Below are 71,561 nucleotides of genomic sequence, written 5' to 3' on the forward strand. Positions count from 1 at the left end.
AAACCCCACTTCTGCACGTGTTTACCCATTTCAAACTATGTCTGCTTTTTCTAGTTGTCGCAGTTGGGACAAGGGCACTGATACGTCTCCGTCGTATCTACTTTTCCGAACTCTTTTGCCTTTGTTTTGGACTCTAACTTGCATGATTTGAATGCAACTAACCCGGACTGACGCTGTTTTCAGCAGAATTTCCATGGTGTTGTTTTTGTGCAGAAATAAAAGTTCTCGGAATGTCCCGAAAATTTACGGTGATTTTTTTCCGGAATAAAAGAAAAATACCTGCGCAAAGATCCACCGGAGGGGGCGTGCCAGTGGGCCACAAGCCCAGAGGCCGCGGCCACCCCCTAGGTCATGTCGTGTAGGATTGTGGGGCCCATGTGGCACCACCGCCCCCAAACTCAGCTCTATATCTTCCGTCTCGCCCCGAAAAAAATCAGAGAGAAGGTTTCATCGCGTTTTGCGATACGAAGGTGCCGCCACATCCTGTTCTTCATCTGGAGGGCAGATCGGGAGTCCGTTTCGGGCTCCGGAGAGGGGAAATCGTGGCCATCGTAATCATCAACCTTTCTCCATCGACAATTCCATGATGCTCTTCATCGTTCGTGAGTAATCTCATCATAGGTTTGCTAGACGGTGATGAGTTGGATGAGATCTATCATGTAATCGAGTTAGTTTTTGACGGGGATTGATCCCTAGTATCCACTATGTTCTAGATTGATGTTGCTACTACTTGGCTATGCTTAATGCTTGTCACTAGGGCCCGAGTGCCATGATTTCAGCTCTGAACCTATTATGCTGTCGCCAATATATGTGTGTTTTAGATCCTATCTTGCAAGTTGTAGTCACCTAATATGTGTTATGACCCGGCAACCCCGGAGTGACAATAGCCGGAACCACTCCCGGAGATGACCATAGTATGGGGAGTTCATGTATTCACCGCATGTTAATGCGTTGGTCCGATTCTTTATTAAAAGGAGAACCTTAATATCCCGTAGTTTCCATTAGGACCCCGCTGCCACGGGAGGGATGGACAATAGATGTCATGCAAGTTCTTTTCCCTAAGCACGTATGACTACATACGGAATACATGCCTACATTAGATTGACGAACGGGAGCTAGTTACATATCTCTCCCTGTTATAGCTCTTACAGAGTGAATCACATCCGTCATACTCATCCATCACCGATCCACAGCCTACGAGTCTTTTACTACTGGTCCTTGCTACGTTACTTTGTCCAGGCTTGTCCCTTGCTACAAAAGGGATTGCGCCACTTTGCGGCTACTGTTGCTACTGCTGTCACTACTGTTGTTACTTGTTACTCTGCTGCTGCTGCTACTGTTGTTCCTTGCTACTTCTCTGTTACTTGTTGAAAGACTTTTCTGGAGCCGTTGCCAGGGAAGTTCCCCGTCCACATGCTTTTTACTGGCGCCATTGATACAACAGTTAGGCATAATCTGTCGTCAACAGATCGTTTCTGGCACCGTTGCTATCATACAACTTTGCTACTGATACTTTGCTTGCAGACACTAATCTTTCAGGTGTGGTTGAATCTGATAAACTCAGCTGCTAATACTTGACAATATTATTTTGCTTCCCTCGGCGAACCAACAAATTTGGGTTGAATACTCTACCCTCGAAAACGGTTGCGATCCCATACGCTTTTGGGTCATCAAAGGCTTTTTCTGGCGCCGTTGCCGGGGAAGCATAGCTATATTCTCTGAGTCACTTGGGATTGACGTCTGCTAATCACTATGAGGAATCTGAAAGATCCAAGAACTAAAATCATGTCTTCCATTACGAGGAGAGGTAAGGAACTGCCATCTAGCTCTGCACTTGATTCACCTTCAGTTTTGAGTAAGTTTGTGACTTCGCCTCCTGCTAGAAATCTTGATATGTCGCCTGTGCTTGATGATGCTACTTCTGATGCTTATGATGCTATGCTTGATACTATGCCTGATGATGCTATGCTTGATACTATGCCTGATGATGCTATGCTTGATACTGCTTTGCCACTAGGTGCCCTTGATGCACATATTGCTAGAATTGCTGCTAGAAGTGATGATACTTCTGAAACTGTTGATACTATTGAAGTAGAACCTGCTACTATGCCTGTTATGCCTGATACGTGCTATGTTATGGAGGGAGAGATAGCTGAGGACTTTCTTGCGTGTAAGGATAGCTACGATGTTGAGAAATTACTCCGTAAGTGGAAAGAAAAATCTTTGAACGCTAGGATGAAATACGACCCGAAGTTTGCTACTTCGCCTATCTTTGTGACCGATAAGGATTATGAATTTTCTGTCGACCCTGAGTTAATCACTCTAGTCGAGTCTTATCCTTTTCACGGTTATGAGTCTGAAACAGTTGTAGCCCATCTTACCAAACTGCACGATATAGCCACCCTATTCACTAGTGAGGAAAAGATCCGCCACTACTATAATCTCAAGTTGTTTCCTTTCTCGCTAAAGGATGATGCTAAGACCTGGTTCACTTCTCTTTCTCCTGGTTGTGTGCGTAGCCCCCAGGATATCGTCTACTACTTCTCCGAAAAATATTCCCTGCCCATAAGAAGCAAGCTGTCTTGCAGGAAATATACAAATTTGCTCAAGCTGAAGAAGAGAGTCTCCCACAAGCTTGGGGGAGGCTGATCCAGCTACTGAATGCTTTGCCTGATCACCCTCTTGAGAAGAACGAAATACTTGATATCTTCTATAATGGACTTACCAATCCTTCTAGAGACCACCTAGATTGTTGTGCCGGTACTGTTTTTAGGGAACGAACTATAGAACAAGCTGAGGTTCTACTGAATAACATATTGTGCAATGAGAATGCTTGGACTATTCCCGAACCACCTCCTAAGCCAACTCCAAAAAAAGAGGTATTCTATTCCTCAGTCCTGAAGATATGCAAGAAGCCAAGAAATCTACGCGAGAGAAAGGCATTAAATCTGAAGATGTCAAAAATCTACCACTTATCAAAGAGATCCATGGTCTTGATAACCCGATACAGGTAGTAGAAGTGAACTCTCTGCGTAGGTTTGATGAGAGTGATATTCCTTTTGATAAACCCGCTAGCCTATGCATGGATGAATTTGATAACTTTGTTGCCAAACAACAGAGTTTCAATGATTATGTTAGCAGACAATTGGAAAAGAAAGCTCGTATGCTTTGTCATTTAAGTGCTTGTGTGGACAGAAATGTCAATGATCTTATGCTCCTGGGTAAACATGCCTCTATGGTTACTACTCAGGTAGAACAAGTACTTAAATCTCAGAATGCCTTGCTTAATGAGTTGAATGACAATTTCTTTAGAGTCGTTACTAGAGGCAATAGAATGACTCAGGAACCTTTGTATCCTGAGGGTCATCCGAAGAGAATTGAACAAGATTCTCAAGGAGTTAGAACTAATGCCCCTAGTCATCCTAGAAAGAAGAAGAAAGATGATAGGAACCTGCATGCTAGCAACCCTGTTGCTGCTACACCCGAGAGTCCAAATGATGCCTCTGTTTCTGATGCTGAAACACAATCTGGTGTTGAACATGAGCCTAATGATAATATCAATAGTGATGTTCATGAAGATGTTCAACCTAGCAATGAAAAGGATGTGGAGATTGAACCTACTGTTGATCTTGATAACCCACAGCCTAAGAAGAGAAGATACGATAAGAATGACTTTGCTGCTAGGAAGCATGGTAAAGAAAGGGAACCATGGGTTCAGAAACCCATGCCCTTTCCTCCCAAACCATCCAAGAAAAAGGATGATGAGGATTTTGAGCGCTTCGTTGAAATAATCAGACCTGTCTTTTTGTAAATGCGTTTGACAGATATGCTCAAAATGTCTCTGTATGCTAAGTACATGAAAGATATTGTGACTAATAAGAGGAGGATACGTGATCTTGAGATCTCCGCCATGCTTGCCAATTATACCTTCAAGGGTGGAATTCTGAAGAAACAATATCGAGTACATTGCATCAATGCTATCGAAAAGACTTCATCGATCCTTACTGGGAGCTTTGAATGCCCTATTCCTCGTGTCAAGATGAAGTATGATTTGCTTGTTGGCGAGATACATATCCCCATTGAGGTGACCTAGTGACTATTAAGAAATTCTCCGTTCTCTTTTACGATTCGAGAAAGCTTTGTCAAAGAGGCTTGATCAACCCATTGATGGATTTCCTTCGATTACCATGAGATGGATGAATCGAGGAGTCACAAACCTCTGTTCCAAGCTTTCACTTTCTTTTGCTTAGAAGAAAAATGATAGCCTTTGTTTAGTTTTCCCTGTTTTCTGTTTTAGCGTCCGGTAGAAAAGTACCCCGAAAATAAAAGTTCTCCGAACGTCCTAATTATCTAGTATGATTTTTTCTGGATCTTTTGAAAAATACTGGGACAAAGAGTCTGTCTGGGGGGCACACCAGTGGGCCACAAGCCCTAGGGGCGTGGGCACCCCCTGGCCGCGCCACCCAGGCTTGTGGGGCCCACAGGCACCCCCTCCACTCATTCTTGCTCTCATCCGCTTCTCCTACCTCTAGAAAAAATCGTTTCGCAGCTCAAACCCGTGTTCTTGCTCCTCTTGCTGGGATTTTCGATCTCTTTGCCCAAATCACCGTTCTCCGAACTATTTTGGGGAAATTACTCCTTGGTAAGTGACTCCTCCATTGGTCCAATTAGTTTTTGCTCTAGTGCCTTATACTCCGCGTATTTTTGCTGCCTTGGTGACCATGTTCTTGAGCTTTGCATGCTGATTCTAGCTGGTACCAAGTAGTTTTGATGCGTAATATGGTCTCTAGGCACTTGTTGGAGTAGTTGCTACGAATTTCGTTGAGCCTTATTCACTTTTCCTTAGAATCACTAAAAATTTCAGAATTTTTCAGAGATAGAAAAGGGAAAATATGAGGAGGTTCTTAAGAGGCTCGTCAAGCCGTGACCCCAAGGATGATGGGAGTGAGAAGAAGCCCAAGTATCTGGTCCTTCGAGTCGCAGAAGTTCGAGCGTGCGAATGGCCAAGCAACGTGTTCTTACGTGCCGCTGGAACTTATGAGGACTTTTATCACTTGGTAGAGAACGCAGGCCTTACCGCCTTCGTTTAAGATAAGTGTCTGCAATACCTCCTCCTCACTAATATCTTCGTACAAAGCTTTAACTTCTATCCGAGGGAGAATCCTCCTATGGTTGAGTTTAAACTTTATGATATCCCCCAGCGCTTGTCACTCCAGGATTTTTGCAATGTTTGCAAATTACCTTATGTTGGGGATATTCATGAACCTCATCCACGGGACTTGGAAGATTTCATCGGTACAATTGTTGTAGGAGAGGAGAGAGGAGTGTCTTGCGATAGAGCTGCAAGCATTCATTTTCCCGTGCTTCGGTACTTCTCATTATTTGTGGGAAAATGTTTGATTGGTCGTGGGAAAGCTGGGTCATTTAGTTCCCCAGATCTTGCGGTCTTGCGCGAAGCCCTTTATAACGATAAAACTTATAGCTTGGGCGCTATAGAATCTCAACAGTTGAACCTTAACCATTCTAAAGGTGTTGTCTATGGAGGTATCTATGCTACTCGTCTTTCCAGACAGTTTGAGATACCCATTAGACTGGATGAGGACGAAGTGCTTCTTCCCGAGAGATATCAAGATTACGATAACATGGTTCGCCATGACTTTCTTGATAGAGATATAGGTGGAAGGATGATTTATAACCTGGTATTTAGTCAGGGTACTCGTGAGACTATTACTTTGCCTTCTCCTTCTTTGTTCAATCTTCATGCAGGCAGGTACATTATTATACCCTCATACATCTACGCATATTGGGGCTTGGCCCAACCACAGGTGCCCGTGCCCGAGCCACCAGTCGAGTACCAGACGCCAGTTTATCAGTGGGAGCCAGAGGAGCTCACAAAGCAGTGGCATCGTCAGTCCACTCCGGAGTACCCCGGAGCTAGTTATTTCCCTCCTTGGGAGTAGACCAAGTTAGGCCAAAATCCTATGCTTGGGGGAGTACTTGTTCTCACCGACTTTACATTCTTGCTTATGCTTTCACCTTGATAGCCGGTGTTCACACTTTGCCACTGTATCATCCATGCTAGTTTATTTTCTTTTTCTTGTTTTATTTTCGTGTGTCTGTCTAGTTTGAGAAAACCCAAAAAGATTTTATTTTTCTTCTTTTTCTTGTTGGGAGCTTTCCAGTGTAAATAGTTTTCTTTTTCTTTGGGTCAAGGTAGAAGAACATGGTTACAATGTTTAGTGTCTCTTGCATGCATACGTGTTTAGCTTTCAAAGAGCCATATTATTTTGTCTTCTCCTTTGTGTTTGCCTACAGATTCCAGCGTAGTCCAATGCACGAGCACTCTTATTGTTGTTCACATCGTTCGGTTGTGCAAGTGAAAGGCAATAATGACGATATATGATGAAGTGACTGAGCCTAGAAAAGCTGGTATGAACTCGATCTATTTTGTTTTTGTAAATATGACTAGCTCGTCATGCCTGATTCAGCTTTGTTGTGAGAGAAACATGTTTGCAATGACAACTTAGAGATCACAGTTGCTTATGCCATGCTTATTTAACTAGGAGCTTATAATGGTTTCTCTTGGTTGCCCACATGAATGTTGAGATGACTATGATGTAGTGTGATAGGATGGTATCCTCCTTTGAATGTTTCAAGTGGCTTGACTTGGCGCATGTTCACGCATGTAGTTGAAACAAAATCAACATAGCCTCTATGATGTTCATGTTCATGGTGATTTATGTCCTACTCATGCTTGCACTCAATGTTCGTTAATCTCAGTGCATTTTGATGACTGTTGTCGCTCTCTGGTTGGTCGCTTTCCAGTCTTTTGCTAACCTTCACTTGTACTAAGCGGGAATACTACTTGTGCATCCACTCCAGTAAACCCAAACTTGTTCCATATGAGTCCACCATACCTACCTATTTGCGGTATCTACCTGCCGTTCCAAGTAAATTTGCATGTGACACTCTCAAAACCTTCAAGAAATAATCTGTTTTGCATGCCCGAACCGCTCATGTGGTGACAGGGGGCTATTGGTATCTTCCATCCTAGGCGTGTTATCCTCGATATGTGATTATTCACTATCATTCACGAGAAAGGTGCCGGTAATTGGAATTCCCAGGTCCATGCTCAAATTGAAAAGATAATTGCAAACAAAACTCCCCTAGGATTAATGTTGGTATGGACGGTACCCGAGGATTCGGCTAGCCGTGGAGTGTGATTGATTGGTGGTGGGGGAGTCAAAACTTTACTTTTATGTTTGGGAACTGCCTATAGCATGTGTAGCGTGGAAGATGTTGAGAACTCTTAGGCATTGCGTCGACAATGAAAGCATGCCACCCAAAATTATTATCTCTCTTTTCAAACCTTGAGCTCTCGCACCTCTGACAATCAATGCTTCCCTCTGAGAAGGGCCTGTCTATTTATGTTCCTGTTGAGTCATCCTCCTCTTACAAAAGCACCAATTAGAGAGCACCTCTGTCATTTTTATGCTTTGCTTTTAACTGTGTTGAGTATGACTATGACTGGATCTTCATTGCCTTGAATTACAATGTTTAGTCATCCCTTGGTCTTTGAAGGTGTTCTGCATTTATGTTTTGCGGTCTGAGAAAGAGCTAGCGAGATACCATCTATTCGTACCGCTTCATGTTGTTTTGGTTGAAGTGTTGACTCTTGAGGCTTATTATTATTTGCTCGCTAGTTGATTCTGACATTGATATGAGTTTACCGTGAGACCTAGATGTCATTTGCTTATGTGGTTTGATTGTGATCTTGCTGAAACTCTGGTTATGAGTTAGACATTGTTCCAACAACAAGATCAAACAGAGTTCGTCAAAGTTTTTTGTTTTGTCTCTTTCAGTTTCTCAACTGGATTGCTTGAGGACAACAAGGCTTTAAGCTTGGGCGAGTTGATACGTCTCCGTCGTATCTACTTTTCCGAACTATTTTGCCTCTTTTTTAGTCTCTAACTTGCATGATTTGAATGGAACTAACCCGGACTGAAGTTGTTTTCAGCAGAATTGCCATGCTGTTGTTTTTGTGCAGATATAAAAGTTCTTGGAATGTCCTAAAAATTTACGGAGATTTTTACTGGAATAAAAGAAAAATATATGCGCAAAGATCCACCAGAGGGGGCGTGCCAGTGGGCCACAAGCCCACAGGCCGCAGCCACCCCCCTAGGTCGCGCCGTGCAGGCTTGTTGGGCCCATGTGGCACCACCGCCCCCAAACTCAGCTCTATATCTTCTGTCTCGCCCGGAAAAAACTCAAATAGAAGGTTTCATAGCGTTTTGCGATACGGAGGCGCCGCCACATCCTGTTCTTCATCTGGAGGGCAGATCTGGAGTCCGTTTCGGGCTCCAGAGAGGGGAAATCTTCGCATTCGTCATCATCAACCTTTCTCCATCGACAATTCCTTGATGCTCTTCATCTTTCGTGGGTAATCTCATCGTAGGCTTGCTGGACGGTGATGAGTTGGATGAAATCTATCATGTAATCGAGTTAGTTTTTCACGGGGATTGATCCCTAGTATCCACTATGTTCTAGATTGATGTTGCTACTACTTGGCTATGCTTAAGGCTTGTCACTAGGGCCCGAGTGCCATGATTTCAGATCTGAACCTATTATGTTGTCCCCAATATATGTGTGTTTTAGATCCTATCTTGCAAGTTCTAGTCACCTACTATGTGTTATGACCCGGCAACCCCGGAGTGACAATAGCCGGAACCACTCCCGGAGATGACCATAGTATGAGGAGTTCATGTATTCACCGCCTGTTAATGCTTTGCTCCGGTTCTTTATTAAAAGGAGAACCTTAATATCCCGTAGTTTCCATTAGGACCCCGCTATCACGGGAGGGATGGACAACAGATGTCATGCAAGTTCTTTTCCCTAAGCACGTATGACTACATACGGAATACATGCCTACATTAGATTGACGAACGGGAGCTAGTTACATATCTCTCCGTGTTATAACTGTTACATGACGACTCACATCCGTCATACTCATCCATCACCGATCCACTGCCTACAAGTCTTTTACTACTGGTCCTTGCTATGTTACTTTGTCCAGGCTTGTCCCTTGCTACAAAAGGGATTGGGCCACTTTGCTGCTACTGTTGCTACTGTTGTCACTACTGTTGTTACTTTTTACTCTATTGCTGCTGCTACTATTGTTCCGTGCTACTTCTCTGTTACTTGTTGCAAGACTTTTCTGGAGCCGTTGCCAGGGAAGAATTGTTCCCCGTCCACGTGTTTTTACTGGCGCCATTGATACAACAGTTAGGAATAATCTGCCATCAACAGATCGTTTCTCGCACCATCGCTATCATACTACTTTGCTACTGATACTTTGCTTGCAGACACTAATCTTTCAGGTGTGGTCGAATCTGATAAACTCAACTGCTAATACTTGAGAATATTCTTTCGCTTCCCTCGGCGAACCAAAAAATTTGGGTTGAATACTCTACCCTCGAAAACTTCTGCGATCCCATATGCTTTTGGGTCATCTGGCACCATGTTTTTTGCTGGCCATTTGCAAATGCGGCTCTCACAAACCCCCTGGTTTTTGTTAACCATTCATGGGTCATGTCTTTCTGACTAGGGTAACCAGTGTATATCCAAGCACGATCACTCATGTTGCCTAGCTACCTATGGGCGCACAAGAAATAAATATATAATGCATCATCTATATTCATTCGTTAATCAAGTTTGTCAGGTTTATTATGTCCATGCAACCTACACACTAATAGGTAAAGATAGGTCCTAATCGCACCCGAGTATGTGTAGATTGGGTTCGTTTTCCCACGCTCTGCTCGAGATGCGACGTGGAATTTCGGCAGCACCTCCCCTTTGTTCTCCTGATACACGTCTCAGCAATAAGCAGATAGGACGTGTACCCGGAGAACAACAGGGAGGCACTGACGAAATTCCGCATCGGATCCGGAGCACATCATACGGGAAAATGAACGCAATCTACACATACTCGGGCTGTCCATGGATAATGTTGGACAATTCGAAAGGATGGCGGTTATAAATATGCAAAGACATGCATATTTATAGATGTTGCCCTTTCGAACGGGAGACGCATATTGGTCATGCATACTCATGATTGAAGAAACCTATAGCTAGCAAGTTTCATCGACACGAAGACCAGAACAGAGCAAATTAAGGGGGTAGGAGGAGAAGTCATTTGTGCTCACCAACAAACGTAGGGGCGGAGCTCGTCGAACGCACGTGGAGGTCGTCTAACAACTGCACATTCAAATTCACCCGATCAACACAAATATAATGTTTTTATAATTAACATAATCGGAAAATATGTGACCTAACTCATAATTTACAAAACTATGACCCCGTCGGCCTCTAGAAGGCCGAAAAGCACCTTCTTGTTCAACAGTAGGCAGAAGAGGTGTCGGGGGTCGGGGCTTAGTGGCGTCGAGGGTCGCTGCTGTCGGGTGTCGGTGGCGTCGCGCGTCGGGGGTTAGTTAAGTCGGAGGTCGGGGGTCGAGGGTCACTCGCATCGGGGGTTGGGGTCTTTTCGGTCAACAAGAGGCCGAAGAGGTGTCGGGGGTTGAGGACCAGTGGCGTCGAGCGTCGGGGGTCAGGGGTCGAGCGTCGAGGGTCGATGGTCAATGGCGTCGTAGGTCGAGGGTCGAGGGTCAGTGGCGTCGGGGGTCAGGGGTCGAGGGTCAGTGCCGGGGTGTCGGGGTTCCTTTTTCCTCTTCTTTCTTCTTCTCCTCTCTCTTCTTCTTCTTATTATTATAATTATTATTATTATTCTTTTTTCTCCTCCTCCTCCTCCTCCTCTTCTTCTTCTTCTTTCTTTTCTCTTTCTCCTCCTCTCCTCTTTCTTCTTCTTCTTATTCTTCTTCTTTTTTTTCTTCTAGTTTTTTGTCTTCTCTTATTTTCTTCGAAGTTTTTTATTTTCTATCTATTTTTTTATTTTCTATCTATTTTTTTATTTTCTATATACTTTATTCTACCTAATAAACTAACTATCTAATTTAACAGAAAAAACAGAAAATACTAACTATATAATTTAAAAGAAAAATAGAAAATAAACTAACTATCTAATTTAACAGAAAAAACAGAAAATAAACTAACTATCTAAATTAACTATCTAATTTAAAAGAAAAAGCTCAAAAAATAGGGGTACCAGAGGCACTCACCGGAGTTGGCGACGGCCGCTCAGGGGAGGGGCGCCGCTGGAAGCCTGTGAGGGGAGGGGGCGTCGACGGGAGCTGGTGAGGGGAGGGGCCTGCGTAGGGATCCGGTGAGGGGAGGGGGCGGCGACGGGATCCGGTGAGGAGAGGGGGCAGCGCCCGCAGCCGGTGAGAGGAGGGGTGGCGCCGGGAGCCGGTGAGGCGAGGGGGCGGGTGAGGGAAGGGCAGCGCAGGGTGCTGCGCTCGCAGCCAGTGAGAGGAGCAGCGGCGCCCGCAGCCAGTGAGAGGAGGGGCGGCGCCGGGGGCCGGTGAGGGAAGGGGGCGGCGCTGGGGGCCGGTGAGGGAAGGGGGCGGCGCCGGGGCGGGTGAGGGGAGGGGGCGGCTCCGGGGGCGGTGGAGGGGTGGCCGGCCGCCGGTGGTGCTGGAGCAAGGCGCGCATGCGGTGGAGAGAGAGAGAGTGGGGGAGTGGGGGTAGTGGAGCGAGCGGCCGGGGGAACGGCCGTTATAGGCTCGTCCCCTTTGTCGTCTGCCCCCGGACGACAAAGAGCCCCATGGAGGACGGCAAAGGCCAAGCGGACGGCAAAGAGCCCTTCCGTCGGACCTGGCCAGGCCCAAGGTCTAGTGGGACCCATGTGTCCTCTTTCCCGTTTGCCCTAGGTCTCTTTGCCATCCGCTCGCAGACGACAAAGATTGACCAATGGCAAATAGTCTGTTTGCCATCAGTCAGCCCTTTACCGTGTGCTTGAAGTCAGCATACGGCAAAGAACTGTATGATGGCAAATTACTGGATTCCAGTAGTGTCTCCAGGTGCATATCGGGCCAACATGCTGAATTCATCAACATACTGGGCCACAGAGAGATTTCCCTAGCATAAGTTGCAAAACTCACGCTTCTTCAGACTCATGGCTCAAGCTGAGACATGAGCGGTGTGGAAGGCCTGGTTGAACTGCTCCCAAGTCACACCAGCAATGGGGTATGTGGTGGTGTAGTTCTCCCACCATGCAGCTGCGGGTCCTTCAAGTTGATGTGCGGCAAAGCACACCTTCTCAGCTTCAGTACATCCAGCAGTGATTAGTTCCCTCTCCATCTTGTGGAGCCAATCATCTACCACAATGGGCTCAACGCTGCTGGAGAATGTCGGAGGATTCAACCTCAGAAAACGAGTGAGATTGTCGTCCTGGGGTGGATGATGGTTGTTGTTATTGTTGGTCTGGTTCTGAATGATCAACTGCATTAGGTATTCTGAAGTTGGATCAACTGAGTGAGTTCCGGCGGGAAGTTAGAGGCAGGGTCACGTCTCGGAGGCATCTGGTGTTTTCAGAGGGATGGGAAATTAGCATAGAACAAGGGTCTAAAGAGAAAGTACACTACCCATATGAAATGCAACAAACAATAATCACACCACACATTTATTCATTAATCATCTCAAAAGGTTCAAACATGGGGATACAAGTTTGCGATAACCTAAACGTTTAAGGATAAGATAAATTGGTGGTCTTGTCTATGTGTCCTCAGAAATGCATGGTGGTGGGTCCGTAGGTGGAACTCGCTTTGTAGTCCTCCTCATTGTTGATCAAGGGGCCTCCAAGCGCAGAGGTTTGTAGGACAACATCAATTTCTCTCAAGTGGATGACCTAAGGTTTATTGAACTCAAGGAAGTAGAGGTTGAAGATGGTCTCTCTCAAGCAACCTTGCAATTAAGATACAAGAAGTCTCTTGTGTCCCCAACACACCTAATACAATTGTCAGTTGTATAGGAGAACTTGTTCGGCAAAGAGATGTTAAAAGGCAAGTGATATGGATGGTAAAATAAGGTATTGTAAATCTGAAATAAAATTGGCAGCAAGCAAACATGAAACAATACTGAAATTAAACGGTGTTCAATGGTGGCAAACAAGGCCTAGGCTTCATACTTTCACTAGTGGCAACTCCCAACAACATTAACATAATCTAATCACAAGATATTTCCACTAAAACATGCAATGGAGACGTACTTGGAGGTCATTCCTTTGTGATCAAGAGAGGGCGAGAATTATGCAGGGCTACAAAAGCACACCTCAGAGTTCGTACTTCTCATCTATGGATTTCCCAATGTCACCGCGGCCATCCAATGAGAGTACCACAATCACCACAACATATCTCAATGATAGTCAAAGACAAGCACCAAGAGACTCTCAATCTTCAATCAATTCACAAAAGTGGAAATCACACATGAAAATATTATTCTAATCCATGTCCAATAGACCGCTATCACCATGGTCTCGGGGATTATACTATATAAGATCAAGTAAGTACATCAATCCAATACATAGAAGTAGGGGAAACATCATGGGATCACCCTAGATTAACATAGACTATGATCACAATCAAGATAACATCATGGGAGAGAGAGATAAGGATTTTCATGAAGAGTTACTATTTCTGAACAATGCCAAAAGGTTTTTGCAAAGGAAAAGCAAGATTTAGATTTGCAAAACAATGAAAACGCAAAACGTGGCAGAATCTGTGAAAAACAGAACACTAGGTACTCCCTCTGTCCCAAAATTCTTGTCTTAGATTTGTCTAGAAATAAATGTATATAAATACTAAAAATTGACTAGATACATTCATATAAACAAATCTAATACAAGAATTTTGGGATGGAGGGAGTAGTAAATAATTTTTTCGGGCCACTTCTGCAACTTAAGTCAAAAAACTCATGACATACGCCAGAAAAAAAATTATATAGAGCATACTGTCAAAAATATTCAGATCAAAATGATGATCTGGTGATTTTTGGCGAATTTTTCCGTAAACGAGACAGAATGTATTTCTCGACAGCATGTCACAACTTTTGAACTTTCTTGCAATCGGAGGCTAAAACTTGGCACAAAGCTTGAAAATAAAGATACAATGATGTTGCTATAGTATTAAAACACATCAAGACCACTAAAAACTGAAAGTAAAAACTCAAAGTGAAGATAAAAACGGTTGCCTCCCTAGAGCTCTTTCTTTATAGCCATAAAGATAGGCTTAATATTTTGATGATGCTCTCGTAGGAATAAGAGTTGTAGAACAAAAGAGAGCATCAAGAAGCAAATACCAAACACATTTAAGTCTAACATGCTTCCTATGCATAGGAATATTGCAATAGAATAATTCATTGAAGCACAAAGCAATAAGCATAGGAAGGCAAAACAAGTGCAGCTTCAAAACCTTCAACATAAAGAGAGGGAACTTGATATTATTGGAATATCTATAAGCATATATATGTTCCCTTCTCGTAATAATTTTTAGTGGGATCATGAATAAACTCAACAATATAAGTATCACATAAGGCATTATTTCCATGATCCAAAAGCATAAGAGTATCATTACTCTTCTTATAAGCAAAATCTTTCTTATTAGGGATAGTGAGAGTAAAGCAATCATTATCATCATGGTAATCATCATTTTTAGGAGGCATATCATAATCATAATAAAATTTATCCTCTATAGTAGGTGGAGTAAAAAACTCACATTCATCATCATCATATATAGGAAGCATGGTATCATCAAAGCAAATTTTCTCCTCAAAAGTTGGAGGACTAAAAATATCATGTTCATCAAACCCGTCGTCCCCAAGCTTATAGCTTTCCATGTCATTAGCAATATTGATATTAAAAGGAATCATACTAATAACATTGCCACCATCATAATTGTTGTGCAAATAATAAAGTTCCATAGTGTTTTTAATTTTCTCCTCAAACACTTCATGTACTAGTTCAAGGCAAAGTTTATAAAGCTCTCTCATATTTTTGTTGTTTTCCATTAAGCCTAACTAGTGAAAATAAAAACAAGAAATAAAAAGATTTAATTGCAAGATCTAAATATATACCTTCAAGCACTCACCTCCCCGGCAACGGCGCCAGAAATAGCTTGATGTCTACGCACACTTCAATTCTTGTGGACTATTTTGGGCCTCCAAGTGTAGAGGTTTGTAGGACAGCAGCAATTTACCTCAAGTGGATGACCTAAGGTTTAGCGAACTCAGGGGAGTATAGGTTGCATATGGTCTCTCTCAAGCAACCCTGCAATTAAGATAAAATAAGTCTCTTGTGTCCCCAACACACCTAATACAATTGTCAGTTGTAGAGGTGCACTAGTTCGGCGAAGAGATGTTAAAAGGCAAGTGATATGGATGGTAAAACAAGGAATTGTAAATCTGAAATAAAAATGGCAGCAAGAAAACATGAAACAAACCTGAAAGTAAATGGTGTTCAATGCTGGAAAGCAAGGCCTAGGCTTCATACTTTCACTAGTGGAAACTCCCAACAACATTAACATAATCTAATCGCATGATATTTCCACTAAAACATGCAATGGAGACGTACTTGGAGGTCATTCCTTTGTGATCAAGAGAGGGAGAGAAGTATGTAGGGCTACAAAAGCACACCTCAGAGTTCGTAGTTCTCATCTATGGATTCCCCAATGTCACCGTGGCCATCCAAGGAGACTACCACAATCACCACAACATATCTCCAGGATAGTCAAAGACAAGCATCAAGAGACTCTCAATCTTCAATCAATTCACAAAAGAGGAAATCACTCATGAAAATATTCTTCTAATCCATGTTCAATAGACCGATGTCACCATGGTCTCGGGGATTATACTATATAAGATCAAGTAAGTACATCAATCTAATACATAGAAGAAGGGGAAACATCATGGAATCACCCTAGACAAACATAGCCTATGATCACAATCAAGATCACATCATGGGAGAGAGAGATGACCACATAGATACACGTAGAAGACCTCGGCCCCGAGGGAGACTACTCACACATGGCCATGGTGAGCAAGAGGTTGACGGAGAGGTGCAGCCCGGAGAGGAGACGGCGGCCGACGGCGGCCACGGCCCTTGGTCCCCCTTCTTCCTTGGAGGTGGTTCTCCACCCCAAGGCGGCTACCTGGGAGGAGGAAATCTCGTTTCTCTTGGTGGCTCTCGAGAAATCATGTTTTTCCTCTCCTTATATGAGTCGGGACGATCATCCTTGGCGCTCCGATGGATGCTCCTTTGATACAAGGGCTCTTAGGCACCCTTAGAACCCTCCTAGGAATCCCTCTCAGCCCTAATGAGGTCCCGAAGTCGTGTCTTGGCCGAATCCATCTAATATGGTAAGAGTTGGACTCAATCACGTCACTGATCCTAGAATCAGATATTTTTCCTCTAGTAAAACGGGTTTCCTGGAGCGTCCGTGGCCCTGCTCAGCACTCCATCTTTCTCTCGACGAAGTGCATGCCCACAAGCCGTGCCTGTGGCCAGCGCAGGTGGTGGACCATGGTTTCCCTCGGACTGGGCGCCATTGTTGCGAGCACGGTCAATGGTGTGGTGGATGCGTGGGGCCTGGGTATCCCTTTTGCCCGTGGCACCAGGGGAAAGCTCCCTATGACGTCGATGTTGCTCGGCTCCGGCGCCCCTTGTTCCGGCCTCAACCGCAGGGGTCATGATGGTGGCTCCTCCAGCGCCGATCGTCTCGCCTGATGTCGCCACAGCGCCATCAGCGTCCGCGACTGAAAGCGTCGTGGCCTTCGAAGTCGAAGGGTGAGTGTGTGCGTTGGTCTTCTTCTTGGGAGCCATCGTGAAAAAATAAAGCCGCGATGAAGATCAGCTCCCTCCTTCTATCCTCGGATTTGTGGTAACGAAGCCCCCTACCTAGCCCGCCAAAGATGTTGGTCTAGGTGTGCACGCAGTCACCTATGGGGCCTTAGGGTCCCTTATTGTTCGGCGGCGAGGTCGTATCGCACAAAGAGCAGAGACAACGGAACAACACGGTGATGAGACTCAGGGATTTTTACCTAGGTTTGGGCGAGTGTGAAGCATAAAACCCTACTCCTGCTTTGGTGGATTGATTGGGGAAGACGAAGTTTGCATGCAGCTATACCCCCACAAGGGTTGTCGGGGAGAGCTAGCACACGCGTACACTTACACTTGGTTCTAATCCCACGGGGACCTAATCTACCAAGTGTTGAATCTCTAAGTGCTCGAATACCCAAAGATCTGAATCCTTTGCTAGGTTGCCTCGAGCCTCGTTTTATAGCTCAAGGGGCGTCCATAGTGGTAACTGACATGATCAGATAGCTAACAGTGCTATCATACGTAACTCTAGCACTTAAGACAGAGTGCCATACATGCGCCCCTAGGTGGTGAGCTGGGGTGCGTTCCCGGCACGCCTCTACCACCTATGAGATGGCATTGGCTTGAGGTCTTGACATGCTTCTGGACGGGTGTCAACTGGTTGCAACCTGTCTTCCGGCGCGGTGCCACGTAGCTATAAAGAGCCACCTAGCCGCCTGGGGGATCGACACCTCATAGAAAAGTGATTGGTGTAGCAATGAGGTGGAGCTATGGCAGGCTGGCTCACACCTCCCGGGGAGGCACCTTTCCGGGTATTGGTGAGGATGATTGCACCTTCGCTCCCGGCAGGTGCCACGGGTTCTTGGCGCACCTTGGGTTGTTGATGTTGGCGGTTGCTCTTGAGGGGTGAAGCTCCAAACCCGTATGCACAAGTCAGGGGCACTAGGTACCCTGTTATTAGTGCACCAACACATGTTGATAGACTTTTGCAATAATAGTTTTAAATCTCGGTTACTCAATTCAACTTGGCCATTAGACTGAGGATGATAAGGTGATGCAATTCTATGGTTAACATCATATTTATCTAGGAGTTTACGAAAAGCACCATGAATAAAATGTGAACCACCATCAAACATTAAATATCTAGGGACTCTAAACCTCAGTAGGATGATGGCTTTTAAGCATTTAGTAGAGGTGTTATGATCAACACTACTAGTTGGAATATCTTCTACCAATGTAGTAACATAATCAACAACAACTAAAATATGAATATACCAATTAGGGGAAGGAAAAGGCCCCATAAAATCAAAGCCCCAAACATCACAAATGGATCAATAGCAAGTGAATAGTTCATAGGCATTTCCTGACGTTTACAATGTTACCAACTCTTTGACATTCATCACCTGAAGGGACATACTTATGAGTATCTTTAAAAAGAGTAGGCCAATAGAACTCAGATTGTAATACCTTGTGTGTAGTTCTGTCACCAGCATGGTGTCCTTCGTACACCTTGAAATGACACTTCCTTAGGATATTTTCCTGTTGATTCTTAGGTATACTGTTGGCGAACATTGCATGGGAAACAAAAAAATTCCTACGCACACGAAGACCTATCATGGCGATATCCATCTACGAGTGGAGATTTAGATCTACGTACCCTTGTAGATCTCACAACAGGAAGCGTAAGAAATGCGGTTGATGTAGTGGAACGTCTTCACGTCCCTCGAACCGTCCCACGAACCGTCCCGAGATCCGTCCCACGATCCGGTCCAATCTAGTGCCGAACGGACGGCACATCCGCATTCAGCACACGTACAACTCGACGACGATCTCAGCCTTCTTGATCCAGCAAGCAAGTGGGAGAAGTAGATGAGTTCTCCGGTAGCGTGACGGCGCTCCGGTGGTGGTGATGATCTACTCCTGCAGGGCTCCGCCCGAGCTCCGCAGAAATCCAATCTAGAGTTGGAACTGTGTACTTTAGGCTAGAGTTGCACGTGGCAAAGTTGTGTCTCAAAAAGCCCTAAAACTCCACTATATATAGGAGGGAGGTGGAGGGTTTAACTTTAGGGACACGGCCCTCAAGGGTGCGTCGGCGCTAGGAGGAGGACTCCTCCTCCAATTCGGTTTAGGACGGAGTCCTCCTCTTCCTTCCCACCTCCCTCTTTCCCTTTTCTTTTCCTTTTCTTTTGGTATTTTCTTTATGTGGCGCCATATCCATCTTGGGCTGACTCCACCAGCCCACTAAGGACTTGTGACGCCACCCTAGGGCCTTGGGCTCACTCCCGGGAGGGTGGGCGCTCCCGGTGAACTCCTGGAACCCATTCGTCACTCCCGGTACACTGCCGGAATTGCCCGAAACTTTCCGGTGACCAAATGAAACCATCCTATATGTGAATCATCGTTTCCGGACCATTCCGGAAACCCTCGTGACGTTTGTGATATCATCCGGGACTCCGAACAACATTCGGTAACCACACATATAACTCAACTATACTAAAACATGGCCGAACATGAAGTGTGCAGATCATGCGGGTTCGAGAACTATGTAGACATGACCCGAGGCACTCCACGGCCAATATCCAATAGCGGGACCTATATGCCCATATTGGATCCCACATATTCTCCGAAGAACTTATCGTTTGAACCTCAGTGTCAAGGATTCATATAATCCCGTATGTCATTCCCTTTGTCCTTAGGTATATTACTTGCCCGAGATTCGATCGTCGGTATCCGCATACTTATTTCAATCTCGTTACTGGCAAGTCTCTTTACTCCTTCCGTATTACAAGATCCCGTGACTTACACTTAGTCACACTGCTTGCAAGGCTTGTGTGTGATGTTGTATTACCGAGTGGGCCCCGAGATACCTCTCCATCACACAGAGTGACAAATCCCAGTCTTGATCCATACTAACTCAACGAACACCTTGGGAGATACCTGTCGAGCACCTTTATAGTCACCGAGTTACGTTGCGACGTTTGATACACACAAGGTATTCCTCTAGTGCCAGTGAGTTATATGATATCATGGTCATAGGAATAAATACATGACACGCAGAAAACAATAGCAATAAAATGACACGATCAATATGCTACGTTCATAGTTTGGGTCTAGTCCATCACATGATTCTCCTAATGATGTGATCCAGTTATCAAGCAACAACACTTTGCACATAGTTAGAAAACCTTGACTATCCTTGATCAACTGGCTAGCCAACTAGAGGCTTGCTAGGGACATTTGTTTTGTCTATGTATCCACACATGTATCTATGTTTTCATTCAATGCTTGGGATAACGAAGATATGACCATATTTCAGATCGATTTTCAACAGACGAGATCGGATAGTAGAATAGAGAGAAGGATTTGCTGCTTTCTTAAAATGATAGAGAGTCAGGAGAGGGTCTATGTTAATAGAGCTCTTTAGATAGGGAGAGGAAAGACGTAACTAGACCGCGGAAAGAATAGAATCTTTTACCGCTACATCCGCTGGAGAAGAAAACTCAGCAAAGGAGATTCCTATCCTTTCTCTAGTTGAAGACTAATCTGGATATTCCCGAAGATGCTTGACTTCGAGTTCTTGGAGTGACAGCTTTCTTTGTAAACAAGGGTCCCTTACTCTATTACTTTTCCACTTCATTGATCTGAAAGAAGTGACAGAAGAAAGCTACGGGCATATACCCCTGCCCCGGGGGAACAGGTGCCACCTCAACAGCTATATTCTAAATCGTTAAGCCTCGCAACCCTTTCCTTTGTATCGGACCTTTCCCGCTTTCCTTACTTTCCTTCCTCACTCAAACTTCAAAAAGTCCTTCCATGAATCTAGGGAAGGAAAACCACCTCTGACTTCACCAAGTCTCCCTTTCTTTGGTCGAAGGCTTCAGGTCAAGATCCTTTTTCCTATCTATTGAAGATGCAAAGAGAGATGCTTCTTCCTCTTCAAGTTGGAAGTGCAAGAAGAAATGCGGTAAATAGGAGTTCCATCTACCACGCACTCGCCCCACACTCCAGCTAACTTCAGCATCCATACTCAGCTAGGAGGAAGGTGCCGGGGACACTATGAACACACATGTACTTGGTTGACTTCACGTCCCGTCTCACAACCGGGTAAGATCAAATAAACAAACAGCTTGCTTGCCCAATCCCTATTGAGAGGATTTCTTGAGCTTGAACTTCCTTTTGTAGCTCCGCTCACAAGGACTTCTTTTCATCCGTAATGAAGCTTATACCACCACTTGGTCAGTAAGGCCTGATTCAAAAAAAGATCAATCACCCCCTTCCCTACTTCAATGGAAAAGGGGGAATCGCCCTTTCACAGCCGCCCCTCCACAAAATTTATACCTATCCTTTCGCCTAAGATGATCACGAACGAAGACAGAGAATTGCGTAGATAGGAGGAGGAAACGAACCAACCCGAAAAAACAAACAAAAGGGAATGAGAGAAATGATCGGAACGATTGAGGAAAGAAAGAGAATGGCGGCCCCTTTCCTTTCGCCCAGGGGGCATCGTCGTCGGGGACAGGCTTCGAGGGTTCTTCCATATCTAGATATAGAGATAGATGATGATAGAGATCTAGATCTTTCTATAGATAGATCCTTTGAAAAATTTCTATTGATCCGCTTTCAAGATCTATGAACAAGAGAGATCCAAAAAATCTCCATGTAAAAAAAAAGAGATGAATAGATAGGGCTGAGCCGATAGCAGGACTGGGTACGATGATGGGGCGAGAGAGGGAAAAAACCCTTCGGGATGGATCGGGAAAAGTGACCTCCGGCTCAGCCCACGACTTCCTTCCCTTCGCATAGCTCAGGTGACTCCCTTCCCCCTTTTTTCCCAGAATGAATTAGCCCGACACGACGAATCCTGCCCTCCTGTCTTTCTTTCTCATTGAATGAACCACTGCCTGGGACGCCCCTATGCCTATGAATTCAATGATTTAAGGGCCCCGGGAGGAAACTTCGGAAAGAAAGCCTACTGGTTGGTCTGGTTGTCCCCCGGCGGTGCCCGGGCGGGCCTCGGTTCAATCTTGCCGATTCTACCTAGACATGGCTCAAAATGAAGGGGTAAGGCCAAGTGTTCTTAAAACAAAACTCGAAGTGCACACTTCGGAGCACGGTCTTCCGTTAGGTCCTTTACGGACGACGAAAGCCCCTTGGCTATACTCTACTCTTCGCCTCCGGCTGTTCTGTTCTTTTCTTTTGGCTCGGCGGAGCTGAGCTGGGTTCCATTACACTCTGTAGGAAATGCATAGACAGTCCACGCAGCAAACCGAGGCCCTGCGTGCGCCGTACGTACCGCCTACGAATAATAGGTAGCCCCACCCCAGGCAGAGTTTGTGAGCCGTGTAATAGGCGACCATTTCGCGCGGTTCGGGGGGCACTTGAATAAGCCGCCGGCACCCGGCTGCGTCTTTACCCCTATCCAATTTTTGGGCCAATTCCCCCTTCGTACTACCAAAAAATGAGATTCTTGCCGAATCCGAGTTTGCTGCCCCAACCATTACAAAACTAATACCTATTCTGTTTAGTACTTCAGGTGCTTCTCTAGCGTATAATGTAAATCTCGTAGCGGATCAATTCCAACGAGCCTTTCAAACTAGTACTTTTTGTAATCGACTCTATAGCTTCTTCAATAAACGCTGGTTCTTCGATCAAGTTTTGAATGACTTTCTAGTCAGATCGTTCCTGCGTTTCGGATATTCAGTCTCATTCGAAGCTTTAGACAAGGGTGCTATTGAGATATTGGGCCCTTATGGTATCTCGTACACATTCCGACGATTGGCCGAGCGAATAAGTCAACTTCAAAGTGGATCTGTTGTGCGAAGAGTGCGTTATGAACCGTGGCCGCCTACCTGCTTTGGTTGGTGGGGGCGGCTCCTCCGTTGTGGGTAAACGGGAAACCCGACTCTACGAACCCGAGGAAAGGCTGCACAGCTTCCGTAGGGGCGTTAAGACCGGAGCTTTTTGTAGTGCTAGCAGGAATGCAAGTGAATGAATCCAATCCCATCCCCTTTAAAATCGGCGAGGTAATACCTTATTGAAGTAGGGCACGCTACGGCAACACAGGACTGACGGGGTGGGGGCTTGCTGTCTACTTGGCGAGCCTTCACTGCCCCCTTCTGTAACTTCCCTTCTTTCGTCCGTCCACGAGGCAGTCAAAAGAAAGAGAGAAAGGGGCGGCTATAACGCAGGAGTCGTGGCGGTTGTATGCCACAAGGTCCCTATAGACAAGGGGACAAGTGAATCATCGCTTTTGGGCGCAGGCAGCCCTCTACCATCCATCCCATTGCATTCCTCTCGTAGAGTACTGTACCGTCTCAGACCAGATACATCTATGGAAAGAAAGGATTTCATAGAAAATCTGCATTTTTCTATTTTTTTTTATCCCCATGTATTCCGTTATTCCCGTAACTATGGATTGATTGTCCCTACCTAACTAAATGGTAGTGGTCTAGGGAGCGCAATTGCTAGAGCACGGGAGAATGAAGAGTAATGATTTAAGCAAGAGCAGCCGGACGGACTACTATAGTCAGTCTAGTGACTACTATAGTCTTTTCTTTCTTTGTAGTTAAGTAATAATGTTTGGTATAGCAGCCTTTCCGAGCGAGTCTCTGGGATCTCCTGTAAACCCCCATGATGTGGTAAAGGGAGGATATTAGGGGAAGCAGTGAGTGGAGATTCCCCTGCGGAGAGCCGGATGAGGGGAGACCCTCACGTCCGGTTCGGAGGGCGGGGATATCCCGACCCTACTATCATTATGCCTTTGCAATGTTACTTGGTTCAACTCCATTTGTGACCTTTTCTCGTATGTGGGACTCTCTATCTTCTTGGGTAGATTCTAGATCGTCTTTCATTTTGTTAGTGAGTAGTTTTCTTATTAATAAGTCAAGTCAAGAGTAATAAGAGAACTGTAGGAGCTTGCCAGGACGGCTTGGTAAGCAAGCTACCTGTTATGTAGGCGCCAACTCCCAGTTCTTTCTCTTCTTTCTTTTTGATTTTTTATTCTCGTTTTTTTTACTAAACGTATAATCTCCTTTCCGGGGAAGGGGTAACATAGACGGAGGCACATGTAGACAGATACAGACTTTTTCAATCTTTTGCCTAAGCGAAGTAGTTGATCCCTCCGAGGTAAGGGCGAATCGAGACCGAAAGCTACTAATAAAATAGCATAATCTGAACACATAGCTGAACACATAGTTTAAGTAGAAACTGTTAAAGCTCCCTGGTCTCGAAACGGCCGGCTTTGGTTCAGCTCTCGGGGCCACCTTACACACTAATAAAATCGTCAGCTTCCTTCCCCACTCATCGCCCTCACTTTAAGACAAAAAATCCAATTCGATTCAAAGATCGGAATCATACCTCCAGCGGGCAAGGTCGGCTCAAGAAATGGAAGTTGTGAGATGGAAAGAAAACCACGAAAAATGAACTGAATTAGGGATCAATCCATACGCGGCTTGCCTTCTCCCCTTCCCCATAGTAAGCCAGCCAATAGTACCCTAACTTAAGAAGTTCTCTTAGCTAGCGCATGTCCATTAATGTGACCACCGCATGCTCCTGCATGAGTTTCATGAATGGTTTGTTTTCGCAGGAGATTTCATGGTAGTTTTTGGACACTAGAATTGGTTAATGAGATCAACTCAATCTATAATTCGAATGCGGTGTGGAGGGAGAGGGGAAACCCGCTTAGATAGGGCGATAGCCCGGTTTTTCTTGAATATCCTTTCCAGTGCTTGTCTTGTATTGAGGTATACCGAAGATATGAGTCAAAGTAGGTAAGAGAAGGGGGCTTTCACTATTATTAAGAGTAGGGCTTTAATTAAAAGAGTAGGCCCTTCGTATCTTTCTATGACCTCCAAGACGGAGCGAGACGGATAGGCAGAGCAAGAGCTCTTAAAGTCTACCCGGGCTAGCTTCTTCATTCTTCGATCAGGGGCGGGCTTCTTCCCTTATATACGATGACTTAGATAGATAAACTTCTTTGATCCATTCATTGATAAAGTCTTCGGGGGCTGTTTACCTTTAGAATCGACAGTAGAGTAGGTTTGATCTTGCTTTCTCAATCTTTCTCTGATCCTAGCCGTGTAGTAGATCCGGCTTTATTCGGCTAAAAAGAAGTGTGTGTGGCCGTCGTATCTGCTCGCCCCCTTCTTCATTCATCCATTTAGGTAAGAATGGATCCAGGGAACCTGGCTCGGGAACAGCCCTGAAAAAACACAGTAAGAGAGTCCAATCTCTGAAATATAGCATTTGATCTCCTAAGTAGTAGTAGTAGAAGGCTTAGTATCTGACTTGATCCAATAGAGTCAGAACACACAGTAGATCCAGATTCCACACCTTGCTGTGGACTGGGGAGAGAGCAGCTCTGCGAAGCTGGGCGTTCTGTGTGATTATGGAGGAACTGTAGTACTCGCCCCAAAATGCAAGCCGGGATAGATACTTAAAGAAAGGGGGAGCGGTGGGCCTTCAAAAAGGAGCGAGGGAGTGATGGGCAACCTTTTTCTATATGTTGCTCGTGAGCCGCCAAGTACCAGTCTCGCAACAGTACTGGCGTTAAAGGATCGGTCCTTCACTTGCGGATCGTTCGCGAGTCGAACTCGCTCTCTTGCCACGCCTTTGACTCACGAACTCGAGTCGGACTCATTCACTGCTGACTTTTTTGAGGATCGTTCGTTCTTCACTCTCTTGCTATTACCCGCAGGGAGCGCAGCAACCGACGGTGCATATTATCATATAGAAAGAAGCGAAGCGTAGCGATTCGTACTACCGGAAAATTGTCGCTAACCGCTAGGCAATAGAGTCAGCTTACGGGGTGGGGCGCAAGCAAGCGTAGCGAATCACATAGAGTTGCCCCTACCTGCCAGCGCGCAGATAGATAGGGCGGGCGAGCGCAGGGATGGATGTCTGAGCGGTTGAAAGAGTCGGTCTTGAAAACCGAAGTATTGATAGGAATACCGGGGGTTCGAATCCCTCTCCATCCGCGAGGTCATAAGTTCTCTCTTGCCTTATCTATAGATAAGAACGAATCTCCTCGACTCGACTGATATGATGGATGGAATGGGTAGAAGGTTGAGGTTATTGTGTGTTGATTTAGTTAGGACTTTGTCTCCCTTTCGTTATCTTCCGCCCCGGGTGGATGACCTGTGGGAGCTAAGTCGAAGATCTCGGTGTCGTCGTGAGTGGTTGATAAACAACGATTGCAGTTTGATTTAGGGAGTCCCAACCCTGTGAAGCTTAACAGACAAAGAAAACGATAGAGACTTCCGGGTATAGGGTGACGACCTTAATGAATCAAGTATTCAGGTGGCAGAGTTTTTAGCTACATAAGCGCTCAAATTCCTGAATACTTATTGCCCAAAAAATATGATCAACCCCAGGTACATTTATTAGGTTTTGATCTGAGGCTATCCTGGTCTGCAGGACCCAACACAAGTATTCATCCTTTCCAATCTGAAAAAGGTGTTGCCGAAAGCTTACCCTCTTCCACACGGATGCTACAGCCGCTATCACTTTTGCAGGAGGGGAATTACAGAGTTCGCCTCTCGACATCTTGTTTGGTAAGCGGAATTTTGACCCAGGCGCCCTAGTGTTGCCTAACCGTTCGGCCGGAGATGTCGGATGCGAGATCTTTAGCTACTTGTATCAATTTGCCGCAGTGTGCTTAGATACAATGGGCTGGCAGCTGAGGCTTGGCAGGATGGGGGAGTTAATTAAGGTCGAGGGAGCAGGAAAGAGTTTGTTATTCGCTATTGGCTTAGTACGGCCTATACATAATAGGGCCATGACGGTTTTGGCAAGGCCTTGAACTTCATATATCCCTTTTTTACTCAATCCAGAATACCGATAAAGTCAGATTGAATCATTTTGTCGACCTTTCCTTTGGATTTATTATCATAGGTAGTGTTCGAGATCGCCTCTGTGCGGTGAACGCTCGAATGTAGCTAACATCAGTTTTGTCCTCGCGTGGTTGAAGGAGATGCTGCTGCTGGATGGAATGCTTCCGGGGCGCCATGATCCTTCTATCAGGAATAGAATAATCGAGGGCACTGACTGACTGCATCAATCATCGCTCAGTGAGCTATTAATTGCCGCCAATAGCGCTTCGCTTGCATGCAAGGCGGCTAATAAAAGCGCCAGGTAGACGCGCGGAGATGCATTTTGAGTACTGGTGGTACTGGACAAGCTCTAGGGGAATAATCTCTTTCTTATTTCTTTCTTATTTCTTTCCCATGACGACTAGGAACGGGCAAATCAAGAATTTCACTTCGAATTCCGGACCTCAACATCCTGCTGCTCATGGTGTTTCACGATCAGTATTGGAAATGAACGGAGAAGTGGTGGAACGTGCGGAACCACATATTGGATCACTCCAGTGCGGCACGAAGCCGCTGACGCTGAGTAGGCTCCTATGCCGCTAGCACGGTGGAGGTTCCGTAGCGCGTCATGAGCACCGGGCAAAGGGACGGTTGAGCAACTCAAGCGAACCGCCCTACCTGACTTTGGATAAAGATAGAAGGGAGAAGGTTGTGAAGGTGGCCTCGTTATCCACACATCTGGTCGGAGGACCGACCTGGGTTTTCACGAGCGTAGGCGGGTCCTGGAGTGCCCGTCAAGGGCGCTAGCGCATACCCCGGGGTGATCATCACCACCTGCACCTCACATCTCGGCACAGTGGAACGTGTAACCCGCCTGCTGTCCAAGTCAACCACTGAATTTCCTGTAATTCATAGCGCCTAACAGAACGTAGCAGCAAGGGACAACCCACCCATACAGACAGCCTGCGGGGAGGATGGCACTACTGGCAAAGACCGTCTAGCGAAAACGCCGCAGGCGCGAAGCGTGGTGGGCCTGCGCCGGGGGAGCATAGGGAGGAAAGGGAGCCCGGACGGTGGAAGAGCCAGGGGAAGCCGGGTCATTTGACGGAAATGGAAGGTCCGAGCGGCTCATTCATTCTTGAAAAAAGAGGGGGGGAGCGAGCCAATGTATCAATGAATAGATACAGTCAACGGTATTAAGACAGCGCTGCCTACACGCGAATTAGCTTCCGAGGTCGAGCAGTCTCAATTTCACTACAGGATTTGCGAATGAATGCTGGGCTGGGCCACCTCAAATGGCGTGAGCCGCATGCGGGGAGACCCGCACGTACGGTTTTCAGGGGGATCCGGCCGGCCGGCGCCCACCCGACTAGAGGGACTGAGAAATTAATCGAGTACAAAACTTATCTTCAAGCTTTACCTTATTTTGATCGTTTAGAGGGCGATCGCGGAGTCACTGAATGAAGTCCTCCCTCCCTTTCTTTCGGAGGTGCTGACCCGCTGCGAGGCAGATATGACTAAGTGACATATTGAATATGGCGACGACTACAGCATGTCGTAGAAGGAGATAAGAGGTGGAGCCAACGACCCACTAAGACTCACGTATCTACAACTACATTCCCGAGCGGCAGTCAAACGGAGGCGTGAATGCAAGATGCCAGCGGAATGATCGACCGGACAGAGGCTAGGGCAGCTTTCTTCCCACCGCGTCCTTCCTTGTGTGTCGGAGATACAAAGCGAGTGCACCGGAAAAGAAGGGGAACTGAGTCGATCTATTCCATGGCGAAGCATCCGAAGCATAACTGCACACTCACACGATCTTTGCCGAGAGATAGGAGCATTCGGTGGAACCGGTGAACTACACTTGCTTCTTGATAGATGTGTGGGACAGAGGGCTCGTGGTACCTGCTGCCCGCCCTTCCTCCGCTTTGATAACCGTGTGAACGGAGAGTGGGCAGAGCAAAAGGGAAGGAGGTCCTCATACGGAGTCGCACACTTGAGCAGTGCGGGAGACTGGAGAATGGGTCGAGTAAACTCCCTTAGGGCCGATTAAATCACAGACGAGGAACTTTTCTTTCTTTTTTTCTTTTTGATTTGAAGGGTATGTTCTAAAAAAAGAAAGGCAGAGGTAAATACTTCGAAGAGGCGGCTCGGTAGGGATGGAATGGTCAATCGTCAAGTCAAGGATGACTTCTTTGTTGGCGAAACGATGGGGGAGAGAAAGCACGCCAGTGATTCTCTGAGCCGGTCTTCATTTCCAACGCCTCGGGAAACAGGTCGAGATAGATGACAGCACCTTTTTATCCTCTTCCTTACCGGGAAGGCGCACTTCTCTTCTTCTTCTGGCCTTCACCTCCTGCCCGGCCCGGAAATAGAACCCAGCCCCCTTTCTGATCCATTCATTTCTGCAAGCAGGCGGGATCCAGAGCTAAGCCCCCCTCCTATTCGAAGCCGGGTGTGGCCTCGCCCTTTTGCTCTTCCTTCGGTTTGGCTCCACGAGGGCGCCGCCTAGACTAGGAGCCCCACTCATATTCAAAAGGCGCCCAGCTTTCAAGACGATGATAATAATTAGTCAACTTTTTCCAATATCATGGAATAGCATGGCCCGGGGCTAAGGTAACTCCAGTGGGAGAGCCGTGTTATGGGTGACCTTATTGCACGGTTCAGAGAGCACTTGTGTATGTGATGCAAGTGAACGTGTACGAAAAAGCTGTCGTAAAGTTTCGTTGTTCGTTCCGTCGTTGACCCTATCTATGTTTCTACGATGGCCCAAGAACACGCTCATTCTTCAGCCGTAGAGAGACTTTTGAATTGTGAGGTACCATTACGAGCTCAATATATAAGAGTGTTATTCTGTGAAATAACTCGAATTTCAAATCATTCACTTGCTTCAACTACTCATGCTATGGATGTGGGAGCATCAACTCCGTTCCTTTGGGCTTTTGAGGAGCGGGAGAAATTGTTGGAATTCTATGAAAGAGTCCCGGGAGCCAGGATGCATGCCAGTTTCATACGACCTGGTGGAGTGGCACAAGATCTGCCTCTTGGCTTATGTCGAGATATTGATTCCTCCACACAACAATTTGCTTCTCGTATCGACGAATTAGAAGAGATGTCAACCGGCAACCGTATCTGGAAACAACGATTAGTGGATATTGGTACTGTCACTGCACAGCAAGCAAAGGATTGGGGATTCAGTGGTGTAATGTTAAGAGGTCGTGCGACATGAAGACATTGATAGCAATATGGGGGAAGTTCCCATCAGGCAACAACGGTTCTGCCTGACCCTACAAAAGCATGCATATGTTGTCAGTGAAGATTTTGTGTGAAGCCTTGGAGACGACGTACCCGGGGCTAGGGTGAGCTGAGGGGGGACAGCGTAAGTGAGCGAATGTGTGTAAGCCCAGTCAAAGATTCCTATTCTAGGCGGGGCGGGCCATCAACCTTCGAATGGTGTTGGTCCTACGGACCGTGAACGGATTCGCCTCTGGCCTCTGGGCACGTCGGAACCGCATGAGTTCACCGGGGTGGAGCACGGTCCGCCAAAATCGGCATAGGTTAGGTGCTATTGATGGAACATGGTAAGCCCATCTTTCTCCATATGAAAGTGCTGCGGGCACATAGAGATGTGGGTAGAGGAAGTCTCAAAAAGCGAAGGCCGAGCTGTAGGTCACGTGACCTGCACCGAAAAGGTGGCTGACTGGGCTTTCTCCTGGATCAAAGCGGATCAGCTCGCCAAATTCGTCGATCGAATCGGGCGCCCCGGAACGTCGAATGAAAGTGGTCTTTCTACAACCCTATTTATATGATTTTTAGGGCCCCTTTCCCCCTATCCCTCCCTTATGTTTAGGAGCGGGATCTGCCCAAGAACGACCTGTGGTGGTACGGAAGGCACGGACTCCGCAAGCGTCCCGCACCCTCTGAGAAAGAAACTCCTCAACCATCACAAGATAAAGAAGTATGACGCTCTGTGTCTGACTCTATTGGTCATAGTTCCTTGCTGTTGCGGCCGGTGCTCGTTTGCGCGCGTGTGAACCACCAGATCATAAGGAAAGATGCCTCTCGGGGCATCTGAGAATGATTCGAGCCGTATGAAGGGAAACTCCCACGTACAGTTTGTTTTGGGGGGGAAGGAGCCCGACAGGGTCCCCCCACTGACTTGGCCCGGGCCTAAGTGAAAGTGCAAAAGTGAAGTGGTGGGCCTACCCATCCCAACCTGGGGTATGCTGGGATTCGCGAAGAGCAGCACCTTACGATGTTCATGACCAATCGGATCTTGACGTACCAGTAGGTACCAGAGGAGATCGCTATGATCGTTACTGTATCCGTATCGAAGAGATGCGACAAAGTGTTCGGATCATTGTGCAATGTCCTAATCAAATGCCTAGTGGCATGATCAAAGCCGATGATCGTAAGCTATGTCCTCCATCACGATCTCGAATGAAACTATCCATGGAATCGTGCGCCGTGTGAAACGTAGATCATCGCCGTTCTTAACCGAGACTCAGGTTAAGCTCCGTCTCGGAACCGCCGTGGGGTTAGGAGTAAAGCATCCCGAGGTTGGCGCATCTCGTTGGGCGTGGAGAAGCATTGGGAACCCCAATATCTTTCTTCGGAGCAGTTTCTTTTCCCGTCCCCTCGCCCCGGCATAGCGCTTCGCTTCCGGTTCTTCGGAAGAATCAACTGACTTCTCCCTTCTTCATTGATCCGGGGGAAAGGGAACCGTCTACCAGTTGGGAAGCTAGACATCAAGGTTGTGGCTTGATGAGGATAACTAAGCTGACACGCCGGAGTTGGCTGCTGGCACAACAGGGTGGTGCCTTACCGCACCGCAGGCGCACGCGCGGTAGCGTTCGTGGTGGTGCTTCAGGATTCCAATGTACTGCGTCCAGGATCAGAACGAGCTTGCCGGCGGACCACTGCCGTCCCATTCTTTAGTGAGCTGGAGCGCTGCCATCTTATCCACGGAAAACGCGTCAAGCTATCGCTTCGGGTCGAAGCACTAAAAGAAAAGGACCGGGAAACGCGGCGGCATAGGAACCACGGGAACCCAGGAGGGAGAAAGACGATGTACGGGATACGGGATCCTCGCAGTAGGCTGGACCAAAATCCAGCCGAGAGAGGGCAGCCTTTAGAAGCAACAGGTTGGGAAACCAAGAGAAGGCTTCGCCTTTTCTTATCTTCTTCCCGGCACAAAAAGAGGGATTAGCATTATTGACCCCATGAGAAAGCACTAACACCTTCCTCATTGGGGCTCCGCGCACTGGGAAAAGGCTTCCGCGACAGGAAACCGGCTACTAGTTAGGAAGTGAACATAAGGTATCAAGAGGTCCCTCACAGTCAGGTGCAATGCAATTGCCCCCTATTAGTCAAGTACCCCTCTTCCTATTTAGTTTAGGGGTTAAGGCGAGAAATGGCTTGATGAACCCTTCCGTTCACCACGCACCGGCCCCATTCACTTGCAACTCGTAGAGGCTGTAAGTAAACAGTGCCCCACTAAATTCAAAGTGACGGTGGGGTTGAAAGACGAGAGTGCCTACCTCCGAGCCGAGAGTGCCCGCCCTTTCTGTCAAGTAGGCTACTTTTTCCGGAACGCAGTCCGGAATAAGCGTTCCTGTGTATATAGATATCTTCGATGCTGTCATTTCGACATGTCCGCTTCAACCCCTCTTTCGCCTCCCAAAAAGCAAAGTTGGCTTGACGAGCGCAGATGAGGAAGCGGGAGCAATAAAACCAAGAATCTCTTTCTTTTCTTTCCAAATACTTTATGAAGTTAAGGGGAAAAGAGAAGCGCTTTCGCTACTGAGAAAGCGAATGGTCAGCGCGAGGGTTCGACGACTTAGCCGAGCGTTAGCGACGCGTCATTCTCATAGCGAGGCGCTTCGAGTTAGCGAAGCGCTGTAGTAGCGTCGGAGACTATGTGCTATAATGCTGAACTAAGGACGTTCCGCCTTATCTATAGAAGCAGTCGACTGAGTTCTGAACGAATGGGATCCTTGGTGGGTAATGGCTCAATCTATAGATGGAAAGCCTTATGATGGGAAACTACCACGTTAGGTTTGGAGAGAGATGGGACCCGTTATAGTTTAGGGGGAGCAGATGCAAGCTTTTTCTTTCCATAGCCGGCCAAATGACTACCGGATCATCGGTCTACTCTACCTCAATTCACCATTTCGAACTTTATACAGAAGGTTTTTCCGTACCAGCTCCTTCTACCTATACCGCAGTTGAAGCACCTAAAGGTGAATTTGGTGTCTTTCTTGTCAGTAATGGGAGTAATCGTCCCTACCGTTGTAAAATAAGAGCACCTGGCTTTGCCCATTCACAAGGACTCGATTCTATGTCCAAACATCACATGCCAGCAGATGTAGTCACCATCATAGGTACTCAAGATATTGTGTTTGGAGAGGTAGATAGATAGGACGTAGTCTTGCTCGATCAGAACCCTAGCTTTATTGCGAGCCAAAACTGCCTGAAAGAAGAAAAATGGAAAAGGATGAAAAATGCAATGGGATTCCTGATCCAATAAGAAATCCCAATTCGGAGTTTGTTTGGATCAAATTCCTATGTTATACTATTCCATTCTCGATGATGAATCGATTTGATAGATCAGATATTGTTATTCCAAATATTGATCCGATTCAGTATCATCAGAATGACAAAAGCTGACATAGTTACTAGTGGTTCGAGGAGAAATCCTTTCAATCATCAACGCCCTTTTCTACTAAAACTGCTATTCGTGATACCGGTCAAATCGACTATTCTCATCAACTTTGAGTCTCTTCCCTCTCGTATGACTGTCAAAGTGGAGTTCCTTCTCTATAAGAAGAGCTGGTCTAGAGTGTGATTCGGATCAAAACAAATGGATGAGCCTCGTTTTGCTGAAGCAAGTGTACGCTGCACTAAGGAGTCGAGTCGACTTATCCGAACTTTCCTACCAAGTTCGAGCTCTTGCTCGCTCTATTTCGTGAGCTGAGCTATTTATACCGATATATACGAGTGAGATGGAGAAAGACAATGGTGGTATTCCATAGGGAGATCCTGTGTTGGATGATAAAGAGGGTTTGCCTTTCGAGAAAGGGGCTTGGCTATCTCCATCTCCATGTTATAGGACGTATCAAATATATCTATCGATCTATACCATATGGTGAGCCAACTAACCCCCACTCCAATCCAATACTTGCTAGCGCAGGGAATCGATCATCTGTGGATGTTCAGCCAAAGACTCTAGCCCCGGATTCCGATAACTTCTACGATTCTCTCATTATTCAGTGTCCAGATGGAAGGGATGTTTGTTATTCACTTCGGTCAGAAGAGGAATTGACACTCAAGAGCACGCGTTTTATGTTTGCATTCCTATTTGAGAGTGCCCCTCCCTCCTATTTGGTTGGAAGTTTCCTGCTCAAGTTGAGAAAGCAAGGGCTGACCGGACTGCTGCTCACTCTTGCGCTTCAACGGCAGTATTGTCTCCATCTTTCGCCCACCCAGGGGTTAGGGGTAAGGGTTATCTTTTGAAAGAATCTCTTGTATCAGCAGATACGAGAATCGGTCGTGCATATTATCATATAGAAATGTGAATCGAGATGCATCTGGATGAGAGTTTGGCTTTCTTTTGGGAAAAGCTGGATTGTTTTCAGCAAACTAGCAATCTGTGGAGATGGCTGATCTGTCCCACCTTGATTGATAGCGATATAGCCACTCTCATTTCAATGCGGCACATTGATACCATCATTCCAATCTTCTATCGTCCGTGCTAAATACCATGAAATTAAGTAGCTAAGGTCTAGTGGACCTATTTAAACAAGGATATGCTGATCCTTCTCTGTCGACTTTTCCACTATCAACCCCCAAAACCCAACTCTGCCTTACGTAAAGGAAATTAGTACGATTCACTTCTGGATTTGAAATCACTGCTTATACCTGGTATTGGGCATACAAGAACATTCTGTAGTATTAGTAAGAGGAGGAAGGGTTAAGTATCTTTGAACTCGGTGTGAGATATCGCATTATTCGAGCTGGATGCAGTCGCAGTAAAGAATCATCAACAAGGGCGTTCTAGTGCGTTGTAGATTCTTATCCAAGACTTGTATCATTTGATGATGCCATGTGAATCAAGCAACAGGAGAAGGACCCAATAACGAAAGTTTCGTAAAGGGACTAGAGCAGACTACCATGAGACAAAAGATCTTCTTTCTAAAGAGATTCGATTCGGAACTCTTATATGTCCAAGGTCAATATGGAAATTCTTTCAGAGGTTTTCCCTTGAAGGGAAAGCATTAAAGGAATCCCCTCACTAAGCTGGAAACGGGGGAGTGTGGTTTTGCCAATCTGTGGGCGGATCTCTTTCTGATTTGAGGAGAAGTCCTGGTGGGTTTGGCTTCTTTCTATTCTTCAGCACCAGGAGGGAGAGGTTAACATGACTCGTGATACTATGCAAGAACCTGTGGGCGGTTTGCTAGTAGATAGCCAAGATGAGACAGTAGATGCATCTCAACCAATGGAGTGGCTGCCTACAAGGATCGATCCGCCGGTTATAGGGTCACAGGGACTGCGTTCCATGGTACCAAAAGCACGTTCTAGGTGATATTCTCGGCTCTATTCTATACACCTCTCTTCCTTTGCATGCAGGAGTGCATCCCTCTCGGTCTCAGGGCTTGCTCAATCAACCAGAAAAGAAGGCTGAGGAAAGTTGTTTGATTGACCATTGGTTTAAAAAATGCGTAGATGGTTTGCTATGATGAGGTCCCGGACCAGATACAAAGCTGCATAAAGTAGCTACTTCTTACTAGCCCGACTCGGCTCTGCGAGAAAACGGCTGCAGTCCTTGGTTTCCTAAACGGCGGCTACCTCCCAGAGATCATTAATAGAACTGTTATTGTTTTAATCCCAAAGGTGAGATCCCCGCAGGAAATATCTCAGTTCCGTACAGTACTGGATGAGGTAATTTCACAAACACAGAGTGCTTTTGTTGTACCCGGCCGTTTAATAACGGATAACATTCTGGTGGCTTATTAATGCATTCACTCAATCAAAAATAAGAGGTCAGGGCCGGGGCTTTGTGCAGTAAAGCTGGATATGCATATAAACGTAGACACATTAGGAGAATTGGAACAGGAGAGCAAATTAACATATGGAACGACCCTTGGGTTCCAGGAAGTCCCAATAGTAAAATCACTACGGAAAGGGGAGGTACACTTCTCACAAAGGTAAATGAGTTGATTGACCCTGCTTCGGGTACTTGGGACGAGCAGCTAATCACGTCAATTTTCAATCCAATTGATGCAAGAAGGATCCTGTTAATACCTATGAACTATGATACCTTTGAGCACTTTCTTGCTTGGCACTACTCCAATGAATGAACTTCCATTCGGACTGTGCCGGGACCCCACTGGAGTGAGCACTATTAGAAACCTGCATATTTCTCGGGTCCTGTACACCCGTTAAAGGGAAATCAACATTTCTTGCCACTGTTTTTTCCTGAACCACAACCACGGAAGAAGGTTGAAGTAGTTATAGTGATTGCCTGCGGAGAGGGGAAGAGATGAATAAAACGCGACTATAACAAGCTTTCCTGCTTGGCAGGCTCCCACCAGAGAGAGATCCAATTTAAGTTTTTCTAGAGCAAGCTGGAAGCGTAGACCCATACCTTGTACTCTCATTCTTTCGTTTTAGCTAGCCATAATGGTATGTGCTTTGAATGAACTGCCCTAGCAAAGTAAGTCTTTAACAATAGATAGGCATAAGCATTATTATTATTATATAATATAAGGAGTTCTTCGGTAACGATTAAGTACTTGATAGCTTGATCAGAGTTTGCACTACTAGAGCTGCAGGCTTTACTATCCTTTCTGACATGTCTCTCCTGATATGAAGCATATGCATTGATTCTAAGCAATAGGATTTCTTCTAATCTTCTCGTTGCAAGCAATAGGCTTGATTCTCCTTGCTTGCTATAGGTTCTCTTTAACAACTACTTGATTCTTGCTTCAAAGCACTACTTGCTTAACAACTATACAATGTACTTGGTTATGATCTTATTTTAGGCATTGACTGGTTGTCAAGTTTTGGTCAAATGACAGTTGACTTGGAGTAAAGGAATGCTGAAACTCAAGCATAAAGGCAAGCAAGTGATCTTACAAGTGCAAGATGTCACAGCTGAACTGAAGGTGTGCCAGGGAACAGTTGACTTGCACAAGGAAAAGAAGAAAGGAAGCCAAGTCATCATAGCTCATCTTTTCACTTCACAAGGCGCTCCGCGTTGTTTGTTTTGAAAAGAGAGGGGCGATAGGTTTCTGGTTGCAAGGAGGAGTTTAAGCAAAGCAAGAGATGGGTGCTTAGAAACAAGGGCTGCTGGACAAAGTATTCACAGGTAAGCTCATAGGCAAGTGATGAGTACAAAACATGGAAAGGTCAGTATAGCTTGAACTACGTAGTAAGGTTTAGTACAAAGCATGATTAAGTCACGGTAACTAAGTACCGGTAACGTTTAATAGATAGAAGTAAGTAACAAGTACCGGTTTAGCACATATGGGTCACATAGGCATACCGATAGGATAATAGGCTTGTACGCAAGGTCAAGTATAGGCTAGAGAGAAAGACCGGTATATGCTTATGTTGAGAAGAAATGCATTGTTTGATTTCCGAAGCAAGTAAAGGCGCGCAGCGAAAGGCATGCATGTTTCATTTGCAGGTGCTGCCGGTCCAGGGCTCTTCGGCTGAGCTTACTAAATAAAAGAAAGCACGGCCTGGTTTATGGGAATCGTAAATAGACGAAGTGGTGTTTTTTCCTTTCCTTGAGGATCTATGCTTTTCATGGCTCTCTTTCTAACGTGGATGACAGGTTTCAAACAAATAGTGGATCAGTTTCTTCATAGCCTTTTCTAAGTGCTTTTCGTTGCCTTCTTCTTATCTTTATGTACCCAGGAAAAAGAGAAGAATCTTCACCATTACCATCACCAGTATCACCTCCAATGGTTGGCGTCCCTTTAATTGTCATTTAGTAGTAGATAGGTTTGTTGAGGACATAATCTCCCGGCCTTATTCATGCATGATAAAGGTAGCCTTTCATAGTCCAAAGCCTTTGTGTGCTTTTGTATTGAACTCTTTTCTACAACGTTGAAGGATTGCCTTACGGGATTAGCAATGGCTTAATAAAAGGATTCAAAAAGGGCTTCTCTTAGGTCCCATACTAGATGACCACCCGGAACTGGATGTACTCGTACTAGAACATTTGGTGATTACCCACCGGGACTTCCTACTAAGTATTTGACACTTCCATCAAGAAGAAAACTATAAAGTACTCAATCAATGTGAATAGCAGGAATGGTACTTGCAAAAAAACATATAGGACCAGAGAAATGGGAACGAGGCTGACCTATCCAGGTAGTGAAGTCTACCTATGCTAAAGAGCAAGTTCAATATTTGGTTCGAGTAGCCAGCCCATTTTCAGGAGTGGCTTATTATAGTATTCTGCAAAATCATACGAACAAAGAAAGCCTATTTTAGGAGTCCACCATATCAAGGGAAAGGGAGATCAGGCTTGGCCTTCGCTTTGCTTATTCATCTTTCTTTCTTTGCTTTTGAATGACTTGATGGGTCTGGATAATAACAAGAAGAGTCAAGGTAGCGAAAGTTGCTATACTCTAGTAGCTGGCGGGGCTAGTGCTAGTGGTGAAGGAAATCAAATGGCAGAGAAGACACGGATTCAGACTTCTTTTTTTAAATAGCCCTTGGTGTTCGTAGATCGGTTTTGCCAGTTAGGGTTTGTGTGGTGGGTTTCGATGATCTCGGGTAGCTCCTCACTTGGATGAGGAGTGGGGAAAGAAGATTGCGGGAGAGATCGGTGAAGAAGTGGAACTAAAGGATACTATAACCAAAGCTTAAAATGGGGGGGATGAGGCTGATGTTGAGCCGGGTGATGAAGCAACTTCACCGCAGCAAGAAGCCTAGTGAGCGGTTGACATGGCGGAAGGTCGTTCTACCTTTCCCTGTGCCAACAAAGCAGGCATACTTGATTGACTCTTTGGGGCTCGTGAGAGACATTCATATTACTGCGTTCTGTGATCGTAGATCGTCAGGATTCATCATTGTATATCCGAGATCTGAAAGTGTGGCAAATGGATTTGAAGGCATGGAAAGAGGCCGCCCTCGTGCAAGACTTCTTTATTCTCCCGATTTCCCTCCTCCAGTTGGATTGACACGAAAGTCCAGTGATAACGTTGAAGTACTTTAAAGAGTCCCTTTCAGCCCCCGCTTTATCATAGGAAGAAGAAGAGTAATCTAGTTTAGGGGTAAGTGCCCTTTTGTTGCCAATATCTAGAGTCCTGTTGTGTCGATAGAGCTCGGAAAACTCCTCTTTTAGTGATGGATTCTAGTAGCCCTATGCCTAGATTGCACAAGAACTACTCCGCTTCTATATTGGAAAACACTGTGTTTGAGCTTCTGAAAAGAAATGAAGCTGTTACCTGATCCAAGCAGATAAGATGCTCACAGCCTGTCCTGAGCACTACGGAGATATTTCTTGATCCACATGAGAGTCAGCTCCCTACACCTACACCGGATTATGTCAATGAGAGCTTGCCAATAGAGATACTTCTGACTTAGAGGCACCGGAGTTGGCCAACTCAAATTGCATTGACAGCGAACCCTTGGTAGATGATTCAGAGCAAGATCAGATTCTTGATGATTTTTCCCTTTGTTTGATCGAGCGATGCCGAATCTTTATAGCGCATTTCCACCTATCCATGCTTTACGACTTGTCGCCATGAAGCACATGCCTGCGAAACCTTCTTATTCTACAGAATAAATAATAAAGTACTTAGAATGAATGGACTAAAGATCCACTTTTCAAAAGGGACGGCTCCGCCTACATGTGAAGATCTTTCAAGCGAAAATAATGGGTAGCCATGAGAAATCTCGATCGGCGACTCTGATACCATGATATCATTGGTCGAAGAATTCCTTGCCTCGCGGGACACGTAAAGAGACCTACCCACCACCCTTGTGCGTGCGAACCTGACAAGAGATGCTGATGCCAGCTACACCGCGCTTTCTTTCCGACCGACCTACGTTCATCGAACGGTTCCACAGATGGTTTGGTTTTTTCCTGTGTATCGCCCTCGTGATAATGGTATACGCGGCCAAGGGTTAATAGGAACAGAGACAGCAGATAACGCATTCGGTCAAGATGGAGAAAGGGCATCCCTTTCGTCTTTGCCTCCCGACCTCTGGTCACAGCAGCTTAGCAATTTTTATGGCTTGCTTCCATTCTTACAAAAATGATGTTGAATCGCGTAGTTGCCTTCTTGTAATTATGATTCTCGCCATCCTTCAACTCTGGATCCGCCATCCTTCAAAACAACAACTACCAAAACACGAACTCAACGGCTTAGAACCGTAAACCATATACCTTCTCGGTAAAACACATCTCAAACAGATTATTATCGAAATGAATGGATTTTCTCGCCTTAAGTAAGAGAAAAGGTTTGTGCTTTCGCCAGAAATTGACTACCTACCCATTGATTGGATTTCTTCTTCTCCCAGATCCAATAGAAGTTTCCAATGAGTCATTGCCAACTGCTTTAGCAGGAATGATCGAAAGCAGCAGGGGTTTAGTGATCAAGCTCTCACTTTAAAGTCCCTGCAAGCAATACCAATCCCATGCTCTTCGATGGTTCTTACGCTCTGAAAAGAATCCTTCTAAGCTTTCCTCCTAAAAAGAACCTACGTTCCATTATAGACATAGAATCTATCGTTGACCTACCCAAAGTCTTCTTTTGGTTCCTAGAACCATGCAGGAAAATCACTTGAGCAGTGACAGGTCAGCATCAATGGTTTTGAGATGCAAAAAATCAGTCAAACAACACTGGCAGATCGGCAATCCGATCGGGACCTTCGCACTTGACCATCGTAAAGGGATCGTTGTTGCTTGGTCGATCGATCCGTCCTTCCACCCCAAAGCTGGTAATCCAGATCAGAGTTCTTTGGATGGCATGTAATGGATTTCATTATGAAAAGGGTCATTTTTTTGATGTTGTAAACTTCATATCCAGAGAAATGGATGACTGGCTGAGGGACATATAGATTACTTCAGATCTCCACCTTCCTATGCTATGTATGCCAACCTTGATCTAATAAGTGGTCTTAATTAATATGCAAGATAGGATAATATTATACAAATGGTTGGTTTTGTTCAATACTTAGGTAGGGCTGACTACGCCACCTCAGCAGCTGGGACTGGAATTGCTTACAATGCATCTGGCCACTGACTGAATTCGAAGTAGGGCCAGTGTATAAAGACCGGCTTATCTCTCTTAAGACTTAGTCCACTTTCTACTAGAATCAGATTTTCGAGTTTGCAAGCAGGTGTGCCAGCTGTAACAAAAACTTACGGCTTAGGTGGATTTCTTTAGTCAGTCTATAACTCAGGCTTTTCTTTATAGGACTCCCACACAAGTAAGTAGCTAGCTAGCTGGTATTGCCAAAGCCAAAAACACTGCTGCATTCGAAAAGGCGAACCGCGCGGACCCGACTTCTTCCTTTTATGCTGAAACTAGCCGCCGGGGGAAAAGAGCCCAGAAGGGTAAAAAAAACAACTAGAAGCCATTGGGCTATTACTGCCACAGCGAGATATTGCCTGAAAGAGTTATCCCAAAAGAAGGTTCTTCTGAAACGAGTGCTCAAGCCAACAAGCAAACGTATACTTGATTTTCTTCTTTTCTTGCAAGCTAGTTTCTAAGTTTCCAGAATCTGGCAATACTACAGCTTGGGATGACCACCAAGATGATGCTTCATCGAAGACCACACTCGGGATGTATAGCAAGGGTTGGTATTCGGGTCACAATTCCACCCTTTTCGCTCATTATCATGAGAAACGAATATACATCTACTAGCTTTCTTGCCTTATCACAAGCTATTGAGAACGGATCTAAGGGCATCCCTACCTACAATCCTTCCTTGGTGCCCCATTCCTATCTTCTTTTCCAGATCCTTTTTTCTGTGCCAGGAACCAGATTTGAACTGGTGACACGAGGATTTTCAATCCTCTGCTCTACCAACTGAGCTATCCTGACTATTTATTGTGCATCATCCTAGTAGAGTACTTGTATCTATGTCAATTAAAGGGACTAAAAAAGAAAAAAGTATTCTCAAATTGGACTTAGTAAATATCAGGATAATGATATGGATTGTGAATGACTTACTTAATAATAGGGATTACTTGCCTATACTATAATATGTTCATTTGTATGAATGGGATAAGATCCAAAGAAGTCAGTTCGGATCCGTTTGTGAAAGAGTAGAATAAGAAAGATAGTGAATCTTGTTTGAACCATTAATGAAAAATAGAGGTTGGTACAATAGTTAGGAAGTAAAATGGGCTTTTTATTGGGGATAGAGGGACTTGACTTGAACCCTCACGATTTAGAAAGTCGACGGATTTTCCTCTTACTAGAAATTTCATTGTGGTCGGTAACGTTGGTGAATTAACAGAAACGGAAAGAGAGGGATTCGAACCCTCGGTAAACAAAAGCCTACATAGCAGTTCCAATGCTACGCCTTGAACCACTCGGCCATCTCTCCTACATAATCTTATTATTGACCAGAAACTGAGTGAATAGCGAGTTTTCGTATCACTAAAGTACAGGTACAACCGATCACAGGTTCCATAGGGAGTTTGACTTCCTTTCCAATTTCATATTTCTCAACAACAACTTCTCTCATCCCCACGGATCTATTAAAAATTCTGGAATCGTCCCATGTTTCTATTTCGATTGTATGGCGTGGCGTATACACGTTATGCAAACAGAACGTATGGTTACTTTACTCTATTTTCTCATGGCTTGTTAAACCTTTCTTTTTTCTTTTTGGATCATAACCAAATAAAAACTTCTCGAGTTATCAGAATCCATAGTCAAATTCAGTCCTTGGTTATTCAAGTTAGATGAAATAGTAATAGTTTGGCTCACATTGGTATACTACGAAATCCAATCTGATTCAAATATTGAATATCTCTCCTTGTCGGGACAATTTGAGCAGAATAAAATATCTATTATCGATTTTTTAGAATCGAATTAGTCTGTTTTTTTGCTATTTCGTACTGTATAATTCCTTTGTTTATGGGATCATTTTCCCCGAGGGTTTCCAATCAATGGGGGCGTAGTATAGGTAGTTAGAGAGTGTAGGCTCCCCTAGCTTGAATTCTTTTTACCCATTCTTTGAGAGTGATAGGTTTGATTTTTCCGTACCGTAATAGAAGAGCTCAGAAGAAAGACCTAATTATATAAAAACACGACCATTCAAGCTAAAGATCAGAGGATCCGTAATAGGACTCTCATAGACTTGCCGGGAAATAGAAAATTTGGAATCGGCTTTTCTTTTGCGCTAAAAAAAACTTGAGGCCTTTTCCCTTATTATATGGCATATCCATACTTTAATAACCTAGTGCCTGATCGATTGAAAGCAATATTTACTGTCAGATAGAGAGATGCTGATAGGAAAAAGGATGGTATTTACTTATTCTCAAGAATATATAGAAAGGGAAAAGCTTAATAGCCACTATTGATCCCCTGAACAGAGCACATGATTCGGGATCAGGTGCGATGTGAAGAGGTAGCCTAGCCTTTTATGAGAGTCAATTGGGAAGTGGAAAGGCAAAACCATTAGTTTAAGTTCCCGGCTTTAGTCCTCTGTGAAGTTCAGTCAACCATTTGAGTCAATTTTGAGTAAATAGTAAGACTTCGGATCGCACCATTCATAATGTTGCATCTCAATACTTGGCATCTTTTTCCCACTGCTGGCTCATAAATTCGCCTTGGTTTCACCGGAATTCGTTTATTTCGTTCATTAATTCGTTCTGATAGCTACGCAGAGGTCTTTCCTTACGACTCCCGTGCTTAATACGAAAAGCGGTTCTTGTGTGAAAAGTGCCAACTCACTATCTCCTTATTTTCTGATTGTTCTTCCGATAGGAATATTCCACGTGCCATGCGCATCCTTCTCTTAACCTTTCAATCGAGAGTCATCAACGCTTGCCTTGCTTTGCTTGCCCAGTCTATTAGTATGGCATCCCTTCTCCTTAGTCCTCTTTGGCCCGTGTGCCGGCGCGCATCCAGCTTTAGCAGGAGATAGGAGTGTTTGTTCCGCTAAGGAAAGGAAGGTATTCGTCGTAGGCGCAGAAGGTATTCGTCGTAGGATTGAGCTGAGCCAGGTATGTCACATCACATAGCTTGCAAGCCCAGGTGATTTCTGCATTACCAATCGAGCCGAGGAACCAACTTAGTAAAGAATAACCTACTTTACTTGTTTCGTTATGCTATAGCCACCTAATAAAGGGAAGATTCCTATCAGAAGAAGAAGAAGTTGGCAATCTACTAATCAAGATCGACCAAAATGGATAGTTCCATTAACTATATGGCATTTCTAGCCCGAAAAGTATGAGGTACACATAGGTAGGGAGCATCATCGTACTCAATCCTGCTTAGGTAGAGCAAGACAAACGGATCTATCATTCCGCAAGAAGTGACTCGTTTCCTTTTCTGGGTAAGAAGAGGGGAGGTCCCGTCGACCAAGAAGAATACCTTCTCCAAGCAATCGAACTCTTCCTTTCTTTCTATAGCCACTGTACTCCATCGAGGATAAGACGGATACGCGATTTCTGCACTTCCTCCGCTTGCCCCTCAGTGGATAGCACTTTCTTTCGAGAAATTGGCAGGGACTGCGTACCATTAAAGGGAGTCAGTGGGCACCGTAAGTAGTAATCGAGAACTTGATGAACATACCAACCAGTATGTGAATCCGTAAAACAAGTGGAGGTTTTTCTTCCTTCCCCGATATCCCTCGCTCTACCCAACTATCTATAATGGGGCAGAGAAGGATAAGCAAAGTAGGCGCACGAATATTTATTAATTAAGAGTTTTCGAGACTTCATTCTCTTTTTAGTTTTGACTCTGGGTCCGGTACAGGTTGACGCGGAGGATAGGGATGGGAAAAGAAGCCCTAGCTTTGGGAAAGACCGGATCATAACATGAATTTCAGGGCATACTTAGTAGATGCAGATCTAGGTACTCTTTCTTCCCCAGATGGGGAATGGGCCAAGCCGATCCGTTGTTGGCTCTGAAAGTGCATTTGCTAGTTCGAAAGAAGCTGAATCCGGGTGCAAATGGGATTCCAAATGATTCTTATGTTTCGTAGCATGCTGCGCAGACTCACTTGGTAAATAGCCTTCCCTAAAAGAGGCAAGGTGCTCACACATGAAATTCCCTTTTGAAGGATATCCTATTTTACTTTTATGCCATACTTGGGCAAAGCCATCGAGACTATATCCATCACCAGGAAGAAGAGAAGCGAAGCCATAATTTCTTTAGGATAAGCCTGAGATATCTAGTACAGTAACAGTGGTCGAATTGCTGCATAGCCCCCCCTAATACGAATTTGGCAAATCCTCGTTCTAAAGTTAGCGCACCATTGAGGTAAGTAAATATTAGTAGGCACACAGGCAGCCCGTTGCAAGGAAGGAAAGAGCAAGAGCTAGGGCTAAGTGCTCGAGTTACGGTTGTTGACTCGGAATTGTAAGCCGAAGAAGCATTCCTGTGACCTGGCCGTATGAATGGTTTCTTTCTCAATACCAGAGCTAAATAATTAGGCATCAAAATTCAAAGAAGGTTTGCCTTCACTTCAACCTTAACCATTGACGGAAGATTCATACCTATGAATATTCCCCTCCTCATTTGCTGAAAGCACTTCCTATAGCGAACCAGGCAAGGAACATATCGAGTAGGCTAGTACCAATTCCTCCACATCAACAGCAAAATAGGCATACGAATCTTAAGTAGGAAATTCCTTCATCTCAGATGAGGTAGGTAATCTACCAGAATTTATTTCCATTTCCAGGTAAGATGAGCGGAGACGAGTTTATCAGCACCGATACCCCCACGCATCGTGGCCGGTTCCCTCGGGGGTAGAAACTTAGCTTGGAGAAAGATCCCGTTGATCTTCGGGCTGGCCCTTGCCTATTGAAAGTATGGTGTCTCATAAATGCTTTGTTAATGCCTCTTATTCGTAGGATCGGTCCAAAGCGCGGCTGAGTTGACGTTGATAGACTTGTGCGTGCTCTGCCGCTCGTAACCTTTTTTTTCTCCCATCGATCGAATCGAGGAGGTCAAGTTTCGAGAGCCTCTCGCTTCTGATTATCAGTCATATCGTCGTCGAGCAGAACGCGCAGGGAAGGAATCGTCGAGTTCACTGGGAAGAATGGCGTCCATGCCAACGACTAAGGAGAAGGGGACCAGTGGCTATACAGATTGACGTCCGATAAGCCCAGAGAGCCTCAAGAAGGCGATCTGGCCAGTCTCCTCCGACTCAAAAGTGTTTGTAGCTATGGTATGGGTCTGGTCTGAAGACCAATGGGTCAAAAAAGGGGATATCCTCTTCTTTGGCTACACCAACTAATGTAGTAGATTGCGTTCCCGGAGGACACTTTCTCCATTTCGTCGGTACTGGTAACAACGGATCTTGACCTCGTTTCTTTTTCTTGTTATTTGACTTCTTGGAATGGAATTCTTCTCATGATAGTCACACAAGCGAAGGAGAAGAGGATGGGTCCCGAGGGAACTCTTTTTCTTCTATTCTAAGTTTTGATTGCACGAGCAGCATAACAACATAACAGTTTTGTGTAAGGAAGTAAGGAAAGACTCCTTTCTTAAATTTAAGGACTTAATTAGCCTGTCGTATATAACAGATAATGAGTCTCAAAGAGAGTTTCCAATGGGTTACATCAAGTTCCATTCCCAGTATGCGAAATCAGTAAACACGAATATCTGTATATAAGAAACTTCTATTCCAATCCACAATCGGTCCAACAAGGCAACTGTCGTCAACTAGATCAATCAGGAATAAGCAATATGTCGTACCCTATCTGTCATATTTGCTTTTCGGTAAAGGGTACACACTACTTTATTTTTACTTATTCAATTCTCTGTCTTGCTAAACACAAATCCTTCTTTTCTTGTATAGACGAAATAAAAATGAGAACTAAGTAGGTTTCGACCCATTAAAGGAGTCAATGGCACGCACACAAAGCAGGAGGAAATCGGTACCCCGCGAGGCTGGCGAAGTCGGCACAAGAAGTAGGCGGAGTAGAGGCAGCAGTTGCGGGCTCAGGTGCGGCTAAATCGCAATCAATATTCCCGTCTGGGGTTGGCGGAGTTGGTAGAAAGCACGGTTGGCGATAAGCTGGTACTAGTTTCATTCTTTCTATTCCAAAATCCAATACCCGGAACTGGTAAATCAAACAATGTAGGCACACGTTGGCACAGTTCTGTAAATAAGAGATGTCTCATCCGGTTGAGCTGTCGCAATCAGTCTTTCTCTTCCTTTCTTAGTAGCAGATCCAACATGACTGTATTAAACCTTAAGCAATCAGGGTTAAGCTAGCTCATTGCCTGAAAGTGGAGCTCGTATTATACACCTTGACCCCCACCTTTTTTGAATCCTTCCTCCATATATATTGTTATATAAGAAAAGTCCCATAACTGCCTCATTCAGATCGATTCCAGTCGCCGCTACGGTCACATCAATCCGTTATGGCTCGGACCCTCTTAGCAGCTGGATCCTTCGGGAAGCCATAGTAGGGATTACGTCAGTACATTCTTAGGCGAGCAGTGGGTTATATCACCCCTATTTTGTTTTGGACCTTATTTCTTTTTTAGGCATGGGACCAAACCAAGGTTGATCGAAGTTGAACATTCCTATGGAACTCCCCTTCAGACGACTTCTCTGCGCTTGCCCAGCACCTTTCGTTTTATGGACCAGGACCAATTTCACCTCAGACCATGGTCAAGTCATAACTGACTGGATAACGTTCTCTCAAGGACCTGCAAAACTCTCTAATGCGGATGATCAAACGTTGCTTCAGATGTGTATGAGAAGGAAGCGTCTCACAGGACTCTTAGATAGAAACCAGCATAGTCTATGAATTAGCATGAACAGTTTATTGAACTTGGTTGCACTCGTAAAGCGAGCGTGAAGAGAGCAGCGAAAGAAGCCCACGGAACGGAGCGGTTATTTTTCCTGACTAGCAAGTGGACAGGCTCAGATGGCGTAGCTGATGTGTCATGCTAGGTATCTTTTATTGGCCATTTTTTGATTTCTCTCAAGGGATTGAAGACTTTCCTCTATACTGACAGAAGCAGAGAGGCTGGTAAAAAAGAAGGAAGCAGGCCTGGGTACACATGGTAATAGAACCCACTGGAGATCATTCAATCGGACGTCTTCCACAAAGTAAAACTAGAGTAAGTGGCGTAAGATAAGATAAGATAGATGTTCACTTTCATCGACCAATGTACCTGAAATTCCTATACGTAAAGTCGAGAGCTAGAGAGAGTAAATGAGACGTTCAAAGGGTGAAGCTAACGCTTCCCTGGCCACTAGGGAGTCATCAAAGTCTGAGTCCATACACTTGCTAGCTAATACTGGATCGTCAAAGATCTGATTCTATTTCATAATACCTTTTGTCTCTCTCCTAAGGGATCCAATCAGAAGGAATTCCCTCGCTTCGCTCATGATAGTCGGTCGAGTTCCCTTTTCCTTTTTTGTTGAGTTTCGCCTCTCCTCCTTTCCTTGTCTCCATTCTGATTGATTCGCTTCTTCGCGCAAGCACTTGGTTCGCCCCTTACTATAACCATCCCACTCAATCTTTTACACCGATGTTTCGTACTCTCTCGACCAGGTCATCATAAGAAAATACTGCCAAATCTTTCCGAAATGAGAGAAGGAGGGAAGGCGCGCTACAACTAACTGCTGAAAAACGCAAGATTAGCGCTAAGAAGCAACCCTAGTTTAAGTACTAGCGTCCCACCCCAACGTTCTTGTACTTCAAAATACTCTCCCCCGCTTGCTGCTCGCCTCAGCCAGACGTGGCTTATGTAGTGGTCGGCATTCCTACGTGCTCCGACTGATCCCCACTGGAGATTATATGAGGGGTCTTGGAAACTGTCGTGACGCTTTGGTGACGAAGGTCACCGGGGTGACTATGGAAGGATTCCGTGGTAGTCTCTGACTCCCTCCAACTCAATCAATATCAAGAACATGTCGTGAGCATGGGGTTTGGTTAGGCTTGGTTGAGTTTGTAAGAAAAGATAGTAGGTTGAGGGGCTTCATTGATTAGTAAACCTACGGTGCTGGTAAGGTCGGGACCGTGGTCGTCCGTCTCCGCTTTGCCGGCCGATAAGATCACTGAGATTGACCAGCCAGCTGGGTAGGTTTGGCTATTCCTTTCTATTGAAAAGGAGTCAGCTGTCTGCGCGAGTCACCTTCCTTAGGCTCCGAGTCACCTTCTTCTAAGCTCCGCTGGACGACACGGCATTCTCGTTCTATAGGCCGGCCGTACTTGTGATGGTTCCCCAGGATCCAATAAATCCACTTAGGTCTACGTTGCCGCGATATTGTTCTATGGAAGCGGGTGGGCTGCTTTTTAGAAGTTCGGCCCGGTTTTTCATTAAAAAAATCAAAAAGGGGGGGAGGGATTGACCTTTCTAACGCATATTCTGTCGTACCGGCATGGCCCCACTGATTTGTTTTCGATCGGAGCATCAAGCAGCGCAACCCGGTTCTACTTGACTAAGCCCCGTGCTCGTCCAAGGAGGGAGTTTGCTTTACCCAACTCCCCTTTTTGATAACAAGGCAAAAACCTCCGACCCGACATTCATGAGTTTCGAATGAAGAATGAAGAGTGCCCTGCCCCTCTTTTTTTTCCCTAAATCTTGGATTTGGAAGTTGGTAAAGACCCACCCCTTGTTTAAGTCAGAATGAGTCCCCGAGACATTGGCTTCCGCCAACAGTGAACTATTAAGGATCGCATCCCGCGCATATTCTACATTATAGCCTGCAACTAATTCAGCTTCCGCTTCTGGGAGATCAGACGGAGCTCGATTAGTTTCTGCTAGACGAGGAATAAGGAACATAACCAATACGGGGAACAAGGGAATACCGGACCATATCTGCTTTTGCGCCATGACAATCTCACTCGAATTACAGGGACCTACACATATTAGTACAGTATACCGGGGTCCCCGGCCAGAACCACACGTGCAAGTTTCCCTGCATGTGGCTCGTCCGTGCTTTTATCCGAGGCGCTGCCTGCGACTCTGCATGGGAGAAGAGGGCTGAACTGCAAACTTTCGTGTTCAGAGCATTGCATTGTCTAAGGGAGTAGGGTGAGTAAGCTGCGCCTACCAAGCTAAGCTTTCGTCGAAAAGGCGTCACTGCTTCCTTTTCGGCGCCCGCCCTTTATTTAGATGTTGGGGCAAGGCAAGCCCAAGGAAAGTCTAGGTTGGCGCTCCATCTCGGCCGGCATCCTGCTCTCGAGAGGGTGTGGTCCTTGAGCGAACTAGTCATGTGCTGTGTTGCCCCAACGCAGGGGCATTTGGTGAGGAATTACGGTCCGGTGGTTGACAAGCCACTGATCGGAGGCGACTGGACTGGAGTGCTTTCATCAAATGATGCATGTGGGCTGAGCCATTCCCATCCCAAGTGGTGGCCCGATTCGGCCTGGCCTGGTCGGAAAGAGATTCTAAATCTCGAATATGCGCACCGAGAATAGATATCTATGTTAGCTAGCGGGGGCGGGCTTTCCCCTGGTAGTCCCGCTGCGTCCTCTGACAGTCCGTCTCGTCTCATCTTTCTTTGGCTATACTTGTAGCCAGCCATATTAGCTCCACATTCCACCCTTTTGGATTTCTGACGAAAAAGGCAGTCATCAGTCGCCCCCTTTCCTATTTAGCTTTGCTTGCTGCCTATTATGAGAATAGGTCCCGGTTCAAGCGGCCCGCCTTTCATCATCATCTATACCAGCTGCCACGCACGATCCCATAGGAACGATTTCATCGCCCTAAGAAGCAGAACGCGCCATCACCTACAGCCCTTTCCTCTGCCGGGGACTTTCACGAAATGAAAACGGGCGGCATCATCGTATGCTCGACATTAGTTGCCCTGGTGTATATCCCGGAGTACTCCTATGGCCGATCTGTCACCCATACATGAAGGCCTTGGCCCCGTCCCGTGTGGAGAATGCCCCCCTTACGGCACGGCTTAGTCTGTTATTTTATTTTGTCAGAGTGGATTCGGACCGCCACTTCTCTGAAAGCATGGTTCTTGCCTCCCTCTCTCCTCCCTCCTTGGAGCTCGTCCATTCGTTGGGTGATCCCTTGCTCTCACGTTCGAGTGTTTGCTCGTCGTTTAGGCCGGTGAGTTACATTTTTGCTCATTGCAGTCGCCTCCGGGGTTCTTCGCACCTGGGTAGTACCAGGACCCTTGTGCCCCGGACTGCACTGCCCGCCCTATGACCCAAAACTCAAAATGAGCCTTGCGACGAGACGCGGACATTCCTCATGCTGCGGTTCCCTCCGGTCCGTTCCCGGGTTGGGTTAGGGGAAGATCCGAGCGATTGCCTTCGCGGATCCAAACGTGCTCACAAGGCGCACAATAAGAATAAGACCAATAGAGACTTCATAAGGGACCATTTGAGCTGCAGATCGTAATGCTCCTAGAAAGGCATATTTCGAATATAGAGGACGTTCCCAACAATCCACGAGAATATCATACCCAACTATGAACCGTACGAGCACATCCTCTGTCACCCCCACCGCGCTTACGGCTCTATACCCCAACCCAACTTGCTCTGGCCCTGGGTCCTCCCGCATCTCTTCCTCGGTAAGCGGACCGTGGAAGCTGGGGAGTATCCGCTTGGGACTGATAGAAAACAGCATATCTTTTCCCTCCTGACCCCTATAAAAATCTAGTGGAAGTCCGGTCGCGTCGGAGACATCTTTATCTGATTTTGAGGCTTCGTCGTCCGGCTCCTCCAAAATTATGTTAGGATCGGCTGGCTCATCCTCATCATCCGAAAAGAAAACAGAGACAAAACAGATTTGTTTCAATGACATATCTAATCAGACTGAAATTGATGTCGAAGACACGATCATTCACATCAATTGAAGCAGGCAGGAAGGGCGCGGAAGCTACCGTTTAACGAATGCAATGCAAGCAAGGTAGCTTGCTTACTCTCCATCTAGCGTGCGTTGGCGGCAAGGAAGGAGGCATTGGAAAGACTAGACCATACACATTAATTAGTACAAGAAAGAGGCATTCGGGAAGCGACTAGTCGCTTCTGGCGAAGCTTAACAAAGGCCGACTACTACATAGAGACAACTACTACCAGTCATGAGCGATAGTGAAGCCGTCAGAGGCAGAAGCTGTCGCTTGACGGACGAAGCCGAGCCGATACGATAGGCGGGCGAAGTGAGCGAGACCAAGACGGGCCAGACGTGGAGTGGCGAAGGGGGCCTACTATACGTATACGTGATTAGTAAGCGGTTCAAGACATCGAACGAAAAATCAAGTGAACTAATGAACAGTGTGATTGATCAGACAAGTACCAAGGAGCAAGAAAACGTATGCGCTTTAGCAAGGGATGAGCGCGAAATCCGTTGCTTGTTCTTTCGGTAGCCTTCTTTCATTTCCGAATTTGCTTGCGAGCAGTCCTTGCATTAGTATGAGTTCGTTGACCGTGTAAGGGCGATCCATCTTGATGACGAATTCCACGATAACGAGAAATAGAAATTAATCGTTCGATGTCTGCTCGTTCTCCCCTCTTCAATTCCCAATGAACAACATGATCTTGAGCTATCATTTGTTCAATTTGGTCGATCTGATACTTAGTTAACTCATTCATCTTGATGTTCCCACTGATACCTAATCGATAACGAAGCTGAATGGCTTTTTTCGGTCCAATTCCATCCATTTTTGTTGAGGCAATTCTGACTTGTTCATCGGGAAGTGATCTAGCTCCTGAGATATATGACATTCTTTATCCTTATCTTTTCCTGGTCTTCTCGGCTGGAATCTACAATCTACACCTCTCCAAACACACAATCTCGATTTCTCTTCAGCTATGTCGAAGAGATTTACTTATTTGCCGCGCTGTCAAACCTTCCAATTCCAATTTCCAATTCCAAAATCCCACCCCCAAAGACAAGCGGCGATGATCCGTACATCGAACGCCTGTTTTGAGAAGAGGGCATTGCTAGGATGGTTTGATCGAGGGTCACGACCTGACTAGACCCACACATCCTAGCAACGTGGACTATCCTACTGAGCTAATGAAAGAAAAATGACACGAAGATCGACATGAGCTAGACATGGATGTATCAAGCCTTTCCTTATGTTCTCTCATACAATGAACCTCGCATAGGAAGGGATTACTTAACCACGTAACTATACCCACTCGGGATAGGTGTGAACGCATTCACACAATCCGGGATGAATAAAAGGAATATCTCTAGCAAGGGAATGTGCTTTCGAACTCAATCGAATTCACAACACTTTTTGTTTTTTAACAAGTGTTACAATACGATGCTTTTCGTGGATTGGATTGGTTTTAGCAAGGATAGGATTTCTGATCGGATAGGAAACCGAGGAAGCAGGAGCTCGTCCCTAATAGCGCTAATAATTCGTATTTCATTTATCGTAGGTTCGCTAATGCGTAGGATGCGTAGGAGCCGATGTCCTTTCTACGGAGCCTAGCATTGGTAGTGGTACTTCCGCTAGATACGAGAAATCCTCTCTTCTATTACTTCACAAGTAGTGGATAGGTCCCGCCTTAGACTGCCCCCTTTCTTTCGGGGAAGTACTTATTTACGTAGCCTTTCATGCCCATGCCATTGCTTTGCCTTCGCTTTTCTTCCTCTGGGCATCAAAGGAGGGCGTAGACCAATATTTAATTCTAAAAAGCTCTTCATCGCTCGTCCTTAGGAAACGGACTCGCTTCGCTAGCTCTAGGTGAATTTGCAAAACAGGGAAGAAGGGTATTTTATTTCGAAAGTCAACCGTTCCCGTAACCAGAACCGAACAAGGAAGCAGGGCGTAGACCCGTTACTTCTTACTATGGTGGAGGGGATGCCATTATTCCAATGCGTATTGACTACGTCGTAGGAACAGCGATAGCGATTGCGTGGGAACACCTTTCGCTCGAGGAGAGGAATGCGGACAACCGGCGAATAGTTTTCAGATGAAGGTACAGATCCCCTCTTCTCCCAAAGCTTTGGACCCTCGATCGCAGCAATGAACTCAGCGTCCCACTTAACTTACTTTTGGTACTTTTGAATCTTGTCCCATCCCATAGCTTCACAAGTGAATCTACCTATGGATCCATAAAGTTGATCATTACTTTTCAAATTCTTATTCCATGTGTCCGCCATAGCGCTTATCTATCTCCTGGTCTGATTCATCTTTGGAATGTAACCGGACATATTACAAGGCGAAAAAACAGTGATTTCATCGATTCCGGATTGCCCAGTGTCTCCCTTTCCCTCTTTCCTTTCACTTTCCTCGCATAACGAAAGCATGATTTACCCGAGCCGAGTATCTTGTTAGAGTAGTAGATTCCGCGCTCGAGATGATGTGTGTGACCGGGCAGGAGATTCTTTTACTCCAAAGCCGTTGCGCAGGTTTGTGTGTGACAACTATGTCGATCAGTTTTTAAAGACGCCCAGAAACTATGTCTACAGATTCCGACAGAGAGTACAAGTGGTGCCATCGGAGGAAGCTGACAACCTCAGAACAAGAATGGAAAAAGGATTGATTGCTCGACGAAGTAGTACCAACAGGATATATTAATCACTAGGTTACGGTAATATGTGCTTGTCTCCGAAAAGAAGGATAAAAGGATAGATTAGCAAAGCAGTCACTCCCAACGGCAGATGAAAACGATACCGACACATCTACTAAATCATCTTAACAACCTTGAAGATACGGGATTATATAATAAACTCATTTAGTTGATAGATCATTATTGGATTCTTTTTATTGTGACCAAGATCCATGAAATAGCTCTCTTTATACTACGTTATAACTAGCGGATACTTCCCATTCTTATGTCTTCTTTCCTTATTACGACTCCTGTGCTTAGATAAAATACGACGTTTGAGTTTGGACATAGCCAATTGCTACTTACGGTGCTAGGCCTTTTCAAGCAATGGAAGGCAGACTTGAATGCCAATCAGACATGGCCAGAAGCTTAGATAATATCACTAGTTTCTCTTGTTTATCACTTAATAAATAGTCTTATTTGTCCCAGGGAGCGAGGAGAGAAGATGACAGGTTGAGCAGAGAAAGGTGGGTCATTGTCCCAACGTAGTAGTATTTTTGTTTTGTTTTCAGCTGATCTATATAAAAATAATAGAATAAATAAAGGCAAAGGATTTGGTTCAGTCGTCAAGTACAGATTTCCTTTACCCAGAGTTGGGAACTCTGAATAGTTGTTTGAATACCGACTGCCTTCCTTGCGCTTCAATTCCTCTTATCCAATCCAACTTCCCCTGGGAGCCAAGCAGAAAAGCAAGTCCTCTAGTTATGGATGCAGTACTCACCTCACTAAACTTAGGAAGAACTAATTCAAGTAGAATTAAAAATAGCGAGAAGTGGATGAAAAAGGGATCGAGCCTAGCTCGAAAACAGCTGCTCCTTCCCTCTTTCTTGCTTGCTTTACTCGGTATTCAGTGAAAGATTAGGCTTGGTAATTACAGTTACCAATGGTAAGGATTGGCACGTGAACTTTCCTTTTTATCGAGCTCGAAATAGCAATGGGTGGGTTGGCTGTGAAAGGAGAGTAGAGTTTTTTAGTTTAGTAAGAAAAGTACTGGGTGAGGCTCCTCACATCCATAACATATTATCTGTACTCTTTTTCAAGCATGCCTCTTTTTAATGACTCTCTTTTTCAACTTAATTGTGGCATTTCATTCTGTTATCGACTAATGGTTGACACTGGAGAAGCATTGAAGGCTCCTTCCATAGATTCCAAAGCCCTGTTTGCTATTATCAGAATATTCTGACTCCCTTGTTGTCTTATTGATCTGACCAACCGCAATAACAACATTGCCATTCGGGGTTACGCGAGTCGGAGTATTAAATAAATGGAATATTCCAGCAGGAGCAACCGAACCATCTTCTCGTTGTCCTTCCATTCTTCTGACCAAGAAAATAGCTCTTGGTCATAAGAATCCAGCCGGAGTTCGAAATCGGAGATAAGAATTGAATCGATTTCAGGCACTTCCCTCATGCCGAAACCGGAACAGGAAACTTGTAACTTCTAGCCGAGAAGGATAAGAGAGGTTTGTCTTGCTTTGTCTTATAGTGATTGTGTGCCAGGGGTCAGCGAAGAGACGGGACGCTATTGTCCCGGACTACTTGGACTAGTCTACTAGGACTCGGGGGAAGAGACTTGTTTGTGATAGGACGAGAGATCAAGTACAGTGTTCGGTTCAAACTAGGCAACCTCTTCGTTATAAGACCGAGAATAGTATATGCCCCGTCTCACCACTAGCTAGGGCCACCAGCATTAGGAAACTAAGGAAGAGTCGTATGGCTAAGGAATTCAGGGCTGATAGAGCTCTTGGGAAGAAGTCAGTATCCAGCTTTCTTTCATTGATATCACAATAACAAGCGAGGAAAGGACAGTCTTTCAAGAGAAGATAGGTCTTTTTTTCATTAAGGAATTGCGGCGAGTATTGCTTGTTTCCCAGATCCGGTATCAGGACCTGTCGATAGATGGGATGGACCCACCCGTTTGACTCTTATGAATTGATAGTTAGATACTATTGCTAAAGGAAAGTAAAGATAGTGGTTTGTGTTGCAAAAAGCTAGTTCAAGGTCAGGCTCCGTCAAACAGAGTCGTCAAGAACGAAAAGCTGAAAGAATGATGTGTCAAACAGTGATTGCGCACAGAGGTTAGTTAAGTATAGGAACTATTGTCCCTAACGAGAAGTATGCTGCTGTCCCAATAAAAGGATAGTTGGACGGTATCGATTGAGGGAATAGGGATAGGTGGTTAAACGCGATGCTGCGCCTAACTATATAGAACGGTGATCCATGAAGAGAAGTCGGCCAGCTATTAAGTCAGAGAAGTCATCAACCTATTACTAGTGTCAGTTCTGTTAAGAGAAGTCATCAACCTATTACTAGTGTCAGTTCTCTTCTTCCTCTCTACCAATTGAAAGTAAGTATTGATTTCGCCTAATAGGGACAAAGCAAAGTAGGGTGGTCAAGTACAGTATGCCTGGAGTTCGTAGTGCCCACTAGATATCATTGGCAAGTTATAGAAGTCTTTCTCTCTTCTGAGATATCATTGGTCAGTGCAGCGAGGGGCAACCATCATTTCTATTGCTCTGTAAAGAAAAGATAGGACAAGGGTCTTGCTCCACCCAATGGAGATAAAGCACGGGGATCCGTTAAGGGCGTATTGAATCGATAAGAAGCACTTGAATTCTAGTGGGCCCGGCTACCCAACACTAGCCCCGGATCATTTATGTATTATCAATTGATAGTAGGGGCAGGCAGGGGAAACTCTTTATATCAGTTAAGTAAACTACTGATTGTATTGTGGGCTGGGATCACCTTTGCGAGTCGAAGTAATTTCCGGAAAGACACAGAGGAGCTCTCATGCGTGGACCAGCAGTAGCCCTGTCCTCTCCTCTTTGTTGGAAGATGAGTACACATCGGGTAATCCGCCCACGAGAGCCCAATCACAAGAGGCTCATACAGAAAGCAATCAGCCCATAGCCCAATATCGAGACCACAGCCTATTATTCAAACCACAAAGGATCCGTCTTTCATCGTCCAATCTTCTCGATCGAACATATTGACATCAATACTCCTTTCCATGGCCATTCACGGCCCGCGAAGATCAACCACTCGTGCCCGAGATCACTATCCAATCAAAAACCAGACTTCCAAGATCCATCTCACTCAGACCCTTTTGAATGTAGCGGATAACAACGGAGTGGGGCTATCGAATTGATATGTATTCGAATCTTAGGAGCTGGTAATCACTGATATGCTCATATTGGTGACGTTATTGTTGCTGTAATCAAAGAAGCAGTGCCCAAAATGCCTCTAGAAAGATCAGACAGAAGTAAGACGAGCTGTAATTGTACGTACATGTAAAGAACTCAAACGTGACAACGGTATGATAATACGATATGATGACGGTTGTCATTGATCAAGAAGGAAATCCAAAAGGAACTCGAGTTTTTGGTGCGATCGCTCGGGAATTGAGACTTATGAATTTCACTAAAAGAGTCTCATGAGCTCCTGAGGTATTAAAAATACTAGTAGTAGAGACTATGATATAGTAGGGTATCAGAATATAGATCAATTAGTAGATTGTGTCTGACGCATATACATGAAAAAAAAGAATAATTAGATAATAATAAGAATAAGAATTCTAATCTTAATAAAAGGAAGGGTTCGAATAGCATCTACTAATATTACCGAAAACTTTGTGAAAATACTTCTACGAGAAGGTTTTATTGAAAACGTTCGAAAACCATAGGGAAAGTAACAAATCTTTCTTGGCACGTGCCCCTGCTCCTGGTCTTCAAACTAGTCATTAATGGTCGGCAACATAGGTACCCTTTTTCGGTATGCGTTGCGAACACTTTCATTTTTAGCGTCTCATCTTCTCTGGAGAAGCTCAAATCGAACGGATAGAGCAGATGGTCCAACTACAGAACTTCTTCTTTTTCATTACTTCCATGGTCGTGCCCCGTGGCACGGCAGCACCCGTACTATTGAAATGGTTCGTCAGTAGAGATGTTCCCACTGGTGCCTCTTCTTCCAATGGTACTATAATTCCTATTCCTATCCCTTTATTCCCTTTTTTGGTCTATCTACATTTAAGGAAATTCATACGCTCCATGGACAGAGCTAAAAGTGGAGTGTTGGTCAAAGCAAGCCGCCCTATTCTATTACCAGACAAAATGGAGAGAAGCTCATCCGCTAGAAATGCTTTATTTCGTTTCGTTCCCGTTCTTCATTTCCTTATTATCGAATCCATGGGGGACTTGTCATATTTAGAATCTTTCTGCGGTCTGCTCTGTTTACAATTCTTTCGTACTCTCTTCTCTTTACCACGCGATAGGTCAGCGAAGCGTGAGCGGGCGCTCCGAAGTAAAGGCCAAACACTTCGGCCTAAGGGGAATGAGCAACAAAATGACAAGATGAGGTGCCCCGGGCACCCCCATATAGAAAGAAGGGTCGAAGGTTTTGGGCCTGTAGCTTTCCCCGCCCCCCCCTCGTCGAGTGGTGCTTGTTTGGGGGGTGTGCCACCAGAAAGCGGGCTTGAAGCTCTCGCCTTACCAACGAGCCGACTGCTGATGGCTGTTGGTCACGACTACTACAAAAAAGTGAAGATGAATCTTTCTATTTCACATGGAGGAGTGTGCATCTTTATGTTGGGTGTTCTTCTGTCGTGCGACCCGATGGCTTATGTGCGACCTGTGGCCCACGCCTCCTATTCTATTTGTTCAGGGCGGGCGGCGTGAACTCTGATTCGATCCGGGTATTCAATCCCGCCGCTGAGATGCTCAGTTGACTCCTTAACCTTGATAGGAAGATGCCTTATTCCAAAATTCGTGCATAAGGGTAAGGAACTTTGGATGAATTAATGCGAATGGGTGTAAGCCTCGCTGCTCGGAAACACCCAGTGCTGACCACACTGAGAGACACGAAAGCGCAGGTAATGCCAGTTGGCGAAGTGGCGTTAAGCATCCCTAGCGGTACGCAAAGAGAGGTCGTGATGATATCATCTACGTCCGTACCGCTCCTCGTGGAGTAGATCCCGCATCCAACCAACCCTTTTTTGACCAGGGAACGGGAGAATTCCCACTACCGCTGGCAGGCCAGCCGGGCCGTGAGCGCGGTGGGAACGGGCTTCCCAAAAAGCGATCCCCGGCCCGGGTCAGCATAGAATGGGGGGGACGGCCCTAATGTTGTGTTGGCCGGGTTGCGGGCGGATAAAAGCGGACGTGGGGACTCGGGTCGGGGCACAGCGTAACTAAGAGAGCCATTCCATTTAGGGCGAGACAGAATGGGCGGGCACAAGCGGTCTGGTGTCCGGGCCGATTGGTCAGACGACGACTACTGCACATATTATATTAGCCGCCTATCCCGGAATGGACTGGGATGGAATAGAAAGAACGCGAAGCAGCAAGCAAGGGATGAGCGCTTTGTTGCTAAAGCGGATACGTTTTCTTGCTGGGTTCGGTTTGTTTTTGGGGGGTGGGGCAATAAGCTTGCTTCTTCACAAGCTTATCCCCGCCCCCTTTCCTGTCCGTCCCGACCGGCAGCAGTTGGGTCTCCCCATCTCTCCTCAACTTCCCCGGTCTTCGGCCCGAGCTGTATGAGGCAGAAACTCGTCCCACGTACGGTTCGGAGGCCGAGCCCCACCCCTGCAATAATGGTGCGGCTTAGGTCAACTAATACGAATAAGATACAGTTCACTCAACGATTGCCTTTGGGTCCCGAACTCCATATGGGGAAGGAACGTTGTTGTTTGCGAGGTCTCGATCATTTACATGGACCCACTTCTCATTCCATTTGTGGGAATTTGATGATTTATAAACCGTCCCCAACGAGCGAAAGGTTCATGTTTGAACATGATGAATCACTTCGTGCCGACCTGTTGCCCATAAACTTTCCTGCCTCATATGAGAATGGAAAACTGGAAGATTTTCTGCATCGGTGGATGAAGAATCACGAACATAAGAATTTCTGGTTTAGCATGTTCCCAGAAAGAAGATACTTTTTTTCCATTCGAGAAACGAGGAGCACGACTGAAGTGGCTATACATACAAATCCATTTACGGATCTATATGCTCCGATTGGAACTGGAAGTTCCAGAACTGGCGGCTGGTATACCACCATAATGAAATTGCCTTTTATTTTTAGTATTCGGATAGGATTTCTGTTGGCTTCATCGGGAGGCTCGCGTAGTTTGTTACGTCAACTCCAAAAGGATAAGTTGCATTGGAATCGAGAAAGTTTCGTTCATAATTGCATAAAAGGAGTAAAAATAGTGGCTGCGGCGCGTCGAGGGTCAACCTTGATATCGAATAACCTTTCGAGCCTTCCCCAATGGATCTCTATCCTCCTTTGAAACCAATAGAAGTTCACTGACCATCCCTGTCAAACATAACCCAAGGTAGGATCGAGAGGAGAAGAATAGGACTCTTGCTAGTATCATAACCTCTCGATGGGAGAATGAAACCATTAGATTAGTGGAAAGAAGAAAGAATGGGAAGAAAGCAGCCATGGGCAAGCTTTAATTAATAGAAATAAGTAGGAGTTACAGCCTTTAAATTCGAGTGAAACGAGCCTTTGACGTAGTCACAAATTCGACTGCCCTTTCACTATTATTATTATTTCGAGTAATAGCGGAAGGAGTGCCAAAGCCCATTTTAGTAGAAAGCTGCTGCCCTTTTATAGTAATGCGGAGTGACATAATCAATCGAATTCGACTGGTTGGTTCCCCTTATTAGTCAATTGCTTTTGACGTATCAGGTGGGAATGGGAGAGCCTCTTTTCTTTCCGCAATGGAATCGACTTAAGCTCGACCTTTTCTTTCATTTCCTATCATAGGGATATAAAAAGAAATCCAATTGCGTTTTTCTTAGTTTAGAATATCAAAAGACATCCCACAACCCGGTCTTAGGTTCAGAGTCGCTTTGTGGGAACTTCAAGAGAGAGAAGAGAGATCATAGCTTAATATCAAAGGTCAGGTATACCTGCCTACGTTCGGCATACACATTCACTAGTTCCATTCGGAACCTTTCTCTAGATGGAATCCTGATTCGACTTTCAAATGCAAGAGCAAGAATGCCGTGAGGGAGCCCTATCTAAAAAATGCAAGGCCAGATCCCACTTTCTTTAATCGAGCGGGCAAGGGATCGCAAACATCTTTTCTTTTCAGAGAAAAGGTTTTCAAAAGATATCCCGAAGGGGTCTTAGGTAAGGTAAGGAGTGACAGCTCTATTCAATAAGCTGGCTCTTTAAGGGAAGATAGGGCATCTCCTAAAATGTGGAAGTTTGGTGCTTTAGAGATAGGGCCGGCACGCTTTGCTGGAAAGCAATAAGTCAACAAAACAAGGTAGGTCTACCCCCTAATAAAGGTTTCGCTCGACGACCCTGTATCCATTCTCGATTAAAGCACGGAGAGTTAGGTTTATTATCTCCAGTTTGATGCTATCTTCTCCACGACTTGGTTCTTATGGATCTCCTCCAGGTCCTAGGCATCTTGTCTCTAGCTCTGCTCTCTATCGGTAGTCAAATCAGTACTTTGTCTTTGCCTGTCTCTGTCCATTCCTTCAACACTGATGGACTCGGAGTGGCATAACCCCTTTAATAAGAAGCATAAGACCTAAAGCGAGGAGATAGAATCGAAAGAATGATAGCAAGTTCTTTGAAAGTGGGAAGAAAGCCAAGGATACGGTGGTGTGTAGGGTCTTTCAAATCAATCAGGAAAGTGTGAGCTGAGAAGGAACACGGCTTTCCGCGCCTTGACAAGTGGATCTACCAAGAATAGCTTTTTCAGCCGTTACTTATTATATAATAGCTCGATCCGCTCACGCATGTGATTGATTTCTCCCCTCTCTTTCGAAAATCTTCCATTCGAACAGGAAGATTCCCTTCTCGCTGTGTATCCAGAACCTGAGGATGATGAGGATCTATAAAGGTTCTTTGATTGAGCTCTCGCTTCGGCTTCTTTTGTTGCCGAAGACCAGGACCCGTCTTATTTGCTGAAAACCTGTCTGTTTTGTTTAGGGACTCTTTCCTTTCAATGGACATACTTGCCTGGAACTGATTCTACCTTGAGAGCGCTTCCCTCTTTTCTGATTCCTTCCCTTTGACCACCGAAAATACAACTTCTAATAGCCATTTCTATTTTTTAGATGTTTCAAACAAGTGATTTTACACTTTTATCCTTCCTGTCTTTCGCCGATAGAGGAGTTTGACCCTTCCACTTCTGCCTTTGCCCTTTGTACTTCTTCCCGCAATTGAGATCCCTGTTAAGGAAGAATATCTCGCACGTGCTTTTTTTGCGAGGAAATCGCTCTACTTTTTCCAGCGATGAGTGATTGAGTAAGGTCTAATTCAATCTGTGTTATGACCTACCTTTTTTGATTGAAGTAAACGAGAGCTTTACTTCTTATTTTCAAACCCTAAGGTTTGAGCTCGTCCTCGGGTCGGATTCGGATCCTTTTCTCTCTTTTGAAATTCCATAGATATAGATGTCTCGACTGCCGAATCCGAATCCTTAGAACAACTCGATTCCGTTGATTCACTGTCCATTTGTCCTTCAACCGGATTAATGGTCAACGACTTTGACAGCCTTTCCTTCACACAAGGTTTTTAATCCATCTCCCCCGCTTAGGGCAGTAAGGGGAAGTAGCGATATTCCGATTCCTTCGTGGGGAATCAACGAAGGCAGCCGCTCCAGCAGCTTTAGTACTTAAGTTAACGCCCCAGCCCTTATCCCGCGATGAGAAGGTAGATGCGGTAAGCCAACTCCTATCCTTCTTGCGGAAAGGGCATTCAATGCCATCTTCATTCCCTTCCTTGCTTCGAGGAGCAGGTCGAATAGTCAAAGAAGGGGATGGCTAATTCCAGGAATAGAGTAGCATTCTCAAGCACTACCCTCCGTTTTTTTTCAGTCCATATAAAACAGTCAATCTACCAGCAGCAGAGGCTGCAGATACATGTCCACCACCTGTTTATCTACTACCATAAGCGGGAGCAGTTGCAGGTAAAGAGTGTTGTGAGGGCTTTCATTTGCGCGTTAAGGGCAGTTTCTGTTATAGCACTAGAAATCTGTGCCGTTAGTCTCAGCTAGAACAGAGGTTTAGCATCGACTAAATTCCGTATTCCGTACGTTAGGAAGGCGATCTGAACTTTCATCATAGCCTTGAACCGAAGAGAGCAATGCGAACAGTTCAGGAGGTCGCAAATCAAACCCTTAGTTCAGTGCCGGGTTTCATAAGTACTATCGGTCAATCATATCATTTTCTAGACGGAATGGGGTGTAGGCACGTTTATTGGAGCAGTTGGGAAGAACACCGGCCAATTTTTGCAATCGTTAGAAAAAGGAGCTTGGTCAGCCATGTTCCCTACGTACCCTCTCGTTATTCCCATGATTTTCCGTTGTACCTATTCTATTCTCCGCAACCGTCGGTTCAGATCTATCTCGGGTATGGTCACTGCACTCCAATCGTAGTATCTCCAATCTCTGCCTTGGTTGGTGCACCTATGGTTCTTTTTGTTATTGATGCCAAGAAAGAGAAATAAAGGAAGAATATCTTCATTTCCTCTAGTTGCGAAGGTAGCAAAGCTACAGATTCGAGTGAAATGGTTGGTGGTAATGATGTGTGGTAAGGTCGCTGCTAATGAATGGTGGGTGCGTGGAGAATGCTATGGATTCGAGCTCTATTTTCCTCTCGGTACTTAGATTTTTTTCTTATCTCTCATTCCTGTTTCCTTTGTTCTGCCGACTACATTGATTGGATACCGTTGGGCCTGCCTACGCACTAAGTATACCGATTATCCATTGAATTGCCTTTGGTTGTCCCACCCATTTTGGAGATCTTATTCTAACCTTGTTCTATTGCTCTTTCTCGATGGTATTTCGGAGTGCTAGACCTCATTCTCTTTGATACGCTTATTCAATTGTTTCTTACGAAACCTTACGTTACTTTAATTCGATGAGGAGGATGGGACTAAGGAGCGGGTACGGGAGCTTGACCAGGAACAAGATAACGTGAAGTGGATTTGCCTTGGGTTATCAAACCTCCGACCACTCTTCGATTATTTTGAAGTTCTGAATTTCTCCCCTTTAGTCGGGTGGGCTCACTTTTATGCCTTTTCCTCCCACGATTTAAGGATTGGCTCAAGCAACCTATCTTACTTACTAATAATAATAAAGGGGCAGGTTTGAGTCTTAAAGTTTCAGTCTGTCTTTTTCTTCAATGGATAAGAAGCTCGACGAAGAGCTTCCCTTGCCTTTATATATACGGAAAAAGGCGAATCCAATTTTATTTACTTTACTAGGAAAAAATATCATAGGCACGGACACTTCCTTTAAGAAAGCCGTACTCTCATCAGCTTTCAAGTAGATAAAGAAGTTAAGGCTAGTGACATCAGCTATCGGCTATTGGCCTTTGTGAAAGCTTCTCTTCAATATGTTTTATCCTTTTCCAAGCCTTCTTCGCCAATGATTATGGGTCGTTCCTGTCCTGTAGTTCAATACACTATTCTAAGGCCAGTTGCCTATACAGGATCTCAAGTTTCTAGTACAGTCAGCTTTGGTTATCGCTACACCCTCTCTAGACAAACGATTTGATTCAAGCCACTCTACTACTGGTACAGTAGCACCCTGCCTTAATAATCGCATAGGCACCCGGGAACCTGACTCAGTAAAGAAGGATACTCCCTAAACAAGACTGCTAGCTGGTATGGAGGGACTTGCTTTGCTTGCTTCCTAGTCAAATATGCCCTATCCGTCTTACTTGAATATGAATGGTATATATAATAAATAGAAAAGAAACTTCCTGCAGATTGCTCAAACCACGTAACCTAATCAATGCGCCTATTCTCCTAAATCAAGACAAAAGGGATTCCACGGCTCAAAGGACTTTTAAGCCCAAAAGGGACCTCGCTCGATCAGAAAAGAAAAGTCCATTTTCAATCAACTGATGAATGCCGTCAATCCACTTTCAATCAATCGACGACTGCTCTTCTTCTATTCTGAACGTCTTAAAGTGTACCATTCAGAAAAGGTAAGGTTACAGGGCGCTCTGAGGAGGATATTTGTAAAAAGGATTTCCAATTAATTAGTAGGAGAAGCCCCTTATTAAATAACTTAGCTCGAAGGTCCAAAGTAAGATGCTTAACCCATGCCATCCCTTTCAACCTTAGTGCCGTGTTATCCTAGAATCTATCATTCTCCAAAATTCCCTAAAGGCCCCCCGGGCTTGACAAGTTCAGCAAAACCGTAGAGAAAGCGGGCTACACCTAGCTTAGCCTATCCAATATCCGATTCAAAAAGAGCTTGGATTGCTGCCTTTTCTATCTCTGTATAAAGTCAGTCAGTCCCAGTGTTGGGCAGAGCCCATTGTCAAAAGATCGTTTTGCTAGGATGCTTGCTTGAATCTAGCTACTTCCAAAAAAAGGCATTTTTCACTCTATACGGTATGGCTACAAACCGAATGAAGAAGTCAGAAGCAGTTCATCGCCTGTGGGAGCTTGCTGATAGTAAGGAAGCCATAATCTTTCTATCGGATTGCCTATTTGTCTATCTGTCTGGTGAAGAGAGAATGTAAGATACTCTCAATAGGGCAAGCACCCAATACCTCGTAGAGTCCAAAGCTCCAGCTCAAAGAGTTCAGGAAGACCAACCATCCACACTTGATTAGCTACTGTGCACTTCACCAGAACATGGTCTATGTCCTCCACTACCCCTTCACAAACATAAAAAAAACACTGAGACAATGGGAGCAAATTCCTTGAGACAAGAAGTTCGTTCTCTGCACGGAAGTCTATTCCAATAAGCTTTCCACCAAAAAAACGGAATGCAGGGAATGACCTTAAGCTTCCATACGCAAGAGAAATGAAGACCACCTTCCTCATTAAATGGCTGGCAGACCTCCCTGTATACTTCCTTCATCCTAATCGTCAGAGTGAACAGAAGACCCCCATGTCAAAGTATCAGAACAGATGCTTCTAGGAATTGGTACAGCTGAAATTTCTCGCACCACCTCATCAGGGAGAAAAAAAGCTAATAAACTAAGATGCCAATCCCTATTAGGAATGAGATAGTGGGAGAGAGACAAACCTTCCAACAGCTCTGACATGTTCATAGGAATAGGCCTTCTATTCAATGCAGTCCCACCGAGCCAAGGGTCTTATAACAATCGCACCGAATTACCATCTAAAATCTGCCACTGGAAGTTCTCTTTAATAGAATGACTGGCTTTACATATCTCCTTATTAATAGGAAATGAATGGGCAGCAACATAGAACCCATCCCAAGAACCCTCAAACCTCCCTGGAGAACACGGCTCCACAACGTATTTGGTAGCGGATCCACTTTTCCTTATCTGTTAACGTATACCTTTCCTCTGCCTATGAGCTAGCTAAAGATCCATCGTTATCCTTTCCGGCAATGGAGGCGGAATCAATGGTCATGTCAGGTTTCAGATTCAAAGAGAGATGTCAAGCAAGCGCCGAATCTGAGTACTCAACTTGCCCGACCCGCCTCTTCCACTAGACCTCGTCTTTCAAAGAGCAGCAGCCCTGCAAGCCTAATAGAACCTTGTTTCCCTATTACTTACTTTTGCTTTGAGCGTCGCACTCCAGTGGCTTTCTTTCCTATGGCTTGGATGGGGGTCCTCAACAAGATCTATATCGGTTTCATTATTTACTTATTTAGACGATAGATGATGATAGAGAGCAGACTGGCTCTGAGGAAGAATATCTTAAGTAGTTGAATCCGCTCCGCTAGGTTAAATTGTATGATCTGAATGTAGGAGGACTGCTGCTGGTGACACAATTTCTTTTGGGTCTGAAGAATGAACTCAGAGCTGCAGTGGAAGTGCAGGTGCCTAACTCAATTAGTGAAGCTGCATCTTTTGCTCAATCAAGTGCGGGAAGGAGTTTTGGAGAGAGGCAGGCACTACATGAACAAGAAGGACAGTAACTAGAATTATAAGTCGGCTGCCCCGCAGCAGCAAGGCTATGTCTCAGTCAAAGTTCGACAAGGGGCAAAACAGTTGAAGGAATACAGAAGAGAAGGGCTAATGGTCTGTGTTATAAGTGTGGAGAATAATATTATCCTGGTCATGTATGTGCAGCACCAGTTCAGGCTCAGATTCAGGCAGTATAGACCACTGATATATTGTCTTATGACATACTTTAGCCAAAGATACGGCTTTCCTTTCCCTTGCTAGCCGCCCCCTCTCTTGCCTATCAGCTGGGAGTTCGCATACAACACAATAGCTGCTACCATTTCACCATTGAGGTGGGTGGCTCCGTACAGGCACTATACATAAGCTCTATTCCTTACAGTCACTATATACTACGTAAGAGCTTAAGTCCATCGGGAGAAGCGCTCCGGATCTTGTCCAGGAGGCTGATGAGAAGGTATAGATGATTCGGAAAACGCTTGTTAACCACGCAGAGTAGACATTCGTCTTATCAATAAAAGTCAGGGTTGAAGTGTTATGCGGAGGGATTTATCCAATGGATACTGATACCCACTATAATAAAATAGTGACGATAAATCTGGCAGGTGGAAGATTGAATGGTAGGGAAATGACGACCCTTTCTAGCTAACTTCACTAACAACTCTTCTATATGTGGCCACCAGAGCAACACAAATGCATTGATAAGTAGTTTGCCTATCCCCAACCTGGTAATCAAATCGGAGTGAGAGTTTCACCCATGGGTGTGTAGTAAGGTCACTTATCTATCTTTATGTCAAACAAACCTTGGCCCCACGGGAAGATTTAGCGGGATAGCTTCTTTTTCGCTGAACACTCACTATATTCAGCTAAAGCTGGATGCATATTCTATTATATCTTGCCTTGGTAGAGCGAAACTTTGAACCCAACACAAGCAACTCTCCCGGTTTAGCGATATTGATGGGTTCCAGCCTCATTCCACTAGCCCTAAAAGCATTCTAAATATATAAAAGAGGGGGAATGGATTCTACAAGAAAAGGCGGGCAAAGGTAGTTCAGGGGTCAATTCTTGGAGCATAGCTCATTTCTAAGTCCCCAACCCATCTCGTGCTCGTGCTGTACGCGATCGAATCTTGCGGCCGGATAGAGCAATGGAATCACCGAGTCGTATGAAAAGAGGGCTCTTCTTTTTAATCTTAACACAAAGGCTAGCTCCCCTGGGGGTTGTCATATTACAATCATTTGTATTACTTTCCTACCAATCCTGAACTAGCTATGACCCTTATAGCGAGCCTCGCTTTACCGTTTCAGATAGAAACATATGGCGCTCCTAAAGTCGATTGGATACTTTCTTTTTTATTGAATTAAGCTAAGCCGTGGACTTTCTCACGTGAAGAACTCCTTCTTATGAGCTCATGGACTTGATCAATGCTAGTTCAAGTTCACGTCATATTAGGAAATTAGTTCATTAATTCGTTTATTTGCCAACGAAGAAGCCTTGCGCTACTCGGAAAGTACTGACTAGAGGGGCGTGTGGATCCACAGTCCTAGCCATTCTCACAACGGGATAATAAAGCGAACAAAGACCATGAGAAGAGATTACAACATCCAGAACGAAGCCTGTCAAGCCAACCTTCCCTCACTATTTACTATCTTCTGCTGGTACCGGCCTACTCTTCATTGATACAGGCTTCTGCACTTTTTCATGAAGACAAGCAAGAGCTATCATCTGTCTTGGAGTTCTACCATGAAGAAAGAGGATCTAATAGCTAAGAAATATTTGCAGCAGCTAATGAGCTGACAGAGCAAATAGGAAGGTACACAGAGATTAAAGACATTCATGTTATTACAAAAGTATGTTTCCAATACTGGGAGAATGATTATGCTGGTATGAAGAACCTCATGTCTTTGGTTGCCAGTATTAGCAGGATAGCCGCGCGTATTCAGCAGCCAGTTATATTGTCCAATAAATACTGGGTTACAAGCCAAGACTATTTTGTCAAGGATCCTGTCAGAGTAACATTGTGGTATAAGCCAATTACCCCGGAGTATTTGCCTTTCTTTACCTATTTTATTATAGATTTATTGCTTTCACATGCCATGATATTTCTTCCTTTCTTATCGATTACGGCTAGAAAGAGAGGTTGGTGTGGTCCATACATCACTATCATAGATCCACTATGTACTGGTAACGTTAGCCTATTCGTAAATCCTCAGTACTGTACGTACTCGAGAGAAGTTGCTCCCTTCCATGACAAAGACTAGTTAAGTTTCACTATCTCCTTTCTCAACTCACTATATCCCAGCTGCACAAGAGTAGTCAATAAAATCATAAAAGTAAGAAGGAAGCAAAGCAAAGGATCGGATGTGGCGGGATACGAAGTGCACCGCTAAGCCAATACGAATGTATACATACGAACCCACGCCAATACTAGTAGTAGGGGTATTGAACTCAATTAAAGATTAGGGCACGGTTTCCGGTTGACTTTTCGAATCCTATCCTCTGTTTCTGGTTAAACCAATTAAATAGGAGTATCCACCCAACTTTCATATGCTGTTGTTCCTATACGCTAACGGGTTCATCTTTATAGGCAATGATTTCATTTGTATTCCAATTCGTACGTATACCCCATCGCTTTGTTTACCATCCCTATCGTCTCGAATAAGGTTTCCTAGCCTAGCCCATCTCGGTGTCAGCTACCGAAAGAGAAAATTGGTCTAAGGGCAGCATCTACTCGTTCATCGCTTGCCTCACATCGAAAGAGGCATGGCTTCTCTCTTCACTCACTCCCCTGTTTGCCAGCTTCAATAGCATGGAAGAAGGTGTTCAAAGAACATAGTTTCACATCTACATTTTCTCCATTTGATCAAGATCAATAATTCACTTATAGAAATAGAATAGAATAGAAATATCAAGAGAAACACTCTTCTTTCCGAAGATCCATTTCTAGTGGGACATCGTTCATAGGGAGCGCACATCCAATGCGCCCTCTACTCTTCACTCTTCACTCTTGTGCTCGATATCCTCTTCAACAAGGATTTGCGGCTCCAATCCCTTTATTTTTCCAAAGGTAAAAGATGGAACAGACCGAATCCAAAATGGAGGCGGGTGTCCCTTTCCTAATGCTTTCATAGCTTTTGCTCGTATCGTCGGAATCCGAGCTCTATGGGTATTCAACAAGAACCCAGCTGGGATAAATAAAAATGGGTATACTTTATAATGATCATGCCCTTCATTCATCTCTTTTCAAACTAGGAATACATCGTGGAATAGAATTGATCATTTATTTTTCATTGTATTATAGAGGCTGTTAGCGGAATTATTGCATTCGAAGTCAAATAACTTGCTATAATGATACTAGTACCTATTGCGGCATAACGCATTTTTGAAGGTTCATCATTGAGCGCGTATTCACTCTGCGGAAGTATATTACAAAAGGGGTACTTATTTCGATATATCGATATAACTCTATTTGTTAGTTTCAGGAAACTGGTACATATTTCTAATAATAATAATAATATATATATATTATTATTTGGTATTTACCAATTTTAGACTAAGCATAAATTCATTTGGAAAGAAAAGGGAAATCCCCTGAAATAAAGGATTTTTACTACGTTACCCTCAAAAAGAAGAGGAAGACAAACTAGCCAAGAGACAGAAAAAGGTAGAGACCAACCACCGAAACAAGGGAGTAAGGGCTAGGGGGATATGGGCCAAGAAAGGTCCGATGTATCGGTCAGCTATACCTAATCCTTCACTCAAAAACGCATCACACCCTTTGTAGGTTCAAGCCGAAGTCAAGCATGATCACCTACTGCAAACTCCAAATATCGTGGTCGGCGTACCTGGTCCTGAACTGCTTTTAATCTAGAATAAGTGGAATCTTCTCGGCACTCTCCTTCATCTTCTGTGGCCCCGTCGGTCGGTACGTGCCAACCCCAACAAATCGGGGTACGACAAAGGTTCCCGTAGAGTGCTTCGAAAGGTGCCATTCCGATGCTAGAGTGATAGCAGTTGTTGTAAGCAAACTCGGCTAATGTATCTCTATGCCTATTTAGTAGGCCTGCTCATTGATGCTCTTCGGGCCGATTGTATGGGATGTGTTCTGGTGTACAGTGGGAGATGCAAGGATATCGATTGAAGTTTGATTTGTTGGCCATGGAGTTGGGAGCATATGATGTAGTCCTAGGAGTAGACTGGATGAGGAAATTCCCTATTATTTAAATAAGTCTTTCCGTTGGTTGTAACTAATCCCGTACCCGCTGCTGCGGAATTCCTTTTACCTAACCAGGATTGCAGTAAAGATAAACAACGTTGGGCCTGCCTGCTTGTTCAGCACCACCCATTCCCATGGGAATATATGGGTTTTTCGGTCCAGTGGGAGGATCATTTTCCTTGGAAGGTAATTTTCCCAACCAATAAGTATTG

The 71,561-nt window shown here is 45.1% G+C and overlaps 3 protein-coding genes, 2 non-coding genes and 1 pseudogene across 5 annotated transcripts; 4 read left to right on the forward strand and 2 right to left on the reverse strand.

Moving 5' to 3' along the window:
• Positions 1-25,650: 25,650 nt before the first annotated feature.
• Positions 25,651-25,737, forward strand: TRNAS-UGA. Its single transcript has one exon. It is a non-coding gene; the product is annotated as a tRNA-Ser (tRNA).
• On the reverse strand, positions 25,713-28,553 carry LOC123427152 (annotated as a pseudogene).
• A 776-nt stretch (positions 28,554-29,329) lies between these two features.
• On the forward strand, positions 29,330-39,928 carry LOC123427153 (NADH dehydrogenase [ubiquinone] iron-sulfur protein 2-like). Its single transcript, XM_045111126.1, has 3 exons — positions 29,330-29,789; positions 30,761-31,030; positions 32,730-39,928. The coding sequence occupies exons 1-3, from the start codon at positions 29,336-29,338 to the stop codon at positions 32,990-32,992; spliced, it is 987 nt and encodes a 328-aa protein (XP_044967061.1). The 5' UTR covers positions 29,330-29,335; the 3' UTR covers positions 32,993-39,928.
• Positions 39,929-42,063: 2,135 nt separating this feature from the next.
• On the reverse strand, positions 42,064-42,150 carry TRNAS-GGA. The gene has a single exon. It is a non-coding gene; the product is annotated as a tRNA-Ser (tRNA).
• A 15,849-nt stretch (positions 42,151-57,999) lies between these two features.
• Positions 58,000-58,964, forward strand: LOC123427156 (cytochrome c biogenesis CcmF C-terminal-like mitochondrial protein). The gene has a single exon (XM_045111128.1). The coding sequence runs from the start codon at positions 58,116-58,118 to the stop codon at positions 58,941-58,943; it is 828 nt and encodes a 275-aa protein (XP_044967063.1). The 5' UTR covers positions 58,000-58,115; the 3' UTR covers positions 58,944-58,964.
• Positions 58,965-59,356: 392 nt separating this feature from the next.
• Positions 59,357-60,691, forward strand: LOC123427154 (cytochrome c biogenesis CcmF C-terminal-like mitochondrial protein). The gene has a single exon (XM_045111127.1). The coding sequence runs from the start codon at positions 59,489-59,491 to the stop codon at positions 60,554-60,556; it is 1,068 nt and encodes a 355-aa protein (XP_044967062.1). The 5' UTR covers positions 59,357-59,488; the 3' UTR covers positions 60,557-60,691.
• The last annotated feature ends 10,870 nt before the right edge of the window (positions 60,692-71,561 follow it).

This window comes from Hordeum vulgare, chromosome 2H (assembly GCF_904849725.1).
Source record: "Hordeum vulgare subsp. vulgare chromosome 2H, MorexV3_pseudomolecules_assembly, whole genome shotgun sequence".
Taxonomy (NCBI): domain Eukaryota; kingdom Viridiplantae; phylum Streptophyta; class Magnoliopsida; order Poales; family Poaceae; genus Hordeum; species Hordeum vulgare.

Bases quoted from the DNA above. Each gene is read 5' to 3' on its own strand.
- LOC123427154 (XM_045111127.1), top strand. From the start codon at position 59,489: ATGGGCGGGCACAAGCGGTCTGGTGTCCGGGCCGATTGGTCAGACGAC.
- LOC123427153 (XM_045111126.1), top strand. From the start codon at position 29,336: ATGGCCCAAGAACACGCTCATTCTTCAGCCGTAGAGAGACTTTTGAAT. The intron at 29,790-30,760 runs GTGCGACATGAA...AAAGTGCAAAAG, and splicing joins TGGTGTAATGTTAAGAGGTC to TGAAGTGGTGGGCCTACCCA. The intron at 31,031-32,729 runs CGTGCGCCGTGT...CGGTCTACTCTA, and splicing joins AATGAAACTATCCATGGAAT to CCTCAATTCACCATTTCGAA.
- LOC123427156 (XM_045111128.1), top strand. From the start codon at position 58,116: ATGGTCCAACTACAGAACTTCTTCTTTTTCATTACTTCCATGGTCGTG.